At 41.9% G+C, this 72,089-nt stretch overlaps 1 long non-coding RNA gene and 1 pseudogene across 1 annotated transcript; one reads left to right on the forward strand and one right to left on the reverse strand.

The window, feature by feature from the left end:
- Nucleotides 1-21,881: 21,881 nt before the first annotated feature.
- Nucleotides 21,882-22,533, reverse strand: LOC128563133 (peptidyl-prolyl cis-trans isomerase A-like; annotated as a pseudogene).
- An 8,391-nt stretch (nucleotides 22,534-30,924) lies between these two features.
- Nucleotides 30,925-38,465, forward strand: LOC128563136 (uncharacterized). The gene is made up of 3 exons (XR_008373744.1): nucleotides 30,925-31,023; nucleotides 36,613-36,725; nucleotides 38,154-38,465. It is a non-coding gene; the product is annotated as an uncharacterized LOC128563136 (long non-coding RNA).
- The last annotated feature ends 33,624 nt before the right edge of the window (nucleotides 38,466-72,089 follow it).

Below are 72,089 nucleotides of genomic sequence, written 5' to 3' on the forward strand. Positions count from 1 at the left end.
GACACTAAATCTCTATTTAGCCCTCTTAAAAGGCACTTTGAACTTCTAAACTTGGCTAAGCAGTAGCTTTCCCAGGAAAGTGCTTGTTGCTGGGATCACTTATCCAGTGTGCCAAAACCAGTCTCACTCTGCCCCTGAGGGTTAAGGCTGTAAGGCAGCTCAGTCACTAGATTACTAGCTCCTGCCTGATCCTTGCTCTGCGACCCTGAGGGTGGAGCTTGCCAGGGCAGTTCTCTCACAATGGCTCCCTGCGGCCCACAGCCGAACACTATTAGCTCAGTCTGGCTCAGTAGCTTAGTCTGGGGCCCTAGACAACGCCCAAAGATCTCCACACTCTTGCCCAAGCTCTCCTCAAGGCAATTCAAATGGGTGCCAAGTCCAAGAACACCAAAATAGTTCACAGGTAAGGCCTTTCCAGTTTGCCGTCTCACTGCTGGTGTACTTACAGCTGCTGGCTGGATTAGACTGATCGAATACACGCAACCATTTGCCAGTTTTCCACTGTTTTTGTCCTCTTGGGGTCCAGAAGTCTCTTGCTGACTCCCTGTGTCCTCAAAGGGATGATTATAGGCAGATCCCACCAGCCAGAGATGCCTGGAGTCTTATGTCCCCATACTCAACGGTGCCCAGTTGCAGGGAAGCTGTTACTCGGCCGCCATCTTGCTCTCACTCCCAAGCTTTATTATTATTATTTGTTGCATATTAACTGAACAACTTACATATGAAAACATATTACTAGATGCTATAAGGGTTAAGAAGATACAATAAAAACTGATTCTATCCTCACAATAAAAATAGTACACTCGTAGCCATCTGCTTTGTTGGGTAAGTACTTTTAAAGAAGTATAGTAAAAGTATATGATGGTTCAAGGAAAGGAAATGAAGGATTGTATATATTCCACTGGCAGGCTCAAGAAAGCTTTTTATAGAGATAGTGTGTAAAATTCAGCAGCCAGTATCAGGCAATTATTTTCTGAGTGAATGTTTATCACATGTTTACCATGCACTGTATGAAAGAGCAAATGTAAAAGAGGTGAGTATGAATATTTTTAGGGAATAAGAACTGAAACAGATGTTAAGGATAGACCAGAAGACAGGTTAAGCTTAGTAAGGGCCCTCAAATTTATTTTGACATCGTATGTTAACTGTGTATACATCATGCTAGATTATTCTTAGGCATTATCAAATGAAAGCAGGCAGTGAAATTTTTGAGCAAAGAAGTTATATTAGTAGAAAATATTTTAGGAGATTATTTTGATAGTAGGATATCCTATGGACTGAAAAAAAAGGGTGGCGCCTGTGGCTCAATAGGTAAGGTGCCGGCCCCATATACCAAGGGTGGCGGGTTCAAACCTGGCCCCGGCCAAACTGCAACCAAAAAATAGCTGGGCGTTGTGGCGGGCGCCTGTAGTCCCAGCTACTCGGGAGGCTGAGGCAAGAGAATTGCTTAAAGCCCAGGAGTTGGAGGTTGCTGTGAGCTGTGTCGGCACTCTACCGAGGGCCATAAAGTGAGACTCTGTCTCTACAAAAAAAAGAAAAGATGTCGTACTTCCTACCTAACAAGATAGATGTAGGACCCAGAAGGAAAACATGAACTAAAATACAGATATTAGAAACCCTCACCACAGAGCGTTTTTTTGGAAAGCTTTGAGAATTTCACATAGGGAGGTGTTATAGAGCTATGAGAACTATTGGCATTCAGCAAATCAGATTAAAGAAGGAGAACACAGCATCTCAGGGAGACTGAAGAGGAACTGTAGGAATAGGAAAAAGGAAAATGAAACCAGGAGATGTCATCGAAGTGAAAGGAAGGAAAGCCTCAGAAAGTTGAGATGCCCTGGAGAAAACCAAGTAAAATACAGGCTAAAACTTGACAGTTAAGTTTGCTAGACATGATACAAGGAGCAGAATGACTGCATTGATAATAGCTTTTGTAAACAATAACTGCTTGTCAATAATCTCTAACTGTAGAAGTTCATTCTTATGTTATAAAGCTCTCTGGTGTTGGTATCCATTCATTCATTTCTCTCCCTTATAAACAGGATAGTAACAATTCAGAATATGGCCAAGGGGCTTCTCTTCATCCATAATTTAATTTTCCATTTACCCTGCAGATGCTATCATGAAGTAGTTATAGAAGAATGTTCACAATTAAATGAGTTTTATAACAGTACACTCTCTCTTAATTTTGTACAAGGGTGGTCTCTCAGTAACTAGGATTTTATAACCTTAAGGTGTTCACACTTAGCTAACCCCAGCTATGTTTGACAATATGGGAAAAGGTGTTTGCTCCAATGTGTGAGGAAGAAACTTGGGTGTTTTTGTTTGAGACAGAGACTCTCTTTTCTGGGGAGCAGGGAGTGATTTTTTTTTAAGATAGAATCTCATTCTGTTGCCAGGGTAGAATGCCATGGCCTTAGCAAATTTCCTTTGTCTTATGGTATACATTCATTAAATGTACAGCCTCGTCATACTTCTGGGTTCAAGTGATCCTCCTGTCTCAGCCTCCCAACTAGCCAGAACTCCAGGTACCCACCACAAGGCCTGGCTTATTTTTCTATTTTTAGTAAAGACAGGGTCTTGCTCTTGCTCAGGCTGGTCTCAAACTCTATGCCTAAGGGATCCTCCTGTTTTGTCTTCCTAGAGTGCTAGGATTACAGGCAAGAGCTACTGCATCTGGGCAGGAAAAAACTTTTAAATTGTTCTTTAAAATGACAATTTAAGACATTCAATTTTTCTAACATCTTGACGTAAAGTATAGAGGGCATTCAGCAAGTGCTTTTTAGTTTGTTGATTTTAAATGAATAGATTGAGGAATACCAAAAAAAAGTTTATAATTGGTTGCCTATGACTTAAGGACTTAAGAGCCAAGTAACTTAATAACTATTGAAGAAGAATAAGGTTACTTATAAACTAATTGGCTAAGGGATGCTTGACCCAAGTATTTCCTTTGGCTTATGGTATACATTCATTCACTGACTCACCTTGTCTGTGATATCAATGGTTTAGTATAGTAAACTGAGATGTGATTATAGTAAGCATGAGATAGAATTAACAGTGATTCAGGAATAGATGTGCCTGCCTAAGTAAATCTGTATTTTCATTTTGTTTTCTAGTACCATAACAGTTTTCATCAGTGCCTGTATCTGTGGTCAGCGATAGCTATGACATTTATAATGCCTGTGAGAAAATATGGGGTGAAGATCTAAGACATTTAATAGTATCAAGAAGTACAGAGGCGCCACTTATAAGCAGACCTGATTCTGGAAACCCTCTTGACACAGTATTAAAGGTAAATTTTAATACCCAACTTGGTAATTAAAATGCCTATAGACCAAATGCATCAACACTTCTTTTAATTTTATTTATACACATACCATTTCAGAGCTGTCTGGACCACTTCCATTACTTTATAGTTGCAACCCAGAGAGAGTAATAGATTTGCCCAAGGTCACACATTAATAGCAGAGAAAGACTGCAAAGAGTTATGGTTTATTTATATAGCCTCATTAAACAGTTGTGTACTATTGAATAGATATTTTCTTTTTTTTTTTATTGTTGGGGATTCATTGAGGGTACAATAAGCCAGTTACACTGATTGCAATTGTTAGGTAAAGTCCCTCTTGCAATCATGTTTTGCCCCCATAAAGTGTGACACACACTAAGGCCCCACCCCCCTCCCTCCATCCCTCTTTCTGCTTCCCCCCCCATAACCTTAATTGTCATTAATTGTCCTCATATCAAGATTGAGTACATAGGATTCATGTTTCTCCATTCTTGTGATGAATAGATATTTTCTTTTCAACTTACCTTCAATTTAATTAACAGCATTTCCATTTTAATGAATTCTGTGATTTGCGTACCAAATCTACTTGTGGGTTTTTTCTTTTACTAAAAGTCATTGCTAGACCTTTGAAATTGTTAGCACAGAAGGATGTGCAAGGTGATGCAGAGTAAGAACAATTACAAAAATACTTTTTTTTTTTTTTTTTTTTTTTTTTTTTTATTGTTGGGGATTCATTGAGGGTACAATAAGCCAGTTACACTGATTGCAATTGTTAGGTAAAATCCCTCTTGCAATCATGTCTTGCCCCCATAAAGTGTGACACACACTAAGGCCCCACCCCCCTCCCTCCCTCTCTTAAGTAGTGGTCCGTTAGAGATACTGTTGACTTAATGTAGCAGTGTTGCAGGTTAATGTTCAGAATGCCTTCTTCAAAAAGCAAAAGTAAGAGCAGGGTTATTTGATGTGTTAGGTACCTTGCGTAAGATGTGTCATTTACTCTCTGCAAACTGATGCATCAATATGGAGTTTTCTTTGTTGGACTCTTTACGCGATTTATTTAGGAAAAGGAAGTATTTGTTGTGGGGGAAGAATGTGTCTTGTAGGGTTTTTGTGTCTCTGACCAAGCTTTCTAAGAAATTTTAAATCTGTGCAAAAACTTGGCAATAGTTAATGATCAAGTGGGACAGTTTGTATATTATGCAATTTGGCTTTAATTAAGAGCAAAGGAGAACTTGAGAGAAACTGGGTTATATATGTTTCATTTCCAGCTTTCTCTGCCTATAACAAAGGCAGTTTCTCTAAACTTGGTGATTCAAATGGATTTATATTTTGAGTTATTCCAGACAGAAATAAACCCAGCTAAATTATTGGGCACAAGCAGAATAATTCCAAATCAAAAGTATAATCATAAGTTAAATGATGCTTCATAAGCTTCTTAAAATTTCTTTAATCTCCTAATTTTAGGAATTTTTCTTTTGAATCTATATAATTTGAAAGATGTGAACAATTTATTTTGAGCCACTTTCTGGTAAAAAATGACTCTATGGGAAATAGCATGCCTGTTTCTAATGTGATTGAAAGAGTTGGGTTCATATTTTAGAAGGCATATACATAGTGCTGTAAGATTTTTTAAGTAGTTTATTAACTTTTCATAGCCTCAAGATTCTCTAGCAAAGCAAAATCATTTTGTTTTAACTTTGGAAAGCTCTCCTCCTTGTTTTCAGTTTTAGTTATTTGTTTTCCATGTGTGTTTTTCCATATAGGTTTTGGATATTTTAGGTAAGAAGTTTCCTATTACTGAAAACTCAAGGGGCTACAAGTTGCTGCCACCTTATCTTAGAGTTATTCAAGGAGATGGAGTAGACATTAATACCTTACAAGAGGTATGTGTTTTATAATTAAGCTCCTTTTTATTGCTTTGATAAACAACATATTACTAATTAAATACAATAGTGAGTCTTTTCTTAAGTTTTTATGTTGGCATAAGTCTTCTGTGCATTGCTTAAAGTTTAGAAATTATAGTTGTTTAAAGTGGAGAAGTACTTACTCTTCTAGTCTTTAGCCACCATAAATGAGAAGTCTAAAGAAGTATCACTACAAAACAAGAAAATGTCAGTCGAGTAATATCCCTTGTAATAGAAAATAGAAAGTCTTGACGTATAGTTCTGAATTTTTATAGAATTGAGCTGTACATACTCTTAACAGTGTAAAACTCAAATGATAACGGATCCTTTTTCAGAAATTATGAAATGGCTTGTCACCTCTTCTAAATTAACCATTGACTGTCATCAGTGTTACTACTTGATTTAACCAAATAGTATAAACGTTATGTAGGCATACCTTGTTTTATTGTGCTTAACAGATACTGGGGGTGTTTTGGATTTTTGTTTTTTTTTTACAATTAGAAGGTTTGTGAAATCCATCAAGAAAAATCTATCCATGCCATTTTTTTTCAACAGCATGTATTCATTTCATGTCACATTTTGGTAATTCTTGTGATATATCAACTTTATATTATTATATCTGCTATTGTGATCTGTGATCAGTGAACTTTGATGTTACTATTGTAATTGATTTGGGGCATCACAAACTGTAATCAGATAAGAAAGTAAACTTAATTGATATATGTTGTGTGTGTTCTGACCACCCATCAACTGCCCATTTCCCCATCTTTCTTCCTCCCCTCAGGTCTGCCTATCCCCTGACACACAATAATATTGAAATTAGGCCAATTAATCCTACAGAGTCCTCTGAGTGTTCAAGTGAATGGAAAAGACGCAAGTGTCTCAAAATCAAAAGCTAGAAATGATTAAGCATAGTGAGGAAGCCATGCTGAAAGCTAAGATAGACCAAAAGAGAGACCTCTTGAGCCAGCTAGCCAAGTTATGAATGCAAAGGAAAAGTTAGATAGACCTCTGTAGAGCCAGCCCTAGGGACCCACCTGCCACCTCTTATTCTATTTATTTTCCACCAAAACCTCATAAAGCTCATCCTCTGACCACTCCACTTTTCAGAGGAGTGAGGCGAGGCTCAGGGAACTGAATGACACCCACAGACATAGTTGGCAGGTGGTGGGCAGTGCTGTCCCTTGGCCACTCACCTCCTGACCAGTTTCTCTAGGAAGCATGCCATGGTGTTGACATTGTGGTAGTGTAAGTTTAGGGTAGTGCTGCTGCTGGCAAACTAATCAATAGGAGTAGAAAAAAAATTATTACTAGTCTAATCCAGACCATCTGAGCCACGATAGTGTAGGATGGTCCTCTGGTCCAGAAAATGTGGCTTGGGCAGCACCAATTAAGCTGTTATTGATGGTCATCTCCTCCAAGTCTATTGTTCTATGACAACTGAACTCTAAAAAAACACATCTGTCCTGGCATTTTCATCACCCTTCAGGCCGTCTGCATCTCCAGAGTGGAGTCAGCAGGACAAACTCTACCACCATAGAGAAACCTGCGTGCACCCCTTTTGCCAGCCACCCTTTTCAGCTGGACCAACCTCTCCTCTTCCTCCCCCTGCTCAGCCAGCATGAGTGGAGAATGAGGATGAAGACCTTTGTGGTGAAACACATCCACTTTTGGTAGTAAAGATCAAGTTGTGTTTTGTCCGGTGTTGGTATCAAGGTGAAACTGGTGGCATGAAGTCAGTTTGGAAGTGTGCTAAATCCATGCCACGAAGTGTAGAAGGACAAAAAGAATTAGGAATCCTTTTGAAAGCAGATATGAGACAATCCTCCAGATGTCATTCATGAGGTGGTCTTTGCAGAAACTCTATACAGGAGAGATGGAGCTCCACACAGCTACCTTGAGTTCACATAGATAAGCGACAGCCTCAGATCATGAAGAGTTTCATGTCTGTGGCATCCATGCGTTCACAGAGCACACTCTCAAAATTATACAGACTAGCCACGACAGCTATAGAGAAAAATCATGAAGAAAACTGATAACAATATGGAACATACATTTATTACTTTAAGTAAAAGCCAGGGCTGAGGAGCAAGGAATAAGGAATATAGATAACAGGAAAAGGGAGTGTCAGGGCGGAGTAAATGAACAGGTTTCCAGGGGGGTGTAAGGGAGTGGCAGGGGAGAGTAAATAAAGGTAGCTCAAATGTGGACACAGTCCCAGGACAGGTCTCCTCAGCCTTGATGTTCTTGTTGGCCTATTCAAATGGTGGCTCCAGCTCCCAGGAGAAGTTGTGGCTGCAGGACAGAGAGGCAGCTATGAGGCCACCAGGAGCAAAATTCAGGTCCCCCACCCAGGGTCTGCCTGGCAGGCTTGGACACCCGGTGCTCAGCAGTCACCATGCCCCAGTTGGTGACCAGGGAACCACGGCCACAGGCTCTTTGCAGCTGGCCACCAGACAGAATCCTGAGCAGGGATGCACAAAGGTCCCCCTACCCTCCACCAACCTTTGCAGGCACTCACATATTGTACTGATCCAGTGGCTTCATGGTTTGGAACCAGGACTGAAATTCTTTGTCCGGTTGAAAACAGAAATTATTGGCAGTCACCTGCAGCAACTGCAGCTGCTGGACGATCTTGAAGGCCTGGAGCCAGAGAGAAGGATGGATGCTGACTGGGACAGGAGGGAAGATTCTGAAGGGGCCATGTTGGGGAGGGCAAGGGGCCGATCTCTGGCGCCTTTCTCTGGAGTGGTTCCCTTCTCCCCTCCCATCCTCTGAAGGCCCAGTCTGTCCTCAGAGTTGGATATAAACTGCCTTTCTCCAGGAGTTGGTTTTCATTCCCATCCTGCACGTTTCATGGGGTGGACTGCCCCTTCCCTGTATGTCAAACCCTCCCAGGAAATCTACGATGTGGAGGATGCAGCCAGGAAATGTCCTCCCAGGGCAGTCTCTGACTTCCACATGTTGTGCTTCCCCAGAGAGAGGCCCCCAGTTGCCCACCTTCTCCTTTTGGTTATGTTGAGCACATTTCCGTGCAAGGCACAGCCAAAGCCTAGGAGAGAGGCGCCCCATCCATGACTCCCCTCTTACTGCGGGCTCCCTTGCTGCGTGTCATCCAGGCTCACCGGCCAGGGGACCTGCACAGAAGGCACTTGCACCCACATCACGCTGTGGGTTATGATGAAGGGGGCATGGGGGCTGATGCTCAGGGACCCTCTGACCCAAAACTTCCTCATGACGAGTAGGGGCACACAAAATCTCCTTGCACACAAAGAGAGTTTGGAGCCACATGGGAGCTGCCTGAGTGTGGAGGGGCCAATTTCAACTCCTCCCATGGGCAGCACCTGAGGGAGAGGCTGAGTCCAGCTCAGCCAGACGCTTGGGCAGCTCAGCAGTCAGGCAGCTCTGCAGCATCCGTCTGGGGAGCAGGGACTGGAGGCTGACGTCGGGCCTGATACCCCAGCTCACAGGGCTGCCTGGGAGCAGTTTTGCTGAGTGCTGAGTTCTCAGGGCTCCGTCCAGGAATGTCTCCCCCCAGCCTTAGGATTCTGGTCCCCAGTGTGCCAGCCCTAGGCTCACTCACAGCCACATTATTCTGCATCCACTTCTGCAGCAGAGTTAGGTCATCGACGAAGATTCCAAGAAAGGGAATGACGCCCTGTGTCATTGGGATGGGAGTGGTGATGAGCACCCATCTACAGGTGGCCTTCCCAGTTCTGTTGTCCGGAATCTCACACCCCACCCCGGTCTCCTAGACCCCTCCTCAAGATCTCTGACTTGGAGCAGCCAGAGACCTTCAGCTTCCTTCTTCAATTCTATCCCTCTCCTCCCCCAGCTGCACCCATGGTCACCTACAGCCCTGGGATGTTCACAGGTCACAATGTCTTGTGGTCCCAGACCCCACCCTTCCCGTAGGGCATACTGAACCCAGCTCTTCCAGGCCTTTGTCCTGGTCCCTCTGCTGAGGGCATTTCAGGCACCAGCTACAGGAAGGAGGACCTAGGAGGAGGCCCTTGCTCTCCTGATGGGGAGACTCCAGCTGGGGGGAAGGCCCTGCCCTCCGTCCCAGTGGCCCTCCCCACCCACACCAAAGGAGGCTCACCTTCCGTCTCTGCTGCCTCATCTGGGCTCTCTGAGGGCTTTTTTCCCGGTGGGCCAGCTTGGAGATCCCCAGCTGCCAGGGTCAGGACAAGGTCAGTGAGACTATCTTGCCCTCACTCAGCTACTCCCAGGACCCTGACCTCGCACTGTGGACACCTGGCCACAGTCAGTTGGTGAGGTGCTACAGTCACTCAGGGAGCTCTGGTTCTAGACCCAGCCCTGTGTCCTACACCCACTTGCTGTGTCACTTGGGGCATGCAGCTCAGCCCCTCATTTGTCTGAGACCCTGCCCCAGCTGCCCACACCACACACCAGCAATAGAGGCCCGGCTTTCTGGAGAATTTCTGGCTGGTTTCGGGAAAGAAAGAAGCCACCACCACCACCATCACCATGACATTTCCCCGTCGCCTGGTGGAAGCTCCATAACCAGAGGGACCAATGCAAGAGCCAGAGCCCTGCTAATTATCCAGCTCGTCCCTGATGAACAGCCAGTAAAGCCCCTTCTCTCTTCTGAACAGGACTGGCGACTGGTACTTTTCAGGTAAACGTTGAGTTAGAAAATTAACCAAAAATCACCCGTCCCGGTACCCTTTCCAAATTCCCCTCTCCCTGCCCTCTAAACATTTGCCCACAGCCCCAGCCCCCCTGTACCTTTATCAGCTTCTCCTGGGTCATCCTGTCATTGCATGCGCACAGTTCTTTATACGCTCTGGCACTTTCCCTTTGCAGAGGGGAAAGAAAGTCGGATAAATCAGGGAGTAACGGGGAGGAGGGCGAGTTCACATTCCTTGAACTGGGAATGCAAAGGATCCAAACCGGTAGGATTTGTGTTTCCTCTGGCCTCCTGATTCCCGGAGGCTCCACAGGACTGGAGCGGGCGCTGACCTGCTGTTCATCTGGCCCAGCCCAATGTCAACTGGGCAGCTCAGTTTCTCAGTTTACATATGCTGTGCTCTAGACATGGGAATATCTCCAATATGGCAAAGACCCGTGCCCCACGGTGAAGAAAACTTGGTGCTGAGTTGGACATTCAGTGCTAACACCCAGTGGACTGAGAGACCCTGGCAGGCCACCCATTCCTGCCTCCGGAGGTGCTGGGCTCCCCTCCCCTCCCAGTGCAGTGAGGGAGCATGGCAGACCCGGGAGAGGTGCTGGGTGCAGCTCAGGAGACACACGCCCACCCACCTGGATACTGCTTTCCAGGTTTCCTGGAGACTATGGATGGGCGCAGCCTTCAGGGCTGTGACTATGCCATGCAAAGATGAGTAGTTTCTCAACTTATTACACTCCTGGGGAGGGAAGAGGATGAACCGTGAGGTGTGGAGTTGGAGCCCCACTGCCCCAGCTGTGCCCCCTGTGCTGACCTTTCCTCTGTGGGGAGGCAGAGGCCCAGGGAGGCACAGGAGAGCAGTCTGGGCCCCAGTGAGTTTCACACTCTGGGAGGACAATTACAGTTCAACCCAAGGTAGGTGTCCAGGCGCAAAGGGCGCACCAACACTGGGCATGGAAGTCAAGGTCAGTGTGCCCCTGACAGGAAGGAAGGGCTGGGGGTTGTTCAGGGGCTTAGACTCTGTTCAGCAAATTTGACATCTGACAGAGGAGATAATGAGTGTCCTAGGGCCTCCCATGCTTTTCCGGGGCCACCTGGATCCAGAGCCCCAGCACCCTGGCCCTGTCCCGGGCCCTCCCACGGCTTACCCTGGCCACCTCAATCCAAAGCTCCAGCACCCTGGCCCTGTCCTGGTCCTTCATGTTGCGGGTCCCCAAGTATGTCGTTATTACAAAGTGAAGGAGGGCAGCGTAGACTTTGGGTGCCACCTGCTTCAGGTCCATCCACTTCCACTCAGTCCAAATGGACCCCAGGCACTCCCAGGGCAGCACCTTCGTGAATTGCTCCTGGGGAGGAAGAAAGATCCACATGGGCACGGCCCAGGACAGCTCTGGGTCACCCCTTGACTCAGGCAGGTGACCAGACTCTGAGCTTTGGCATTGGCTCTCCCAGAGTAGTCGGAGCCCCGGGTCTCATTCCCCTTTCATGGAGAGCACGAAACGCATAGAGCTGGGCAAGTAGAGAACAGCATGTGGTGTTTCCCCCAGGCCGGCCTCATGGACCCCACACTCCGCAAGACGGCTCAGCCCGACCCTTCCTGAGGCCACCTGTGTGCCAGGCCTTCTTTCTGTGGACACGCACGTTGCCTGTGGCAGCCACCTCCAGGGTCTCAGTGTGGGTGTCTGGTCTGATATGGAATCTGTGTCAGTGTGTAGTAATCGCTGAGGCTGGTGAGGCCTCCTGGGTGGAGGGCTTAGCAGCAGGAGGGAGCGTGCTCAGTGGGCTATTCCTGCATCTTGTGGGCCAGGCCCACACCCTGTGCTCTGTCCCCTCCCATGGGATGTGCCCAGCAGATGTGTGTAGCTGCCACAGATACAGGGACAGTATCTACAGAAAGAAACTCAAACAGCTGGCCTGGCTCATAAGACGTGCAGCAGGGTGGGACAAGATCGTTGGCCTCTGCTCAGGGAATGGGGTTTGAACAGCTGCTCACCACATCCAGCAGCGTTAGCTGTTCAGCCACATGTTTCGCTGTGTATGCCAGGATGGGAGATGGCCCTGCCCTGTGCAGCATTTTTTCAGGCACAGTCTGCGGATGGCTGAGGCCTAGAATTGCCTTTGGTTGTGCCTTTCCAGTTGTCACTGGCTTTCCAGATGGCTCTGTCCAAGTTGGTGGTGCTGCCTTGACCCTGGCCCTGGAGCTGGCTCTATAGACATTGGCAGATCCAGGGATGCAGGCGCCCCTGGCTCCAGAGCAGGCCTCTGCTTGCCCAGATCTGCGGGCGGCGCTGGTTCTATGGCCAGCATTGGGAATGCCTGTTGTTCTGGAGAGTGAGCAGGAGATGGAAAAGGAGATGAAGTCAGCTGCATCTGTCACTCCCTACTGGGTTATCCAAACACCCCATTACCTCCCCATGACAAAGAGAATTTCAGCCCCAAACTCTACCTTTCTGAAGCTGGTAAACTGTGGCCATCCCACCCTCTGGGTTTGTGCCAATGGGCCCGAGTTGGTACAGCCAGGCAAGGGCAATTGTAGCTAGATGCCCCAGGTGTGATGTGGACGGGGTGACCTGTATGTCAGCCACCTGAAACCTGAGCCCTGGAACGTTCACATACTGGTCGAAGACCACGCCACATCCTTTCGGCCAGGAGATATAGATGGAAGAGGTGGTTCTGGGGATGACAAGCGGAACCTGAGTCAGAGGCCTGGCTTTTCCTCCGACACCCTTCCCAGGACATTCCTGTGTATTTATGTGTCCCTGCGCCTGCTCCTCCAGTCTAGAGGACTGTCTGAACTCCCTGGCTGTCTCTCCTGCCCTGGCAGGGACAGAACTGGTCATGGATCAGGATTGGACACACTATTGTGGGCCTCCCCCTCCCACTGCCATTGTCACCCCAGGTCAACCTCAAGGACCTCTGCACCCCTGGGCCCTCAGGGCTGTGACTGGAGGCTGGAGGGTCAGCAGGGTACTCATCATCACACCAGTCTGGGCTCCTGGTGCTGTGGTCACGGAGGGGGTGTGGACTGGAGGAGACAGGCAGAGCTGGGAAGGGACTGTGCTGAGGAAGGGCCCATCAGGGGCAACTCTGAGCCCCGCTTCTCCTCTCTGCAAGGACCTGCGACCCCCCCCACAGCTCTACCGAGTCATTTCTTCCCTGAAATCCCCTGACCTTAGCCCTCTCATGAGCATCCTCAATTGGCCGAGACCCAGGCTCTGTTTTGTCTCCCCAGCCACAGTCCACAGAGCCCCATACTCTGAGTGGAAAAGGAGTTCTTTCTTTGGACCACAAAGCATGCCTTTTGAGTTACTCGTGGGGTTCGTGATGGAAAAATACCAGAATCTGGGATCTTTCTCTGTGCATAGAAGATGCTGGGTGGTCCTCCAGGAGGAGGACATTACCTCCTCGTGTCTGCTCTGACTTCCTGCCTCCCTGCACAGAACTGCAGCCCGAAGACTGTCACCTTCTTTGTTCATTAAATTAAGTTTCTAGCACATGTCTGCACAAGCAGCTGGTTACTGAATGACTCCGACGGAACCTTGGCAGATATCTAAGTGGTTCTCGGGACTCTTTCCCCACCCCAGGAAACCTCGTTCTCTCAAGGACAGGGACAAGGTGGAAGGAAACTCAAACCTCTGCGAGTGGGACCAGGTTTGCTCTCTCTGTGCTTTTCCCACAAAGGGACACAGACGTATGGGCTACTGAGGTGTGAGGCAGAGGGCGCCTTCTGTGAGGAGACAGACGGTAAATGTGAACAGCCACAGCAGCCCCTGAAGCCTCTCCACAGAGCCAGCAGTGAGGGACCCACCTGCCACCTCTTATTCTATTTATTTTCCACCAAAACCTCATAAAGCTCATCCTCTGACCACTCCACTTTTCAGAGGAGTGAGGCGAGGCTCAGGGAACTGAATGACACCCACAGACATAGATGGCAGGTGGTGGGCAGCGCTGTCCCTTGGCCACTCACCTCCTGACCAGTTTCTCTAGGAAGCATGCCATGGTGTTGACATTGTGGTAGGAGCCCTGGGAGGTCATGGAGCAGATGGTTTGTGCTGGAAGGACTGGCACCAGGGAGCTCACCAGCATGTCCCAGGTGGCTGGCTGGGAGGTCCTCATCACTTGGACCTTCGTAAAGCAGAGGGTCAACTCATTTCCATACTAGCCGGGACAAAGAGGGACACACAGTCAGTGACCCTGACCCTCCAGAGAATGGGGTCTGATGCTCAATGTAGGAAGCTTTAGCCCTTCAGAGACTTGGACCTTTAGAAGTCATGGGTGTCCCCAATTCTACACTTATGACATAAAATGTGATGACCACGAAGAGCTGGATAAAACCACTGATACCCTGCAGGCTGCTTCAGGGGGCTTGTTAGGCAGAACAATAATGCCCCCGCTCAGGCACCCTGTATGAAGAGCCCAGTGCCCGTGATCCCCAAATGACCCTCACTGTGCAAATGAGAAAATTCAGGCTCTGGGATGTCACCTGGCTGTCACCCGCACGTGGGTCAGAGCTGTGGCCCTCCCAGGGAGGGCTGCATGAATTTTCCCCTAAGCTTGCAGCAGCTCAGCCCGCTCTCACTCAGGGAGAAGGTCTTGGCCCAGCCTGTTTCCCCCCTCTCTGTAGAGACCATGCACAGGGCCATGGGTCCTAGAAGAGGACTCTCCACTGGGAAACGCGCAAGTGTCTGTCTTTGTTACTTTAAAAGAAGTCTTGAGAGACAGCCTGAGCAACTCTCCGCTTGGCATAGGGGCAAATGCAGTGAGACCCTAGGGTGGAAGAAGGCTTATTACAAGTCCACAGGGCTGAGGAGGTGACTCAGCAGGGAGACATCTCAAATAGGTATGCAGAAATGTATAGGGAAGACTGAAATATGACTCCCAGGTGTCAGTTGCAAAACTGGAAATGGAAGCCATGATGTGATTGCATTTCCTACCAAACCTACATTGGAAAACACTTAAAACAATATTAAAACCAGGGAGGCTGGCTACAGAGCAGCAGTGACATTCAAAGAACACTGCTAACCAGTCCATGCCCCAGGAAGTCTGGAGGTTATACTGAACAGTTGCCAAGCACCCACTTCCTGGGAGCCCACCTAAGCACATGTCATGGGCCGAAATTCATAACTTCATGTCTGATGTCCCCAGAACATGACTGCATTAGGACAAAGGTCCTTGTAATTACATGTCCCTAATAACATATGACTGGTGTCCTTCTAAGAAGAGGTGCTAAGGACATAGACAGGCATGTCAGAGGACCTCTCTGTGAATGCGGAGATGAAACGTGGCCACAGAAGCTGAGGAGAGAGGCCTCTGAGAGACCTCCCCAGCCGGCAGTGTCACGTGGGACTTCGAGCCTCCAGAACTGAGAGGAAGTCAATTTCTACTGAAGGAGCCCTTCAGCCTTGGGGCTAAGTTCTGCCAGCTCCCCGAACTGTCCCAGCCAATTGGGACACAGCAGGTTCCATGCAGCATTGCTGACTGAGAAATAGGATTGTGTTCAGTCAGGCTCCACGGGCATTGAAAGGCTGGGCAGCAGAGGGAATGACCTCCCTGAGGGAAAATGGCCAAGACTGGAGGTCAGAGCACCTGCCTGGTGGGGCTACAAGGATCTGTTCCCGAGATGTCACTTTGCAGACAAGAGCAGACAGCAGCTTTGTCTCCTTCTGTGTGTGACCCCCTCCCATTTTGTTTAGGCCCCCTGGTTTACTGTTGGCTGTTAGTGTTGGAGAGGCCGGGAAGGGAACTGCCTGCCTAATCTGGGAGACCCCTGGGCCATTTTAAATCTGTGAGAGCAGCAGCCACATGGGGAACTATTCCTGGACTTGTATAAAGTGAAAACTACAGGAAGCATTTCCTCTGACATCCCCACAAGTATGTGAGTAGTAAAGGTGCCTCTTACCAAGTTGCCACTGGGGACACACGAAGGACAGAATATTTAGGGAGGGGATTGTGGGTCACTCAAGGGGTAAAACTGCCAAGGACAGAGCCCGGGGCATCCCTCTTTGGGTCTGTGGAGACCCCTTTATGCCCATTCTCACCCCAGTATGGCGCTAGCCACGGTCGGCGGCCTGGTGCCCCAGTTCTTTATCCAAAGACAGAGATTGTGTGGACTCCTCCAGCAGCTCCTCATGGATTACTTCCAGGGAGCTCTGGAAAGAGAGGCCCCAACATCGGGCTGAGAGCCTTCGATGGCAGCCAGGTGCTCTCCTCAGGGCAACCACCAATGGAGACTCATCTCTATTCTAGCATGGACGAAGAGAGACACACTGTCAGTGTCCCTGATCCTCCAGAGAATGGGCTCTGATCCTCAATGCAGGCAGCTCCAGCCCTTCAGAGACTTGTGCCCTTAGAAGTCATGGGTGTCCATGATTCTACACTTATCACCTGAAACGTGGTGGGCACAAATCGCTGCATGAAACCACTGACACCTTCCAGGCTGCTTCAGGGAGGTTGTTAGGCAGAACAACAATGCCCTGCTCACACACCACGTATGAGGAGCACTGTTCAGTGAGTCCCCAAATGGCCCTCACTGTGCAAATGAGAAAACTCAGGCTCTGGGATGTCACCTGGCTGTCACCAGCATGTGGGAAATGGCTGTGGCCCTCCAAGGGAGGCCTGCATGAATTTCCCTCTAAGCTCACAGAGACTCAGCCTGCTCTCACTTGGGGAGAGGGTCTTGGGCCAGCGTGTTTCCCCCCTCTCTGTAGAGACCATGCCCAGGACCAGACATGCCAGGAGAAAAGCTCTCTACTGAGAACAGCGCCAATGTCTGTCTTCGTTACATTGAACGGATTCCTGAGAAACAGCCTCAGCAACTCTGGGCCTGGCATAGGTGCAAATTCTATGAAACCCCAGGGTGGAAGAAAGCTTGTTACAGGGCCACAGGGCTGAGCAGGTGACTCAGGGGAGAGAAATCCCAAATAGGTGTGAAGACACTGAAATGTGACTCCCAGGTGTCAGTCGCAAAGCTAAAAATGGAAGCAATGATGTGATTGCATTTCCTACCAAACCTACATTGGAAAACACTTAAAACAATATTAACAACAGGGAGGCTGGCTACAGAGCAGTGTGACATTCAAAGACCACTGCTAACCGGTCTGTGCCACAGGAAGTCTGGAAGTTATACTGAACGCAGCCAATAAAACTCTCCAATGTAAACTGTTGGCAAGCACCCCTTCCTGGGAGCCCACCTGAGCACATGTCATGGGCCGAAATTCAGACCCTCATGTCTGATGCCCTCAGAATGTGACTGCATTAGGACAAAAGGTCCTTGTAGTTACATGTCCCTAATAACATATGACTGGTGTCCTTATAAGAGGAGGTGCTAAGGACACAGACAGGCATGACAGAGGACCTCTCTGTGAATGCAGAGATGAAATGTGGCCACAGAAGCCGAGGAGAGAGGCCTCTGAGAGACCTCCCCAGCCGGCAGCGTCACGTGGAAATTCTGGCCTCCAGGACTGAGAGGAAGTCAATTTCTATTGAAGGAGCCCTTCAGCCTTGGGGCTAAGTTCTGCCAGCTCCCCGAACTGTCCCAGCCACTTGGTACACAGCAGGTTCCCTGCAGCATGGCTGACTGAGTAATAGGATTGTGTCCGGTCAGGCTCCCCCGGCATTGAAAGGCTGGGCGGCAACGGGAAATGGCCTCCCTGAGGGAAAATGGCCAAGACCGGAGGGCAGAGCTCCTGCCTGCTGGGGCTACAAGGATCTATTCCTGAGATGTCACTTTGCAGACAAGAGCAGGCAGCAGCTTTGTCTCCTTCTGTGTGTGACCCCTCCCATTTTGTTTAGCCACCCTGGTGTAGAGTGGCTGTTAGTGTTGGAGAGGCCTGGCCGGGAAGGGAGCTGCCTGCCTACTCCAGGAGACCCCTGGGCCAGGTTAAACTGTGAGAGCAGCAGCCACATTGGGAACTATTCCTGGACTTGTGTAAAGTGAAAACTACAGGAACCATTTTCTCTGTCATCCTTGCAAGTATGTGAGCAGTTTTGATGCATATTAGCAAGTTGCCATTGGGGACACACGAAGCCTGGATTCTTTATGGAGGGGATTGTGGATCACTCAAGTGGGAAAACTGCCGAGGATAGAGCCTGGGGCATCCCTCTTTGGGTCTGTGGGGACCCCCTCTGTGCACATTCTCACCCCAGTCTGGCACTGGACATAGTCGGTGGACTGGTGCACCTGTTCTTCACCTGATATCAGAGATTGTGTGGAGTCCTCCAGGGGCTCCTCACGGAGGTCCTGCATCCCCACGCACCTCCGTAAACAGAAGGCCCCATGCCGGGGTGAGAGGCATCAATGGCTGCCTGGCACTCTCCACAGGGGAAACCCCCTGGGAGATTCTGCTCCCTAGAACACACACAGTGGGGCGTCTGAACAGACCTCCCACCAGGAAAGAAGACAGATGACAGCGGGATGTCTAGGGATGACATCTCAATAGACAAACTTGTCCTTGACACTCACCTTTCTTTTCCAACAGCCAGGACCTGGAGTTCTGGGGTATCAACCTGACAGCCCCACCAGGATTCCCATTGGTGACACCCTGCTCCTGTTCACTAGGGGTCCCCTTGTCTCTTCCTTCCCCAAACATAGTGATATGAGGCGTGTGGACCTTCTCAGATGGGCTCACAGGTGAGACCGTGCCTGCAAGAGAGTACATGGGGCTGCCCTGTGTTACCTATAGATGCCCCCTGCCAGGTCTCCGCAGGCAACGGGAGTAGAGGGAGCGCCAACATCGTCCAAGTCAGATAAGGCACCCACTTGGGGCCTTCCGGACGTCAGAATCCCAAGAAGGTGCAACGCAACAGGAGAACATCTTGCTCTCTTGAGCGTCTCCCACCAAATGAGCCGGACACAGGTCTGTGTCTAGAATGTGGGTGCCTGGCTACCAAGGGTTCTAAGTTCTGTTGGGCTCTGTCACCAAGGAAGTGAAGTCACTTTTCCAAAATTCCACATTTGGCCCTCACCCTCTTCACTATGTCTACTCCTCACCTGTACACTGTTATACAAACACAGCCCCCTCAGTGCACGGTCCCCCACACTGTGGAGACAGGGCTGGCTCTCAATCTCCCTTCCTGACCTTGAAGGTCACCCTAGACAAGTCCTGTGTGTTTTTCCATTCTGTCCCCCAGTTGAATACGTGCACAGTGGGGATCGTGCTATCCTCTATATCCTAGGGAATTCATCAAGTGTACTTGAAAACAACGTAGAAAGCTCACAGTGTCTTGTCACCTCTGGATAACACACAGACTTGTGGGTGGAAGAATCACAAGAAGGGGTGGAGATAGAACACTGAATGGTACCAGTTGATGAGGTTATTCAAAAAGCCCACCAGATATTTGAAACAGCTACAAGTTTACCATGTTCTGGTATTAAAGCGATATGAATTCCTTGGGGGAAAAAATAAACACATCTGCTCTAATCCCTGCGAGCACTCTGAGGCAGGGGAATGCAACTGCACAGGTGTGAGTCTCCACCTTCCCTAGACTGTCATTGTCTGGGTTTCATATAATTGTGATTCCCCGTCACTTCAAAGCAGGGATAGTAGAAGTGTAAGTCAATCACTTTACAAATAACCCAGGGACGTGGAGAGAACAAGATCGTCTTCTAACCATCTCTCTAACTGCATAGCATTCTAGAGAGAAACTGAGAAGCAGATTGTAAAGGGAGATTATACAAATCTGGAGCCCAACAATATGTACATGTATTATAGTGTACATGCAGAAATTGTCCCATTGGAAAATACACATGTATTTCAAGTGGACCAATGAACAGTATAGAAGATTTAATCAATTCTGATAGATATTCTACGTATTCATTCTATTAAACTATGAAGCAAGAGAGCCTTCTAGGATATTTTACTGCAGAACTTAGGAAAAAGGTCCATAAGAAAAATTTCCATATTTAATGAGAATGTCTCCAATTCAAAAATGGTCATGTGTAGGATAAACAAGGAAGGTGTTTTGATGTAGCCTTGGTGTAATGATTGGTTGAAATGATGATGATGAAGAAAATCCCTCAAAGAAAATAAGAATACACCTTCCATGATACCACTGACATCAGATTATCCGCTCTAATAAGTTTTAGATTTCTCTCTTAATTCCTTCTTGTTTTATTTTTTTTCTTTTGACAAGATCACAAAGTGAAAAGTGTCCTAAAGGGACCAGAAAATACATGAGCAAGTAGTGAAACTTGCTATATACCATTTCAAGTTTTCTACTATAATTTTTATTAAAGTTAATTTTTAATATATGTAATAATCTTACAAAAGAAATGATTTCTTTTTTCGTGACAGAGTCTCACTATGTTGCCCAGTAGAGTGCCATGGCATCACAGCTCACAGCAGTCTCTAACTCTCGGGCTTAAGCGATTCGCTTGTCTCAGCCTGCCAAGTAGCTTGGACTTCGGGGGCCTGCCACAGTGCCCAGCCCAGTGATTTTTTTGGGTGGAATTGTTATTATTATTTTGCAGGCCTGGGCTGGATTCAAACCCCCCAGCCCTGGTGTATGTAGCCATGGCATAGCTGCTGAGCTACAGGCGCCAAGCAACAAAATAAATTACTCTACAAAAAAAAAAAAAAAAGCAATACAAATGTATTAAAAATAAAAACTCCTAAAATTTTACTTTAGGGAACTAGATCTTGTTCAGCCAGCAAATTGTTATTATTTTGTTTCATATGTTTAAAATTTGTCAATATTTATTTATTTATTCATTCATTCATGTCTTAGACAGGATCACACTCTATCAGCCTGGGTAGAGGGCTGTAGCATTATAGGTCACTGCAACCTTAAACTGGGGCTTACGCTATCCTCCTACCTAAGCCTCCCTAGTAGTTGAGATTACAGGCGCCTGCCAGGACACCGGGCTAATTTTTCTATTTTTAGTAGAGATGGGGTCTTGATCCACCTCAGGCTGTTCTCCAACTCATGAGATCAAGCAATCCACCCACCTCGGCCTCCCAGAGTGCTGAGATTACAGGTGTGAGCCACTGCACCCAGCAGAAATATCTAAACATTTAAATCACTTTTCTCAATCTGAGCTAAAGAAAGATGCTGTGAGAAAGCTGAAAGCATGTGGGAACTTTGCAGCATGACCTGCTCACTAATAAATATGTACAGTGTGCATAGGAACTTGTTCATAGTTTTGTTTTGTTTGTTTTTTTGTTTTTTATTGTTGGGGATTCATTGAGGGTACAATAAGCCAGGTTACACTCATTGCATTTGTTAGGTAAAGTCCCTCTTGCAATCCTGTCTTGACCCCAAAAAGTGTGGCACACACGAAGACTCCACCCCCCCTCCTTCCCTCCCTCTGCTCTTCCTTTCCCAACCCCTCCCTCCTTCTTTCTCTCTCTGCTCTCCCCTTTCCCCACCTCCACCGTGACCTTAATTGTCATTAATTGTCGTCATATCAAAATTGATTACGTAGAATTCATGTTCATTCTTGTGATGCTTTACTAAGAATAATATCTTCCACTTCCATCCAGGTTAATACGAAGGATGTAAAGTCTCCATTTTTCTAATAGCTGAATAGTATTCCATGGTATACATATACCACAGCTTGTTAATCCATTCCTGAGTTGGTGGGCATTTAGGCTATTTCCACATTTTGGCGATTGTAAGTTGAGCTGCAAAAACAGTCTAGTACAAGTGTCCTTATGATAAAAGGATTTTTTTTCCTTCTGGGTAGATGCCCAGTAATGGGATTGCAGGATCAAATGGGAGGTCTAGTGAGTGCTTTGAGGTTTCTCCATACTTCCTTCCAGAAAGGTTGTACTAGTTTGCAGTCCCACCATCAGTATAAAAGTGTTCCCTTCTCTCCACATCCACGCCAGCATCTACAATTTTGAGATTTTATGATGTGGGCCTTTCTCATGGGGTTTAGATGGTATCTCAGGGTGGTTTTGACTTGCATTTCTCTAATAGATAGGGATGATGAACATCTTTTCATATGTTTGTTAGCCATTTGTCTATCTTCTTTTTTATTATTATTATTTAGTTTTTATTTCATAATGATAAACTTTGCAATCCAGCTAGACATGGAGAGGATTAAGGAAAATATGCAACCCAAAGAACTGCAGTGAGAGCAGAGATTACAGGATATTGCAAGCAAATGGGGTAGAGGGGTGCTCTCCTGAGCTACAGAAGGAATGGCTTGGTGGTTGAAACATTAAGTCAAATTTATTACAGCTGTCCACTGTCAGTAATGGTGATCTTCTTGCTGGTCTTTCCATTCTTGGACCCAAAGCGCTCCATGGCTTCCACAACATTCATGCCTTCTTTCACCTTGCCAAAGACCACATGCTTGCCATCCAACCACTTAGCCTTGGTAGTGCAGAAGAAAAACTGGGAACCATTTGTGTTTGGTCCAGCAATTTCCATGGACAAGATGCCAGGACCTGTATGCTTCAGGACAAAGTTTTCATCTTCAAATTTCTCCCCGTAGATAGACTTGGCACCAGTGCCATTATGGCGTGTGAAGTCACCACCCTGGCACATAAACCCTGGAATAATCCTGTGAAAGCAGGAACCCTTATAACCAAATCCTTTTCTCCAGTGCTCAGAGCACGAAAGTTTTCTGCTGTCTTTGGAACTTTGTCTGCAAACAGCTCGAAGAAGACGCGGCCCACGGGCTCGCCATCGGCGCCAATATTGAAGAACACGGTGGGATTGACCATGGCTGATATCAGACGTCTATAAGAGGCCACAGTGTCTGCAAAGCCCATTAGTCTGTCTTCTTTAGAAAAGGTTCTATTCATGTCTCTTGGCGATTGATATATGGGATTGTTGTCCTTTTTCATGTGGATTAATTTGAGTTCTCTATAGATCCTAGTTATCAAGCTTTTGTCTGATTCAAAATATGCAAATAACCTTTCCCATTGTGTAGGTTGTCTATTTGTTTTGGTTATTGTCTCCTTAGCTGTACACAAGCTTTTCAGTTTAATGAAGTCCCATTTGTTTATTTTTGTAATTGCCATGGTGCTCTTCTTCATGAAGTCTTTCCCCAGGCCAATATCTTCCAGTGTTTTTCCTATGCTTTATTTGAGGATTTTTATTGTTCCATGCCTTAAATTTAAGTCCTTTATCCAACTTGAATCAATTTTTGTGAGTGGGGAAAGGTGTAGTTCCAGTTTCAGTCTTTTACATGTGGATATCCAGTTCTCCCAACACCATTTATTGAATAGGGATTCTATAACCCAAGGTATGTTCTTGTTTGGTTTATCAAAGTTTAGGTGGTTGTAAGATGTTAGTTTCATTTCCTGGTTTTCTATTCGATTCCAAGTGTCTATGTCTCGATTTTTGTGCCAGTACCATGCTGTCTTGACCACCATGGCTTTGTAGTACAACCTAAAATCTGGTATGGTGATGCCCATAGCTTTATTTTTACTACTAAGTGCTGCCTTAGCTATACGGGATTTTTTCTGGTTCCATACAAAACGCAGAAATATTTTTTCCAAATCTTGAAAGTACAAGTTGGTATTTTAATAGGAATGGCATTGAATAAGTAGATTGCTTTGGGAAGTATAGACATTTTAACAATGTTTATTCTTCCCATCCATGAGCATGGTATGTTCTTCCATTTGTTAATATCCTCTGCTATTTCCCTTCTGAGGGTTTCATAATTTTCTTTATAGAGGTGCTTCACCTCCTTCGTTAGGTATATTCCTAGGTATTTCCTTTTCCTTGAAACTATGGTGAAGGGGGTTGTGTTCTTAATTAGCTTCTCATCTTCACTGTTATTGGTGTATACAAAGGCTACTGACTTGTGGACATTGATTTTATATCCTGAAACATTACTGTATTTTTTGATGACTTCTAGGAGTCTTGGTGGTTGAGTCTTTGGGATTCTCTATGTATAAGGTCATGTTCAGCAAAGAGGGAGAGTTTGACCTCCTCTGCTCCCATTTGGATTCCCTTTATTTCCTTGTCTTGCCTAATTGTATTGGCTAGAACTTCCAGCACTATGTTGAATAGTAAAGGTGACAGAGGACAACCTTGTCTGGTTCCAGTTCTAAGAGGAAAAGCTTTCAGCTTTACTCCATTCAGTAAAATGTTAGCTGTGGGTTTGTCATAGATAGCTTCAATCAGTTTTAGAAATGTTCCACCTATGGATATACTCTTCAGTGTTCTAATTAGAAAAGGATGCTGGATTTTATTAGATGCTTTTTCTGCATCTGTTGATAGGATCATATGATCCTTTTTTTTGCCTCTGTTATAACAGTGGATAACATTTATGGACTTGACTATGTCCATAAACCAGCCTTGCATCACTGGGATGAAACGTACTTGATCATGATGCATGACTTTTTTGATGATAAGCTGTAATCTATTGGCTAGGATTTTGTTGAGAATTTTTGCATCGATATTCATGAGTGTGATTGGTTTGAAATACTCCTTTTTGCTTGGGTCTTTTCCTGGTTTTGGTATCAGGGTGATGTTTGCTTCATAGAATATATTGGGGAAGATTCCTTCTTTTATGATTTTTTGGAATAATTTCTGAAGTACAGAAATAAGCTCTTCCTTGAAGGTTTGATAGAATTCTGGTGTGAAGCCATCTGAACCAGGGCATTTTTTGGTTGGAAGCTTTTTTATTGTTTCTTTAATCTCAGTTCTTGAAATTGGTCTGTTCAAGAGCTCTATTTCTTCCTGGCTCAGTTTAGAGACAGGGTATGATTCCAAATATTGATCCATTTCCTTCACATTGTCAAATTTCTGGGCATAGAGTTTCTGATAGTATTTAGAGATGATCTCTTGTATCTGTATGGGTTCAGATGTTATTTCCCCTGTATCATTTCTGATTGAAGTTACTAGAGATTTTACTTTTCTATTTCTAGTTAGTCTTCCAAATGTTTTATCTATTTTATTTATTTTTTCAAAAAACCAACTTCTTCTTTCATTAATTTTCTGAATGATTCTTTTGTTTTCAATTTCATCGATCTCTGATTTGATTTTGGAGATTTCTTTTCTTCTACTGAGTTTAGGCTTAGAATGTTCTTCTTTTTCCAATTCCATAAGATCTCTTGTGAGATTGTTGATGTGCTCTCTTTCTGTTTTTCGAATGTAGGCATCGAAAGCGATGAATTTTCCTCTCAAAACTGCTTTTGCAGTATCCCACAGGTTTTGGTAGCTTGTGTCTTAATTGTTGTTATGCTCAAGAAAGTTAATGATTTCCTGTTTTATCTCTTCCTGCACCCATCTGTTATTCAACAGAAAGTTGTTTAATTTCCATGCCTTTGTGTAGGGTTGAACGTTTTTGTTATAGTTGAGTTCCACCTTTAGTGCCTTATGGTCTGAGAAGATACAAGGTAAAATTTCAATTCTTTTGATTCTGTTGATATTTGTTTTGTGTCCCAGTATATGATCAATTTTGGAGAATGTTCCATGAGGTGACAAGAAGAATGTATATTCTTTATCTTTGGGATGGAGTGTTCTATATGCACATATCAAGGACAGTTGTTCTAGGGTCTCATTTAAATCACTTACATCTTTGTTTAATTTCTGTTTAGAAGATCTGTCCAGCTCTGTAAGAGGAGTGTTAAAGTCCACTGTTATTATTCTATTATCAGATATCATATTGCTCACACTGAGTAAGGTCTGTTTCAAGAATCTGGGTGCATTTACATTGGGTGCATAAATATTTAGAATTGAAATGTCTTCTTGTTGTATTTTTCCCTTAACCAGTATAAAGTGACCATCTTTGTCTTTTTTGACTTTAGCTGCTTTAAATCCACATGTGTCTGAAAATAAGATTGCAACTCTTTTCTTCTGAATTCCATTTGCCTGAAAAATTGTCTTCCAACCCTTGACTCAGAGTTTTAATTTGTCTTTTGAAGCCAGGTGTGTTTCTTGCAGACAGCAAATGGATGGCTTGTGTTTTTTAATCCAGTCAGCCAATCTATGCCTCTTCAGTGGGGAATTCAAGCCATTAACATTTCCTGAGATAATTGATAAGTGTGGTAGTATTCTATTCATGTTATTTTGTGAGAGTCCATTGCTTAGTTTTATCTTTTGCATCAGTGTGGAGGTTAGGTTCTGTCCTTTAATTGTGGAGTTCTTACTTTGCTGCTGATTCATTGTGATGGTCAGTGTGTACAACAGGTTGAAGTATTTCCTGTAGAGCTGGTCTTGTTGTGGCGAATTTCCTCAATGTTTTTATATCCGTAAATGATTTGATTTCTCCATCAATTTTAAAGCTTAGTTTAGCAGGGTATAGTATTCTTGGTTGAAAATTGTTCTGTTTAAGTCAATTAAAGGTAGATGACCATTGTCTTCTTTCTTGGAAAGGTTCATTAGAGAAGTCTGCAGTCAGTCTGTTGGATTTGCCCCATAGGTCAACTGGCACTTACTCCCAGCAGCTTTCAGCAGCTTTTCTTTTGTCTCGACTTTGGACAGGTTCATCACAATGTGTCTTGGAGAAGCTTGGTTAGAGTTGAGGCAACCTAGATCCGATATCCCTCTGAAAGCAGTGGGTCAGAATCTTTGGTGATATTTGGGAAATTTTCATTTATAATATTCTCTAGTATGCCTTCCATTCTTCTGGGGCATTCTTCTCCCCCTTCTCGGATTCCTATAACTCGTATGTTGGAATGTTTCATAAAGTCCCATAATTCTGACAGTGAATGTTCTGCTTTCTCTCTCTTCTTTTCTGTCTCTTTAACTATCTGAATTATGTCAAGAACTTTGTCCTTTACCTCCGAAATTCTTTCTTCTGCATGATCTAACCTGTTGCTGATACTTTCCATTGCATCTTTAAGTTCCCTAATTGACTGCTTCAGTTCCTTCAGCTTTGCTATATCCTTTCTATATTCTTCATATCGTTCATCTCTTATTTGATTCTGTTTTTGGATTTCCTTTCGTTTATTTTCCACTTTATTAGCAGTTTCCTTTATTGTTTCCATAATTTCCTTCATTGTTTTCATCATGTGTGTTCTAAATTCCCTTTATGTCATTCCTAACATTTCTTTATAGGTGGAACCCTTTGCAGTAGCTACCTCATGGTTCCTTGAAGGGGCTGCTCTTGACTGGTTCTTCATGTTGCCTGGAGTTTTCTGCTGATTCTTCCTCAAGTGATTTCTTTTATCTGTTTCTTTGCCCTAATTTTCCTTTTTCTTCCTCTTGCTCTTTAAGTTCCCATAAATATGGACTAAGGGTTCGATGAGTCCTTTTGGTACATGACCAGAAGGATGAGAAGGTTGAAGATTAAGAAGGGATAAAAGAAACAAGAAAGAAAGAAAGGAAGAAAGGAAGAAAGGAAGAAGGAGAAGGGGAAGGGGAAGGGGAGGAAAAGAAAATAGAGAAAGGAGAGGGGGTGGGTAAAAGGGAATATTGACAGAAAGAAGAGAGGCACAGAAAGAAGGAGACAGAGCAATATAGGTGTACAGTAGGTTACTTTAACACAACCTTAAAAAAATCCCAACCTCTGGGGGTGCCTGGTTGGGTGGTTCCCTTGAGGTCAGCAGCTCTTTGCTAACCTGATCGGACACAGTACCCCACCTCCACTAAGTAGAGAGGAAAGACAAAAATGCTATAAATCAAACCAAAACAAGCAAACAGAAAACTTTACGGGAGAAAACTGGGTGACAAACCAAATAATAAGGTAGAAACACTAGCAAAAATGTAGTTCTAATTATTGAAAAAGGCAGCAATGGGAAATTGTATTTTAACTAGAAAAATGGAGATAGAAAAGAAAAGAAAAAATCTGTACGGAAAAGGTTGAAATTAAAAAACAAAACAACAAAAACAAAATAAACAAAAAACAAACAAAGACCAACAAAATAACAGTACCCTACCCACTGAGCCACCGCCCAACCTTATTATTTTCTTAATAACATTTTTTCTCTAGCTTATTTTGTTGTCAGATTACAGTATATAATATATATAACATACAACATTAATCAACTGTTATGTTATCTGTAGGGCTTCCATTCAACTGTAAGCTACTACTGGTTAAGTTTTTGTGGAATCAAAAGTAATACGTGTATTTTTTGACTGTATTAGGGGTTGGCATCTCTCATGTTCAAGTTGTTCAAGGGTCAATTGTGTATATTTAAGTTAGAAAATAATATATTCAGGAGAGTGTTGTTAAGTATATAAAAGTCTTGACAAATTTATATTGTGAATTTCTATAATCAGTTTTTTATATTAATTTAATATCCTTTATGTCATATTTCATTGGAAGCAGGTACATCACCTTTGATTTCATGGTTGCTAGTTAAGCTATGGGAAGCAACTTCTGTTAGTACATGGAATAAGGAAAAAGCACTTCCTGTTCATGATGAATTAAAACCTAACAAATCCAAGGCATTCTGACAAGTTAAAAATCAGGAACAGAACTATGGATTGAAATTGTTTTCAAATAAATTTTTAATTCAAAAATCTTGCTAATTTAGGTATATAAATTAACTTTGAAAATAAAATTATTTTTGTACTTTATAAGTAGTCCTGTTGAAGTATATAAGCTTGCTTGGAAAAAATAGACTAGAAGAAAATACATCAAAATGTTCACTGTGGTTTCTATCAGTAGTTAAGACTGGAAATAGTATTATTTTTGCATTTCTAATTTCCCAATTTTCTACAATGAAATAAATTGTTTAAATTAAAAATAAAATGTATTCTATAAAATAGAATATAAAAATGCAAATAATATCAGTGAGATAAAAAAAAAATGAAACCACCATTACAAATTAATGATGGGGTACAAGGTGAGAACTGTAGGAAGGGCCGAGCTAAAAATAAGGTAGAGGCCCAGCTAGAAATCGTGCTATTAATTAGCCATTGTCCCCCATCTGCTCCTCTGGAGTCACATAATTAGTGATCATAAAGATTCATAACATTGTCTCTCTACAGTATCACCTTTGTGACACATAAGTTTAGTTTCTGAGATGTCTTTCAGGTCCTGCATCTGGTGGATTGGGTGGCCCATCCAGACCAAGCAACTGACTCAACTGATCTTGTGAACCCCACACCCAAGAACCTGATGCTGCATTCCAGGGGATTGGCTGACCCACCCAGGAAGCAGCCCATAGTAAGATCCTAATGATTCTACCCCAAACCCAGACAATTATAGGCTCTGGTTGCCTAATCCTCTTCCTGTCAAACTGCCCTGTGGCTCAAAGGGGTAGGGCGCCAGCCCCATATGCTGGAGGTGGTGGGTTCAAACCCAGCCCCAGCCAAAAAACTGCAAAAAAGACAAAAAAAACCCAACTGTCTCCCAAATTTTTGAGGAGGCAGATTTGAGAAATTTCCTGTCTTCCCACTTGGTGCTATCCAGCTATGCAGATTAAACCCTTTCTCTGCTGCAAACTCTGCTGTCTCAGGCTATTGGCTTTCTCTCTGGCAGTGGGCAGATGAACCTGGTTGGGTAGCAACAATAATAGTCTTGGAAATTCAACATTTGTATATTTCGCAGAATGATGCCACACAGGAAAAACAGTAGGAAAGTCATCAATCTGGTAAACTCTGGGCCACAGCATCATGTCCACTATCATTAGGGTATAATTTCACCTCAGTATTATAAAGTCTTTTTATGACAATTAGTAACTAAATTAAACAATAGTTATCATATACTAAAATTCTATTATGCACCACGCATTGTTATAAGTCCTCATATATGATCTTCATTTAATTCTTATCACAATTTTATGGTTTACATAGGCAGTTCTTATAATCTCATGGCCTAGTTCAGGTAGTCAGGGATCCTCAGGCAGGAGCGGATGGAATGTCTTCAAGATCCTATCAGGGGTCTACAAGTTTGAAACTATTTTGAAAAATACTGCAAAGATGTTGGTTGTCTCTTTCGCTCTGTTTTATAAATAAGAAAACAGGATCAGAATGTAAGTAGAATATGTTCCAGCTCCATCCATGTAAACATGAAAGAGGTAAAGTCTCCATCTTTTTTTAAGGCTGCATAAAATTCCATGGTGTACATATACCACAATTTATTAATCCATTCGTGGATCGATGGGCACTTGGGCTTTTTCCATGACTTAGCAATTATGAATAGGGCTGCAATAAATATTCTAATACAAATATCTTTGTTATGATGTGATTTTTGGTCTTCTGGGTATATGTATTCTTCTTAGTAAAGTGTCTCAAGAATGGAAGAAAAAGTTCCCAATGTACTCACCCTTATTATGAAACTAATGTAGGACCTTCACATGAAAGCTATAACCCAGTTACAACCTAAGAATAGGGAGAAGGGGGAAAGGGAGGGGAGGGGGGGAGGTGGGTGGAGGGAGGGGGATTAATGGGATTACACCTGTGGTGCATCTTACAAGGGAACTTGTGAATCCTAGTAAAAGTGAATGTTAAGGTCTTAGCAAAATAACTAAGAAAATGCCACGAGAGCTATGTTAACTAGTGTGATGAAAATGTGTCAAACGGTCTATGAACCAAGTGTATGGTGCCCCATGATCATACTAATGTACACAGCTATGATTTATTAAATAAATAAATAAACAATAATAATAAAAAAAGAATGTAAGTAGATTGAACAAGATCACACAGTAAATAGTGGAGCTGAAATCTACGCTTTTGTCCCTCACCCAGAAACCTGTGCCCTTAACCACTAAACTCTATGTATTATAATATACATTCCAGTCTAATGAATTTGCATTGTGAAATTGAGAAAACATTTTCCAAAAAAAGTTGTCTGTGTCCCTGTTTGTTTCACACAGCTCTGCTTTCCAAGGAGACCTCAGAAAGTTAAGATTTTCTTAGGTGCAGGGAAACCAAGAGAAAGCCATTCCTTTCATCATGTCTTTGGCTTGGAGGTAAAAAGTTTGCTTTCACTTCTATAGCTTTGGTCTGAAGCTTTATGATCCCTCAAAAACTATGAGACCAACTCCTTGACTTTTCCATAAGGCTGTACCTTATTTTACCTTCTGGCCTATTAGTCAATTCCATCCCATCCTGCATGGTTTATGGTGTTCTTTTTGAAGGTCCTTTTTGCATCAGAGGTTCCAGTACTTCTCAATGTGGCATTGTTAGAAACCTTGACTCTGGAATATAAAGACTGGTAGCACATCTTCCCTCATGGGGATAGCCAAAAATGCTGCCCCACATTTTTTATTTTCCTTAGATATAACCCTCAGTTAAGAACCATGGAGAAGAGGCATTTTCTACAGAAGACTTGATTTGCAATTCATATGCTACTCTAAGAGAGGGAAAATTCATCCCCCACCCTGCAGGTAAGATGTTTAAAATTTGTAATAAGAGTATGTATTATTAGTAGCAATAATAACAGAGAACTAATTCATTGGATTACTTAATTGCCATCTTGGAGACTAAAAGAGACATTAAAATTAGAAGGAAAAGTAGGAAAATTTCACACGCCAATTGAGACTGTCCTAGACAAATCAGGTCAGTGGTCATAGTAGGGATATGGTGGAGCCTATATTGATGAGAAGGATTTGGAACAACCCAAAGACATTCTGAGTTCCTTTAGCCCTGGAGGTTGGGAATAGTCACAGGGCATGAGCTCTAAAGAAAACCAAAGACAACTTCTACTTCCTTAACCAGATTTTCCTTGTTTAGCATATAAGATCCCAGCCCAGGGTCTTAGACAAAGGCAAATACTGGAAGAATTCAAATAGGAAAAACTATTATTGCCTCCTTTGCCTGGGTGAAAAAACAAAGTTATTTTAATAACCTAATACACACTACCCAAAATAGATCTCCAAATTCTAAGTTCATAACCAAGACTAAAATTCCTTGGTTTTGAATCTCAATTGAATACTTTTTTCACCAAACCAGTCAAAAGCATCATTTACCCAGAATTGTATTATTTACTTATCTAAGATTACCACTGCTAGAATCAACAGAGGTAAATACCAAAAGCAAAACAAAAACAGTCAGGAAGCCCTGGGATGTATGTGTTAAGGCCCTACTGTTACCCAGTTAAATAAGGTTTCGACTTTTAAATCCAAACTATACAGTCATGTTTGTCTACTGATGCTCTTCTCCCTCCCCCAGGATATAATATTGTTTCTGGATCATTCTGGCAATCAGTTAAGTATCATCATGGGAAACAAGTTCCAAGTTTGAGTTCAAAGAAAATATGCTCAGCATATCTAAACGTGTCTCTCGTAGAATAGGATCTCATATTAAAAGTTAAGATACCAACCCTCCCAGAATCCTTTATTTTTTAATGTTTTTTACATTATCCTTTTAATTGTTAATGCCAGTTAACAAATAATGATAGCTAATATTAATGGAACTTCTTCTACTTACCCCTGACAATGCTGGTTTGCATGTGACATGGGTATCAATCTCATTCCGCATAGTCACCTAGGCAAGAAATATTTTGTATCTTTATCTTTATTTTCAATAAAGATAAATTTTCACTACATTTTACTTTAATACCCATCCCTCTGGCTAGCAGGAAACTTAATGTCATTTTCTGGCTTTCTCCCTCACCAGCACAGAGTTACACTACTGCCTGAGATCAGACACAAAAACAAGGAATTTTCCTAGGTCCAAGTGGAGTGTGCAGGCTCCATACCTGCAGGGATTCTCAGGCCCGGCAGTGCTCAGACAATCCTGGCCACACATGGGCCAGCCGTGATTTTGAGGTTTTCTGGAGCCTCCCCAGCCTGCACTCACCTTGCAGTCATTCCTCTCGGGAGTTCTGTTTCTTCTCCAGATGCTGCCAGAATTTAGCATGGACACCTCCTGCCTTCGGAATCCATGGACCTCTCTCTGTCCCTCCAGCAGTGACAGGGTGTTTGTGTAAACTCAGGGAAATCCTTTCCCTTCCAAGTTTTCCAAATTCTTTCCTCCCCACACACCCTTCTCTTTCTTCTCCATCCTCTGTAAAACCTGTAAGTTCTATGGCCTTTCACTTTGAGAAAGATAAATCCGTACAGAGTTGCAGGCTATTTCTGCTTCCTGCCTTCTCCACACCCAACTGGAATAAGTCAAGGGAACTGACCCCTTAGAAAGGATGGAGGAAGAAAGAAGAAAAGGTAAAGAAAAGTGCAAGGAGAAAAAGTGCCTTCCAACATCCAGCCTCACACCAAGTCAGCACCAGGATCCAGTGGCACACATGTTAATGTCTCAATTTTATAAACAGGAAGACAAATTCAGAGTAGTTAAAAACAAATAAATAAAAACATTTCCACATCACACAGCTATTAAATAGCAGACTGAGAATATAACTGTAGACCTGAGTGACCCGCAAATGTCCGATCACATTGGCGGCATTGTTTACAAAATAGGCAATATCATAGAAAGGTAGGATGTGTTTATAAGTATCTAATTTATTTAGGTTATTTTAATTGTCTAATTAGTGTTTTTCTTAAAAATTATGCAAGAAACTTCCCCAGCATGGCTTAAAACTGAAATAGGGATGTATGTGTTAAATGCTTTTGCTTTCTAAAAATGTTTCCTTACAAACTTGACTAAGATTGTATTATCTCTACCAGTATCAACCCAGGAAAAAAGTATTTTCAAGGCAGCTTGACAAGTTTTCATACTGTAGAAGATGTGAGTAAGAACAATTGCTCAGTAGGGTACTGCTTGCCATGATTCTCCTGCCTGCTGGGTTTCTGTTTCTCAGGCATTGTGACAATGATGTAGTCTTTAATTGGCCTCTTTGCAAATGCCTGCTCCTCACTTTTGACATTAATCGCTAATTAATAAAACCATGAATATTCAGTATGACAGCATATGAGCCAATACCTTGATATTGAAGAATTATACAGAAACACAGCTTTTAGATGTTGGATAGGCAAAAAAGCAAAAATTCAACAGCTTTCAACAGCCCTTCTTCACACTTGCCCTGCTCTAGTTAGTTACTTGCACAAGACCCACAGCACCTTCCCTACACAAAGAGACTTGGATAAACAGTTTCTGCTTAGGTGAGATGTCCTGTAACAATGGCCACACCCTGCAGGGTGCCCAGGCACTGCCTTAACTCCCATCACTTCTTTTTTTTTTTTTTTTTTGTAGAGACAGAGTCTCACTTTATGGCCCTCCGTAGAGTGCCGTGGCCTCACACAGCTCACAGCAACCTCCAACTCCTGGGCTTAAGCGATTCTCTTGCCTCAGCCTCCCGAGTAGCTGGGACTACAGGCGCCCGCCACAACGCCCGGCTATTTTTTGGTTGCAGTTTGGCCGGGGCCGGGTTTGAACCCGTTACCCTCGGTATATGGGGCCGACGCCTTACTGACTGAGCCACAGGCACCGCCCCAACTCCCATCACTTCTTAAACTGGGGAAGCTTTAGGTACAAATACAAACACACAACTATTTTACATTTGAATGGTTGCATTACTTCAGTTTTTGGCAATTAGGGCAAGATCTGGGCTCAGCCTTCGAAAGGGGAAGAAACCAGCTCAGGTTATCAGAGAACGCCCAGCCACAGCAATGGGCAGAACCTCCTCTGGTAGAGAAGGGACTCGCCAGGTTTTCATTTGCTATTGGAACTTCTGTAACGTATCCCTTGAGAACCTCATGAGGAGGTTTGCAAATATTTTTCCTGAATAGTATTCACTAAACACCGGGATAGGCCATCTTTTAGAGCTCAGAATATTAAACAATAGGGAGTATACTTTTACCCTTGACTCTTTCTCCTTGTACTCAAAAGCTTCTTCCTGTTAAATAAAAAATAAAAAGGCACAAATTAAAATAGAAAGGGCCTAGCATGTTGTGAATGTAGTAGAGATACTAAAAACATTTGATTTGAAATGGGCTAACTCTTGAAAGGCAGCTCACCACCAATTATCATGAAGACCTTATCACTGTTGCCAACTGAAACGGGACATTTGACAGTCATTGTTGTCTGAAGTCTCCAGTTTGCCTTTGTGAAAATAAACTCACTTTTGATGGACAATAATAATTTAATAATAAATAATAAAATTATTTCATTTAAATCAGATTATTTGTATTTTTAAAGCAAAAATGTTTTTACGGGAAAATATCAAAGGTAAGAGAGATAAAACTATTAAAATGGAATTATTTACAAATTTGTATTATTCAAAACATATTTATTCCCTCTCCATAAAAACCTTACATTGGCAGAGCAGGACCAAAGAACTGAGGCCCTTGTTTAGAACAAACTGGAAATTGGCTTTGAGACCTAAGTGGTGGGAATATCCAAGTTAACTGACAGGTACAAAGAAGCTGCTGTCAGAAGGGTGAGGACTCTATAACTCTGCTGCTCTCGGTGTATCCCCACACCGCCACCCCGCAGCAAAGGCTGGGAGGCCTAAGTCTTACATGAAACCAAAAAAGTATCACTAAACAGAAGTTCAGTGAGCCCAATCCAGGATTTAGAGGTGCACTTGGAAATGGAGCCCCACACAGATACAGACAGATAGCTCACCACAGCTTACTGAAGATAAAAAGAGGAGCCTTGTTTTTCCAAAATAGATAGAGGGTACTGTCTCCCACTCAGCAGTGTACAAATGCAAAGAGCCAAAGATATAAGAAAGATTAAAATATAACCACAGAAGATGGAAAACAAGAGCAAATAAGAAGCCAGGAGCCTCTGTAAGAGCTGATACAACATCGTATCTTCTGCAAGTGAGGCTCTAGACTCTACTGTAGCCAGTGTAGTCTAGAGATGGTGCAACCTGGGGCCTGCCTACTGCTGTTAGGGACCCCAGAACAGACTGAGAATTGATTCAAAATGCAAACCCTTTGTAGTTTGTATTGGTTAGATGGTGTGCATTTTTATGGATGTTCATTTTTATATATAATTAAGTCATTTTCAAAGAGCCTACTGTATTATCCTATTTTAGCACACTCTCTAGAGTTTATTCTGGCTACCATATGAAGCTGGGCAATGTCGAAGAGTTCCACTGTGCACATGTACAAGCAGCCAGTTGGATCTGGCACTCAGACAATTTTCTAGAAGGGCCATTCATTCTGAGTATTGGCATCTTAAATTAGCCACGCTTTCCATTTACAGCTATTCCTACCTTTTAATTACAAAACACTCAGTTTAGTTTCTCCACTAAAAGTTTAGTTTTGCAAATGGAGTATTTCACGCTCACATAAACATTATTTGGGGCGTACAATTTATATTATTAAAACCATTCATATCCATAATTTTAAACCAGAAATACTTAATAATTGCCAGCATACATTCTTAACAAATGTGTTTAGACAGTAATACTGAACGGTTTCCACCTATATATTTTTTCTAAATGAAATGTTTTTTAGGGGCAGAAATCAAGAGAAACAGAGGCCAGGCTGGTAGTGGCAGCTGTCAGTGTGAGTCTGAGTCCCACTCAACTGTGCCCACAGCTGCGGCTGAACTCAGAGGGAGGCGAAGGGCGTGTGCTGAGGCAGCAAGGCCATCTACAGAGATGCACAAAAATTGCCCTGTATCCTTGTATCCATCTAGAACTTTTCTACTTTAGCTGTTACTATTTTCTCTCTTTGGGGAATGTTTACTGGTTTTATTATCACATCGAAGTAGCTAAAGAGACCATTGTACAGAAGATAAAAAGAATATCATGTGACATTAAATTCCTCCTTGCTTTCTGGATTATACTCATATATTCTATCAATCAAACAAAATGTTAAGAACTTAATCCAAATACCAAATACGTGCAATTTGGTTGTCTGTGAATCACATACAATTATTATCATACTATTACATTATATAAATAGTACCATATACAAAATAATTTTAGTAAGGTTTAAATAAATATAAATGGAACTTCTAATCATTTCTTTTCAACCTTGATATATCATCTGACATACTCCTATTTTGAAGAATAAGAATTTTGATATTTATATAAACAACTCTTTTTTTTTTTTTTTTTTCAGAGTTTGTGTAGTTTAACTTCTACTCCACTAATCTGGCTTGGAAATGTATTCTCCTCTTAATTTGTGAATGAAATGAAAGGACACATTATATCTCAGTAATGCCACGAATCAATGTAAGTAATATTCTGTTCAGTCCTCAGAAGGAAATGTTAGCAATTCCACACTCATACTAGAAACTTTCACTAACACAGAGGGTGCCAAAAAAAATGGACACACATTTTAAGAAAAAACTGTAGAATGTCATATATATATATACATAACTGAACAATGTAATACTCAAGTCATGTTTGACTTCTGCAATTACAAAAGATATGAGGTACAGTATACAAGATAACAAGTGCTAGGATATATATTGAGTATTACAATGTTCATACAGGTTTTTCTTTTTTAAAAATAAGTATACGTTTTTTGGCTCCCTCTGTGTTCAAGAATACAAGAGGGGAATTCTCATGTTTTTACAAAAAAAAATTATGTAAGCAATAAACATGTTTTATGTATAAACACATCTTGTTAATCTAGCAATGAAAATTGCTGATTCAACTTTCTTGCGAAGGTTGGTTGAAGACCATCAACTTGCCTCATGGAAACTGATGCAAAGTGTAATTTGACGTTATTACTTATTTCATAACCAGTTCTCAGGGAGACCTATTTCTTACCTCTCAAGATTAGTAAGCTTTTTTCTTTGTTGTTCACACTGAGTTTTTCTGACTGCCTTGCCCCAGTTTGGTTTGTTTTTTTAATTTCTTTTTCTAACTTTTGATTTTTCCCATGGTATCTCATTTTTTGAAGATTATTTAGAAAGTAAACTATGTGCCAGACTTATTTTTTCATGTCTGTAGCACTTCTCGGTTGTGAACGCTAATGAATGCTTACTCCATCTAGTATGAATTTGGCCCAAACCCATTTACAAAGCTCACTTGACTTTCAAAGTAATAGTATTGAGAACTGGCACCATCACTTGTATTCCAAAATTATTAATGTATGTTAACACATGGCAGAGTTTTCCAATATTTAGATCCTTTTATTTGCATTCACAAAAGCATGAACTTAAATTACAAAACTATATTGAAATAGTAATAAAGCAAAATTTTATAGACATGAAGCAAAAGTTAAATATTGTTAGGCAAGGGAATTTAGTCTGACATGAAAGGAAGGAAGGAAGGAAGGAAAAGTGAGAGGGAAGGAGTGCAAAAAAAGAAAGGAAGAAAGAGAAAGAGAGGGAAAGGAAAGGAAGGAAAGGGAAGGGAAAGGAAGGCAGGAAATAGTGGAAGTCTGGAAGTCAGTAGTGGGCAGAGGTCTTTGGGATTGTGCTGAAGTATCTTCCCTTTCCGTTCACTGTTGTTCCTTCCATCCACCACAAAGATGCACACTGTGGTTATTGCTTTGGGCCGTCATTTCTCTGGAGGACAGGTACTGATGCCGAGGGTAGGCCCAGGTTGAGTGACAGGACAGCATGTGAACCTGCAGGAGAGAGAAAAGCTGCCCTAGGATGTGAAAGGCCAGTAACATATAAACCACATTTATCACTTTCTTCCCTAAAGGTCTGGCAAAGCACTGGAAGTGATCTCTGGTGAATATCACAGTGGTGGAAAGCATGCAGTCTAGGCTGCCTGGATTGAATGTGAGCTTCATCACCCACTGTCAATGACCTTGGGCAAGTTACCAACTCTCTCTGTGCCTCAGTTTCTTCCTCTCACGTGGGGAAGGACTTATTTCGTTAGGTTGCTATGGGGATTAAATTACTTATATATTTGAAATGCTCACAAGAGTACCTAGTATTTTAAAATGTGTTTTGTCAAATTTAAAAATACAGTAACTAAAATATCAATATGCTCCTCATAGGGGTATCCAGTCTGTGGCAACATGCATCTTATTTGAGGACTGTTTTGCTTATCTGTATTGCCAGATATCACAAAATTTAAGTGTGGATTTTTTTTTTTTTTGGCTCATCAGCTTGTTAGTATTTGCATATTTAATGTGCCCAAGACAACTCTTCTTTCAATGTGAAGCAGGAAAGAAAAAAGGTTGGACACCTCTGGAGCCTTCAAACTTCTAATTTCTTCTCAGAGTAAAATACAAAGTCCTTCCAACAGCCTGTCCCGTGCGATCTGTTTCATTTCCTCTGTCTGGGTACTCAGGGTGCACTTTCTGGGCCCCTTTGTATCATGTGAGGTCAGGTAAGCGACTTCTGGCCATAGCACAGAGCCTATGATAAGGCACTTCTAGGCCTGCTGGGATCACCAACCATGCTGGCATGCCTACAACTGTCCAGGTTTTGACAGAGAGGAAACCCCTCCCTCCTGTGAAAATGGACAGTCATCTTGATCCTGCCTTCTCAAAACCCCTTATAATTCTTCATACTCTCTTTTTCTATCTGCTGGATATCCATGTCCAGGGCAACCTTGAAATTCACATGTTGGAGATAACAGAACCACCACCACCCTGGGCTTCTGAATGAAGCTGAGTTACTGCCTCTTTTCTCACTGGACTTTATGTAAGCAAAAATAAATTTCTATTCTGATAAATCACTAAGGTTCCATTGCATAGCTTAACCAATAAACTAACTACTGTGTTGGTCATTCTAGCCTCCTTGTTCCCACAACAAAATTAAGATTCACTGGCTGGGCAGTGCCTGTGGCTCAGTCGGTAAGGCACCGGCCCCATATACCGAGGGTGACGGGTTCAAACCCGGCCCCGGCCAAACTGCAACCAAAAAATAGCCCGCCGTTGTGGCAGGCGCCTGTAGTGCCAGCTACTCGGGAGGCTGAGGCAAGAGAATCGCTTAAGCCCAGGAGTTGGAGGTTGCTGTGAGCTGTGTGAGGCCACGGCACTCTACACAGGGCCATAAAGTGAGACTCTGTCTCTCCAAAAAAAAAAGATTCACTGGCTGTTTACTCTGGTCAGAATGTTCCTTTTCAGACGTCTTCATGGCTAACTTCCTCACCTCCAGTCCTTCTTTGCTGAACTCTTGTTTTCTATGGCACCTACTCAACCGGTTTATTCAAAATAGAAAATCGGTATAGAAGGGACATTTCTTAAACTGATAGAGGCTATCTACAGCAAACCGACAGCCAATATCATATTGAATGGAGTTAAATTGGAATCATTTCCACTCCGATCAGGAACCAGACAACGCTGCCCATTGTCTCCATTGCTTTTTAACATTGTAATGGAAGTTTTAGCCACCGCAATTAGGGAAGAAAAGGCGATCAAGGGCATCCACATAGGGTCAGAAGAGATCAAACTTTCGCTCTTCGCAGATGATATGATTGTATATCTGGAAAACACTAGGGACTCTACTACAAAACTCTTAGAAGTGATCAAGGAATACAGCAACGTCTCAGGTTACAAAATCAACATTCATAAATTGATAGCCTTTATATGTACCAACAATAGTCAAGCTGAAAAAACAATTAAGGACTCTATCCCATTCACAGTAATGCCAAAGAAGATGAAATATTTGGGAGTTTATCTAACAAAGGATGTGAAAGATCTATATAAAGAGAACTATGAAACTCTAAGAAAAGAGATAGCTGAGAATGTTAATAAATGGAAAAACATACCATGCTCATGGCTGGGAAGAATCAACATTGTTAAAATGTCCATACTACCCAAAGCAATATATAACTTCAACGCAATCCCTATTAAAGTTCCACTGTCATACTTTAAAGATCTTGAAAAAATAGTACTTCGTTTTATATGGAATCAGGAAAAAACCTCAAATAGCCAAGACATTACTCAAAAATAAAAACAAAGCAGGAGGAATTACGCTACCAGACCTCAGACTATACTACAAATCGATAGTGATCAAAACAGCATGGTATTGGCACAAAAACAGAGAAGTAGATGTCTGGAACAGAATAGAGAACCAAGAGATGAATCCAGCTACTTACCGTTATCTGATCTTTGACAAGCCAATTAAAAACATTCAGTGGGTAAAAGATTCCCTATTTAACAAATGGTGCTGGGTGAACTGGCTGGCAACCTGTAGAAGACTGAAACTGGATCCACAGCTTTCACCACTAACCAAGATAGACTCTTACTGGATTAAAGACCTGAACTTAAGACATGAAACTATAAAAATACTAGAAGAGAGTGCAGGGAAAACCCTTGAAGAAATTGGGTTGGGTGAGTTTTTTATGAGAAGGACCCCCCAGGCAATTGAAGCAGCTTCAAAAATACACTATTGGGACATGATCAAACTAAAAAGCTTCTGCACAGCCAAGAACCCAGTAAGTAAAGCAAGCAAACAGCCCACAGAATGGGAGAAGATATTTGCTAGTTATGTCTCTGACAAAGGTTTAATAACCAGAATCCACAGAGAACTCAAATGCATTATCAAGAAAAGAACCATGGATCCCATCGCAGGCTGGGCAAGCGACTTGAAAAGAAACTTCTCCGAAGAAGACAGGTGAGCGGCCTTCAGACATATGAAAAAATGCTCATCATCCTTAATCATCAGAGAAATGCAAATCAAAACTACTTTGAGGTATCATCTAACTCCAGTGAGACTAGCCTATATCACAAAATCCCAAGACCAGAGATGTTGGCGTGGATGAGGAGAAAAGGGAACACTTTTGCACTGCTGGTGGGAATGCAAACTAATACATACCTTTTGGAAAGATATATGGAGAACACTTTGAGATCTAAAAATAGATCTGCCATTCAATCCTGTAATTCCTCTGCTGGGCATATACCCAGAAAACCAAAAACCACATCATAACAAAGATATTTGTACCAGAATCTTTATTGCAGCCCTATTCATAATTGCTAAGTCATGGAAAAAACCCAAGTGCCCATCGATCCACGAATGGATTAACAAATTCCATGGTATATGTACACCATGGAATACTATGCAGCCTTGAAGAAAGATGGAGACTTTACCTCTTTCATGTTTACATGGATGGAGCTGGAACATATTCTTCTCAGTAAAGTGTCTCAAGAATGGAAGAAAAAATATCCAATGTATTCACCCCTACTATGAAACTAACTTAGGACCTTCACATGAAAGCTATAACCAAGTTACAACCTAAGAACAGGGGGAAGGGGGAAAGCATGGGGAGGGAGGGGGGAAGTGGGTAGAGGGAGGGGGATTGAAAGGATCACACCTGTGGTGCATCTTACAAGTGTACATGTGAGGCTTGGCAAATGTGGAATGTAAATGTCTTGGCAAAGTAACTAGGAAAATGCCAGGAGGGCTATGTCAACTAATGAGATGAAAATGTGTCAAATATTCTATGAACCAAGTGTATGGTGCCCCATGATCATATTGATGTACACAGCTATGATTTAATAAAAAATAAATAAATAAATAAATAAATAAATAAATTTAATTCTATTTATAAAAAAATATATATCATCCCATCCATCATACCTCTCTCCTCTTCCTTTTTATTTGCCAAAGTATCATCACCTTTTAATTTATACTCTATTATTTACACTCATTTCTTTTATTCTTATTTTATGTTTTGACTCCTGTACTAGGATAACTAGAACTCAGTTTCATAAGAGTTGAGAATTTCGTTTTAAAGAGTCTGGGGCTGCAGTCCCCAAACCCCAGGTACCAGTTCACGGCCTATTAGGGACCAGGTCACACAGCAGGAGGTGACTGGGAGGCAAACTAGGGAAACTTGTCCTCTTGGGTCCATAGAAAAATTGTCTTTCATGAACCCTGTCCCCGGTGCCAGAAAACACTGGAGACTGCTGGTCTAGAGCATCATCTGAGACATAGTAAATAGTCTAGAAATATTTGCTAAATGAACACATTACCTTAATTTATTTCATTTCTACAGTTTACCAAGTCGAACACCAATAAAATTAAACCTTGGACTTTAATCCGCCAAGGAGTGACACATTTGATAGAGCTTTTATGTGAAGACTTGTTTCCAACAATTTCTAGAGTATTGTTATGGATTTTAGAAATTATGGGCAGAACAACCCAGCTATTTACTATTTCATAAAAACTTTTGTTCCTGGTTTGCATCCAAATCTCTCCAAAACAAAGAATCTAAATTGAATATTCAATTTATTGAATATTCAATATTCAATATTCAATTTCAATATTCAATATTCAATATTCAATATTCAATTTATTGAATATTCAATATTCAATTGAATTTCAATATTGAAATGAATCAAATATTTACGTCTCTGGGTATCTTGGCTCTTGTAATCACCTTAATTACTGGTTAGACTCCCCTGTGCCTCACCTCATGTTCTCTATCTTTTTAATGCTATAGCATTAAAAGCTGTAGCACTAGCCTACTGGGCACTTCATCTCTTTCTGCCTCCCTGTATTTGCACCAGTGCTGGCATTTCAGAGTGTTAGAGGCTTGTCCAATATTTACCCTCATAAATTACAAACTCTTATGCAAGTTAGAGGCACAGAATCTTTCATCAGGGTGAGGGGACACTGGAATCAGTTGGCTCTGCTATTGATTCATTACCCAAAATAAAGGACTTATTTGTTGTATTTGGTTTCTTGCTTAGAGCAGGTATTGTTTGTCAGTCTTCTGCGGCAATGACTGTGATGCAGAGATCCACAGGCACAGTTGGTGTTGTCTTTTCATCTCATCAGTAAGCAGAACATGAGGTATCACTTGTTCTCTGGGCATTCTTTTTGGTCCAAGGTTCCAGCTAATCAAGATTTGGAGTTGGCAGGAATAGCATCCCTGAGTGGCTGCTTTGAGAGTACACGGATCTTTTGTGTTTAAAGAAATGTTACCGTGGATAAAGTCCTCCATCCTCTCATAGGATCGGTATGATTCTGGAAAAGATTAAACAACCCACCACTGCGTAATCCCGTTGTTTATTTATATACCTCTGAGAACCATTTCAGAGCTGCTGTTATCACCGAAGGGTGCATATTCACAAAAACCGCCTCACGAGAGACGGGTTTGGAATAACTCATTACAGATGACCTGATCCCAAATCTTTCAGAATTAATTTTTTATAATTTATTTTCGATCTATTTGCCTGTGCACTTTTCCAATCAACCCCCAATCAACTGTGTGTCTGGAACTGGGCTAAGTGTTGGGATGATGAAGTGAGCAAATCTCCATTCCTCCAGGAACTGGCAGGCCAGTGGTGAAAGTAAAGACAAGTCACCAGGAAAATGTTGCTCTAATGCCTTCATATGGTGTGAAAGTCAGATGCTCAGAGTGTCTTAACCCAGGTTTGGTGGGCCAGAAATTAGCAAGGACGGGCAGTTAAGGTAATAATGAGTATGGTGCATTAGATGGGGAGACAGATAGGGGTAGGACAGAGGATTCCATTGAATGTGCAAAGGAGATGGAACTCCATTTTGCACACAAAGAAGGCTTCTGGTGTTGGAACCAGAGGAACAATATGCCCTTCAGAATGTTTACTCTTCTGTAAAAGGTGGAGGAATTTTAAATGATTATGAAATAAACAGAAACAAGGGTGGCGCCTGTGGCTCAGTCGGTAAGGCGCTGGCCCCATATACCGAGGGTAACGGGTTCAAACCCGGCCCCGGCCAAACTGCAACCAAAAAATAGCCGGGCGTTGTGGAGGGCGCCTGTAGTCCCAGCTACTCGGGAGGCTGAGGCAAGAGAATCGCTTAAGCCCAGGAGTTGGAGGTTGCTGTGAGCTGTGTGAGGCCACGGCACTCTACCGAGGGCCACAAAGTGAGACTCTGTCTCTAAAAAAAAAAAAAAAAAAAAAGAAAAGAAATAAACGGAAACAAAAAAGGAGGACCAGAAGTCCTATTATGACAGGCTTTCCTGGAAGAGGTTCTGTGATAGTGGTGGCCCAAAAAGTAAGGGAAGGACCAAAACAGGGGAGTGAAGTAGAACACAAGCTGATGGGCATTGTCATCGGCAGGACAGGGAATGTCAGGGCAGTTCTCAAAATCAGTTTGGGAAACTGAAAGTTAGAATTCTCCACGGGACAACTGAAACACATCCATCCTCTTTCTGTGGGCTTTATAGTTCTTAGTCTTATTAAAAGTCCAATTAAGGGAAAGTTAGGAAAAGTCCAATTAAGAGGACAAGATAATTTCTCTATTTCAGAAGCATATGAATTGTTGAATGCAACCCACAGTAGGAATTGTGTTTTGTCTCATTATTCACTGATACACAGAAATGGAAACTTGACCAAAAAGTAATTCCTTCATTAGGTAGAATACATACGCTATGACTTTTTCTATTCTGATGCTATTTTATTATCTTTTTATAACACAGTGCATTTCACAATTGTGACTATAAAAGTTCAGCTTAAAAAGTTCAACATTTTGTCCCTTAGAAAAGAAGGATTTACCCAAGAAATTATATGCTTTCTTTACCCAAGAAAATGTATAGAAAAAGATATGGACTTTGAAATCAGACTTGCGTTCCATCCTGGATTCACGATTTACAAACTACACTGCCTGAGCCAATATACTAACCCCTTGGAGACTCATGATGATGATACCAATTATCATGATTAAGTATTTTCTCCACACCAGGCCCTCTACTAGTTCATACAACAAATGAGGAAGTATGAGTTATAATAGTAACATCAAATTAGAGGATTATTGTTCTGATTAGGTAGGATGGACCCTAGAAACCAAATCCGGAATACATTAGTTCAGAATTGAATGTGTGTGTTTGTGTGTGTGAAACATTTATGAAAGACATTATTAAACAGGACCTGTTATAGTTTCATTATAAAGTTGTTTCAAACATCCAAAAGAATACCATTATATGTGTATACACGCATACATGAATGTGTGTTTAAAGAATTAGGAAAGAACATAAATTCACATACCCAGCAGAAATAAAACATTGCAGTGCTCCAGTGGCACAATTGGTTAGCGCATGGTACTGACAGAAATAAAACGTTGCCCACACCTTCCAAATACCTGATGTTCTCCTCCCATCATGTCCCTCTTCTTTCTCCCCAAAGTGATTACTGTACTGAAGTTCGTGTCCATCTTCCCTTGCTTGGCTGCAATGTTCCCCTCAATTATACAAGTCTTTAACAACTAACTGTTTCTTTATATATTGCTCTGTGCATATTTCTTCTATGACTTGCTTTGTTCCCCTCAGTGTCAAGTTCACAATACACATACTCACCCAAGAGGATGTGCATAACACATTTGCTTCTAAATGTCCCACGGAATGTTTACCCATTCTCTGCTTAATAAGGGTACGATTATTTCCAGTTTGTTTGTTTTGTATTACAAACAATGCTCCTATATAAGCAACCTTGTACATGTTTCCTATGCACATGTGCATGAGTTGCTAGCATTGCCAAATAAAATACAGGGCATTCAATTAAAACTGAATTTTAAAGAAACAACATATAATTTTTAAAACTATAAGTATACCTCATGCAATGTTGGGGACGTATACTAAAATTTATTTGTCATTTTTCTGGAATTAAATTTAGGCAGCCTATATTTTTATAGGCTAAATCGGCAACCCTATGAAATTCTCATACCTACAAAGTGGAATTACTAAGCCACTATTATAGACTAAATTATGCCCCCTGGAATTCGTATGTTGAAGCCCTAACCTCCAATGCGACTACATTTGGAGACAGGACCTTTAAAGAGGTAATCAAGACTTGGCATCTGTGGCTCAAGCGGCTAAGGCACCAGCCACATATACCTGAGCTGGTGGGTTCGAATCCAGCCCAGGCCCGCCAAACAGCAATGACAGCTACAACAAAAAAATAGCCGGGCATTGTGGCAGGTGTCTGTAGTCCCCGTTGCTTGGGAGGCGGAGGCAGGAGAATCACTTGAGCCCAGGAGTTGGAGGTTGCTGTGAGCTGTGATGCCACGGCACTCTACCCAGGGCGACAGCTTGAGGCTCTGTCTCAGAATGATAAATAAATAGGTAATCAAGGGTAAATGCGGTCATAAGGATGGGGCCCTAATTTGTTAGAACTGATGTCTCTATAGGAAAAGGAAGAGACAGCAGAGGTTTTTCTCTCTTCCCGTGCACACAGAGGAAAGGACACGTGAGGGTACAGCAGGAAGGTGGCCGTTTACAAACCAGGAAGGGAGGCCTCATCAGACACCAACTCTGTGGGCACCTTGATTTCAAGCTTCCAGGACTGTAAGGAAAATTAATGACTATCTAGTCTGTGGTGTTCAGCTATGACAGACTTAGCAGACCAATGCCACCTAACCAACATCCAGTTTACCAAACATTTTCATTTTTGTGACTGTGATGGAAGGAAATGGTCTGCTTCGTGATTTCCATGTGTGCTCCTCTTCCTATTAATGAAGTTGAGTATCGTTTCATGTGCTTATTGGTCATTTATGTTGCCTCTTCTGTAAAGAGCATAACCATGCTTTTGTCCATTTTCATTTTAAGTGATTCACCTTTTCATTATTGAATTGCTGGAGATTTTATGCATAAAATTCTGTATACGTGTGTGTGTATGTGGGTCACTACAGAAGTTTCAGACAGACTGTGTTATAGTCTATTATTTCACTCCCAAGAAACACAGTTGAAAGTGTCTTTCTGATTGACCTTTGCAGATTTCAACTTGCTCAGCTTATTGGTGCTGCTAAGACGGCTTCATTTCTTTCTGTCCATTCTGATTTTATGTTTCTTGATTTTTGTGCTTCTCCAAACTCTCAAATATCTTTTTGAACTTTGTGACTTTTCCTTTCGTGTTTTTATGGTATCTTTTGATGAACAAAAGTTAATAAGTCTGACAAAATAGCATGTATTCCTCTTTTTTATTACAGTTGATGCCTGTTTCTCTTATTTAAGAAATCCCTTCCTGAGTGTCAAAAATATTTTCCTGTGTTTTCTTCTACAAGTTTAAATTTTTGTCTTTTACATGTTCACCTTTAATCTATTAGGAATTGGCTTTTGTCTGTGGTGTGAAGTAGGGTTACTTCTGTTTCATTGTCCCAGAATCATTTATTGATTAAGCATCCTTTCTTCAAAGATCTACAATGTCTCTTATAAGCCAAGTTTAAATATACTGAATCTCTCAACCCAGGTTTTCTCTTTCCTGGTAGAACTTCCTGTGCAGTTCTCCCTAAACTTTCTCCACTTTGTTTTTAGTAAACTCAGCAATTACAACATTTCCTTCTATTCCTCTTATATCAAGATTCCTTCATCTTTTTAAAGACTAAGATGTTACATATATTATAGCATCTCTTTATATGGAAAAAACATCCCTTTAAACTGTGCTAGTATTTTATTTAGGACTGCTATTGTTTTGTCAGTGGCCCAACTACACATTTGTTGAGATTTTCTCCATAAGTCCCCAAATTTCTTAGTGTGCAATTTAAAGAAAGTAAGGATTCCTGAAAATGTGTTAATAGCAGTATGGTAGAAATAACTTTACCTTATATACTTTGCATCAGTTATGGTCAATTGTTTTATAATTGTTTCCTAAGTTTTTATTGGTAGTACAGAAATATGCAATCAGCTTTTGTACATTGATTTTATATGAAGTCACATTACCAAGTTATCCTTTTTAAAATAGACTATTTTAGAGCAATGTTGCATGCACAGAAAAATTAAGTAAAAAATAGAGAGAGTTTTCAAATACCCACTTCCCGCACCTGTGTACACAGCCTCCTTCATTATCACATTCCCCACCTGAGCGGCACATTAGTTACAATCAGTGAACCGTGATGCATAATTACCACCCTACATCTGCAATTTACATTATGGTTCCCTCTTGATTCTGTATGTCTATGGGTTTGGACAAACGTGAAATGCATCAATACCCTGTATGATATTATGATTCACATTTATAACGCAGTGAAAATACCCTGTATGATATCATCTGTGAACTTAAAGGCAAAGCAATACAAAGTATCCCAAATTTTTCAAAGATTGACCAAAGAATGAAGAGAGCATTCGTGAGCTGTGTGGCAAGTTAAAGTGGACTATTGTGAAACTGAAGTCCCAGAAGGGGAAGAAAATGGGAGATGGAGGAAAAGCTTTGTGCTTTTCTGCTGTTTTGAGGGGTGCTTTGTTTTGTTTTTTCGAGACATTTTGTTTTGTTTTGTTTTTTCGAGACAGTCTTACTCACCCTGGGTAGACTGCTGTGACACCATACAGCTTACAGCAACCTCAAAATCTTGGGCTAAAGGGATCCTCTTTGCCTCAGCCTCCCAAGTAGCTGGAATTATAGGCATCTGCCACTACACCAAGTAGAGACAGCGTTGCTCACTTGCTCAGGCTGGTCTCAAATTCCTGAACTCAAATGATCCATCCTCCTGGGCCTCCCAAAGTACTAAGATTACAGTCCTGAGCCAATGTGCCAGCCCTTTTGTTTTGTTTTTTGAGACAGAGTCTTACTCTGTTGCCCCAGGCTATAGTGCCCTAGTGTCATCACATCTCACAGAAACCTCAAACTCTTGAGGTCAAGCAATCCTCTTGGCTCAGCCTCCCTGAGTAGCTGGGACTACAGGTGCTCATCACAACACCTGAGAAAATTTTTCTATTTTTAGTAGAGACAGGGTGTTTAGTAGCCTTAAACACCTGACCTCAAGGGATCCTCCTGCCTTGGCCTCTCAGAGCCACCAACCGCAGACAGAAAGAAAACTATCTGAAGGAGTAATGGGGGGGGGAATGTTCAAATCTGATGAAAACGTTAAGCCTAAGGGTTCAATTCAATGAGCTCCAAACATAACCAGCATGAATAAAACTACTCTGAAACACATCACAATCATATAACTTAAAACAGACGAAAAAGAGAAAACATTAAAATCAGTAGTGAAGGGGGAATACATATGTACAGAAAATAAAGATAAGAATAATAACAGACTTCTTACTGGAAAAAAAAAAAAAAAAAAGCAAGCCAGAAGACAGAGAAACAACATCTTAAAATACTGAAAGAAAAAAAGCCATCAGCCCAGATTCCACACCGAGAAAAAATATAATTCAAAAACAAAGGTATAATAAGGACCTTTTAAGACGAAAAACCATTTGAAATAATTCATCACCAGGAGAACTAACCTATAAGAACTATCAAAGTTTTTAAGCAGGAGGAAAGGACAAGGAATGAGAGCCCAGGAAATGGCAAATTTGTAAATAAATACAAAAACTTTTCCTCTGATTTTCAAGTCTTCAAAAGATAATTTTTCAAACTGCAAATATTGTGACATTAATAAAATACACAGAAGTAAAATCAATGACAAGAATTTACAAGGAAAAATTGGAAGTATAGTGTTGAGAAGTATTTTTTTTTTTTTTTTGAGACAGAGCCTCAAGCTGTCGTCCTGGGTAGAGTACCATGGCATCGCAACTCACAGCAACCTCTAACTCCTGGGCTCGAGTGATTCTCCTGCCTCCACCTCCCAAGTAGCTGGGACTACAGGCACCTGCCACAATGCCTGGCTATTTTTTTGGTTGCAGCCATCATTGTTGTTTGGCAGGCCCAGGCTGGATTCGAACCCACCAGCTCAGGTGTATGTGGCTGGTGCCTTAGCCGCTTGAACCACAGGCGCCGAGAAGTTTTTATATCATATGTGAAGTTATAAATGACTTGATGGAAGTCTGGTATATTTAAAGTTTATTCAATTATCCCAAAGCAAACTTTGTAACAATAAAAGAAAGAGATAACTAAAATTAGATAAAACAGAACCATAAAAATTACTCAACTAGCTAAGAGTTATTACAAAGAGGAAGAAAGGAAAATCAAGAACACAGTCAATACTAACATGAAATCAATAGATAAACAACTACATACCCACAGGAGAAAAAAACACAATAAATTCAAGTTGGGGGAGAAGAGAGAGGAGGATTGGTAAATTCTCACCTAATGGGCACAATCCAAGGGTATACTAATTCTATAAAGTAAGCTGCAAGGCTATACCATCAAAGTATATTTCAGAGCAAAGCACATTACTAGGACTTAGGATCATTTCATAATGATAACAGTGTCAATTCCTCAAGAGGACATAAGAATCATAAATAGCTATGTTCTTAGTATGAGAGCTTTAAAATGCACAAAGTGAAACCAGAAAGAACAGAATTAAGAAATAGATAAACCCTTGGCTATACTCAGAGATTTCATCATCTCCCCTCCCAGTAATGGACAGAATAAAATAAGAATAGATGAGCAAGGATAGAAAATATTTGAGCGTAGGAAGACAAGAGTGGGCTGGAGGGGTGTAATTAGTTTGGGAGCCTGGATCTTATAGGAAAGGAGAAAAACAATGCTAGCATGAGTAAGATCAATGGGCCAGAACTGCCAGGGAATGCTGCAGGAGTGAGGAGGTCACGCAAAGATGGATGGGTCAATCAGAGCAAGAAGACAGGGGTACACAGAAGGAAGAATGAAGGGTCAGGAGCTGTTGAGTTGAGAGTGAAATTAAGGAAGCCTACATCTTCTCTCTTTTTAAACGGGTGTTGCTCTGAACAACGGTGCATACCTTGTGGTCCTGTAGATTTGGATGCTAGTAGAAATTAATGGATATCAATCCCATGTTCACCTTTAGATTCTACCATGTCCTTAATGGACTATCAGCTCCTTCTCTCCTCAAACACTATTCCAGAACTTCACTCCTCTGTTGAAGTCACTGCAACAGAGGCTGATTTCTGCAGGCTGCTTCTTTCCAAGGAAGTGCAAGAGTGAAGTCAAAGGTGGAACAGAAGAGCCTTTCAATCTTCCTCCCTTCTTCAGGCAGCAACTGTTCTTCCATGGCCTCTGGTCTAGCCTCCAGGCCTCAGGATCTGGCCTTCCCAGAAATTCAGGCACTGAATCTAGGGCCACCACTTTGCCCTAGAGGTGGAAGTAGTTTCCCACAGATGCTAATTTCTGGGGCAAATTACCAATCCTGCTTGCCTTCTTAACTCTTCCATCAACCTGAGTAACCAAGTACCTACATTAAAATTTCTCTTATTAAATATTTATGTGGTTTACACTGCTGCCTCTTTTTTTTTTTAATTTTTTTATTAAATCATAACTGTATACAATGATATGATTATGGGGCATTATACACTCACTTCATAAACCATTTGACACATTTTTATCACAGTGGTTAACATAGCCTTTCCGGCGTTATCTCAGTTACTGTGCCAAAACATTTACATTCTACATTTACCAAGTTTCGCAAATACCCCTGTAATATGCACCACAGGTGTGATCCCACCGATCCCCCTCCCTCTACCCACCCACCCCCTTTCCCACTTCCCCTATTGTTAAGTTGTAGCTGGGTTATAGCTTTCATGTGAGAGCCCCAAATTAGTTTCATAGTAGGGCTGTGTACATTGGGTATTTTTTCTTCCATTCTTGGGATACTTTACTAAGAAGAATATGTTCCAGCTCCATCCATGTAAACATGAAAGAGGTAAAGTCTCCATCTTTCTTTAAGGCTGCATAGTATTCCATGGTATACATATACCACATTTTATTAATCCATTCGTGTATCGATGGGCACTTGGGCTTTTTCCATGACTTAGCTATTATGAATTGGGCTGCAATAAACATTCTGGTACAAATATCTTTGTTATGTTGTGATTTTTGGTCTTCTGGGTATATGCCCAGCAGAGGAATTACAGGATTGAATGGCAGATCTATTTTTAGATCTCTGAGTGTTCTCCATATGTCTTTCCAAAAGGAATGTTTTAATTTGCATTCCCACCAGCAGTGCAAAAGTGTTCCCTTTTCTCCGCATCCACGCCAACATCTCTGGTCTTGAGATTTTGTGATATAGGCTAGTCTCATTGGAGTTAGATGATATCTCAAAGTAGTTTTGATTTGCATTTCTCTGATGATTAAAGATGATGAGCATTTTTTCATATGTCTGAAGGCCGTGCGCCTGTCTTCTTCAGAGAAGTTTCTCTTCAAATCCCTTGCCCAGCCTGCGATGGGATCCCTTGTTTTTTTCTTGCTGATGCGTTTGAGTTCTCTGTGGATTCTGGTTATTAAACCTTTGTCAGAGTTATACCCTGCAAATATCTTCTCCCATTCTGAGGGCTGTCTGCTTGCTCTGCTTACTGTGTTCTTAGCTGTGCAGAAGCTTTTTAGTTTGATCAAGTCCCAGTAGTGTATTTTTGAAGCTGCTTCAATTGCCCGGGGGGTTCTCCTCATGAAATACTCACCCAGACCAATTTCTTCAAGGGTTTTCCCTGCATTCTCCTCTAGTATTTTTATAGTTTCATGTCTTAAGTTTAAATCTTTAATCCAATGAGAGTCTATCTTAGTTAATGGTGAAAGGTGTGGGTCCAATTTCAGTCTTCTGCAGGTTGCCAGCCAGTTCACCCAGCACCATTTGTTAAATAGGGAATCTTTTCCCCACTGAATGTTTTTAATTGGCTTGTCAAAAATCAAATAGCGGTAAGTAGCTGGATTCATCTCTTGGTTCTCTATTCTATTCCAGATATCTACTTCTCTGTTTTTGTGCCAATACCATGCTGTTTTGATCACTATCGATTTGTAGTAAAGTCTGAGGTCTGGTAGTGCGATTCCTCCTGTTTTGTTTTTATTTCTGAGTAATGTCTTGGCTATTCGAGGTTTTTTCTGATTCCATATAAAACGAAGTAATGTTTTTTCAAGATCTTTAAAATATGACAGTGGAGCTTTAATAGGGAGTGCGTTGAAATTATATATTGCTTTGGGTAGTATGGACATTTTGATAATGTTGATTCTTCCTAGCCATGAGCATGGTATGTTTTTCCATTTGTTAACATTTTCAGCTATTTCTTTTCTTAGAGTTTCATAGTTCTCTTTATAGAGATCTTTCACGTCTTTTGTTAGGTAAATTCCCAAATATTTCATCTTCTTTGGCACTACTGTGAATGGGATAGAGTCCTTAACTGCTTTTTCAATTTGACTGTTGTTGGTGTATATAAAGGCTACCGATTTATGAATGTTGATTTTGTAACCTGAGACGCTGCTGTATTCCTTGATCACTTCTAGGAGTTTTGTAGTAGAGTCCCTAGTGTTTTCCAGATACACAATCATATCATCTGCGAAGAGCGAGAGTTTGATCTCTTCTGACCCTATATGGATACCCTTGATCGCCTTTTCTTCCCTAATTGCGGTGGCTAAAACTTCCATTACAATGTTGAAAAGCAATGGAGACAATGGGCAGCCTTGTCTGGTTCCTGATCTGAGTGGAAATGATTCCAATTTAACTCCATTCAATATGATATTGGCTGTGGGTTTGCTGTAGATAGCCTCTATCAGTTTAAGAAAAGTCCCTTCTAGACCAATTTTCTTGAGTGTTCTGATCATGAAGGGATGCTGGATATTATCAAAAGCTTTTTCTGCATCAATTGAGAGAATCATATGGTCTTTGTTTTTTAATTTGTTTATGTGCTGAATTACATTTATAGATTTACGTATATTGAACCAGCCTTGAGACCCTGGGATAAAACCAACTTGGTCATGATGTATAATTTGTTTGATGTGTTGCTGGATTCTGTTTGTTAGGATCTTGTTGAATATTTTTGCATCTATATTCATTAGTGATATTGGTCTATAATTTTCTTTTCTTGTTGGGTCTTTTCCTGGTTTGGGGATCAGGGTGATATTTGCTTCATAGAACGTGTTGGGTAGTCTTCCTTCTTTTTCTACATTTTGGAACAGGTTGAGTAATATAGGTACTAATTCCTCTTTAAAGGTTTGGTAGAATTCTGACGTGAAACCATCTGGTCCCGGGCTTTTCTTTTTAGGGAGGTTTTGTATAGTTGATGCTATTTCTGAACTTGATATGGGTCTGTTCAACATTTCCACTTGATTCTGGTTAAGTCTTGGAAGGTGGCGTGCTTCCAAGTATCGGTCTATTTCCTTCAGATTTTCATATTTCTGAGAATAAAGTTTCTTGTAATATTCATTAAGGATTTTTTGGATTTCTGATGAGTCTGTGGTTATTTCGTCTTTGTTGTTTCTGATTGATGATATTAGAGATTTTACTCTTTTTTTCCTGATTAGGTTGGCCAGAGGTTTATCTATTTTATTGACCTTTTCAAAAAACCAGCTTTTTGATTTATTGATCTGTTGTATTATTCTTTTGTTTTCAATTTCATTTAATTCGGCTCTAATTTTGGTTATTTCTTTTCTTCTACTGGGTTTGGGGTTGGAATGTTCTTCCTTTTCCAGTTGCGTGAGATGTCCCATTAAGTTGTTAACTTCCTCTCTTTCCGTTCTCTTGAAGAAGGCTTGCAGTGCTATAAATTTCCCTCTTAGAACTGCCTTTGCAGTGTCCCAGAGGTTCTGATAGCTTGTGTCTTCATTGTCATTTTGTTCCAAAAAATTGGTGATTTCTTTCTTAATCTCATCTCTGACCCAGCTATCATTCAGCATAAGGTTATTTAACTTCCATGTTTTTGTATGGGTATGCAGATTCCTGTTGTTACTCAATTCAAGTTTTATTCCATGATGGTCCGAGAAGATGCATGGAATAATTTCTATTCCTTTAAATTTACTGAGGTTAGACTTGTGACCTAAACTGTGATCAATTTTGGAGTAAGTTCCGTGGGCTGATGAGAAGTATGTGTATTCAGTTTTGTTGGGATGAAATGTTCTGTAGATGTCTGCTAAATCTAAATATTGGATGGTTAGGTTTAAATCTAAGATTTCTTTGCTCAGCTTCTTTCTGGAGGATCGATCCAACACTGCCAAGGGAATGTTGAAATCTCCAACGATTATGGAGCTGGAGGAAATCAAGTTACTCATGTCTGTTAGAGTTTCTCTTATAAATTGAGGTGCATTCTGGTTGGGTGCATAGATATTAATAATTGAGATCTCGTCATATTGAGTATTACCCTTAACAAATATGAAGTGACCATTCTTGTCCTTCCTTACTTTTGAAGGTTTAAAGCCTACTGTATCTGCAAATAAAATTGCAACACCTGCTTTTTTCTGATTACCATTTGCCTGAAATATGGATGACCATCCTTTCACCCTGAGTCTGTATTTGTCTTTTAAGTTGAGATGTGACTCTTGTATGCAACAAATATCTGGCTTAAGTTTTTGTATCCAGTCAGCTAACCTATGCCTCTTTAGAGGACAGTTTAAGTCATTCACATTGATGGAGAGTAAGGATAAGTCTGGTGGAATTTTGGGTATCGAGTTTTTCAAAGGTCCAGTGGACATTTTTAATCCTTTCGCCAGTGTGGAAGTTGGAGTTTGATCCGAAGTTTCTGAGTGAGTTTACTTTTGTGGTATAGGATTGGGTTGGTCATTGTGGAGGATAGGTCTGAGAACATCCTGAAGAGCTGGTTTACTTATGGCAAATTTTTTCAACATATGAATGTCATTGAAGTATTTAATTTCTCCATCATAGATGAAACTCAGTTTAGCTGGATACAAGATCCTGGGTTGAAAGTTTTTTTGCTTTAGGAGATTAAAAGTTGATGACCAGCCTCTTCTTGCTTGAAAAGTTTCAGCAGAGAGATCTGCAGTTATTCTAATATTCTTACCTTTGTACGTTATAGTTTTCTTTCGCCGGGCTGCTTTGAGAATCTTCTCTTTCATGTTAACTTTAGTGAAGCTAATTATGATATGTCTGGGGGATGACTTATTGGGGTTGAATGGTGCTGGGGTTCTGAAGCTGTCTGCTATCTGAATTTCAGATTCTCTAGGCATGTCTGGAAAATTTTCTTTCATAATTTCATGTAGAAGGGCCTCTGTGCCCTTGGCTGCCACTTCATCAGTCTCCGAAATTCCTATAACCCTTATGTTATTTTTTTTCGAATTATCTGAGAGCTCTCTGAGTGAGTGATCCGTTTTTGCTCTCCATTTCTCTTCCTCTTTGAGAGATTGGGAGCGTTCGAAGACTTTATCTTCAATGTCAGAAATCCTTTCTTCTGCTTGCTCCATTCTGTTACTGAGGGATTCTACTGTATTTTTCATATCTTTGAGGGCTGTAAGTTCTTGTTTCAGTGTGTCTAAGTCTTTGGTGGTTTTGTCTTTAAATTCGTTAAATTCTTGAGACAGTTTTTGAATTTCTCCTCGAATTCCTAATTCCATTTTATTAATCTTGTCTGCAAACCAAATTCTGAATTCGACTTCTGACATCTCAGCCAGTTGTTTATGAATGGGATCTTCAATCACATCTGCTGTATCTTTTCTTGGGGGGGTTGATCTATTCTGGTTATTCATGTTACCAGAGTTTTTCCGCTGATTCCGCCCCATGGTTTACTCCCTTTGGTTTTTCCCCTGGGGTTTTATCGAGGGCCCGTACAGTGTTGTGGCCTGAGAAACTGGGGCCCTGTCTGGTGTGGTGGAGCAAAGTGGTTCTGTCTTGTTTTCAGCTGGTTTCTGTTCGATCCTATTGCAACTTCTACTCTGGCTTGAAGTCTCAGCTGTGTGGAAAAATCAGCAATTAAGTCACCCCGCCTGCCCACCTCTGGCCCCAGTTGGAAAAGGAGAATCAAACCTTCCTACAATCGCACACCCAGGGCACCACCTGAAAAGTCCTCAGTCTATTAGCCCAGTTCAAAAGGTCCGAATCAACTGTCTCAATCGGCTCTTGTCTCAGGTGGAAGGGTTCAAGAGGTCTCTGGGAACTGGATCGCAGGGGCCTGGTGACTCCTCTGAGACAGCTCACCCCAGTGCAGTGTGGAGTCAGGAGGAGCCACCCAGCAAACAGAGCAGTCTGGGAAGGTTGACGTCTCCTTTCCCACTTTGCCCCTCCGTCGGACCCAGTCACTGGTATCTCTGCAGATGGCTAACCCAGTTGCCTGCAGTGAACAGACACTCCAGGGGTTTGCACCTGCCTGAATCGCAAGGAAGTCTGCCAGGCCCCCGCAGACTGCCGCTATCTAGCAGGAGGAGATGGGGCCTGACGTCTTTGAGTGTTTGATGCAGGTGATGGGAAGGAGGTGTTCACTCAGGCTTAGCCCCGTCCCTGATGGATGCTGCTAACAGAACAGAACAGAACAGACAACTTTGTGAGGTTCTGTCTCTGTTCCTGTCGTCGCCTACAGGAGACGGGCTGTTTTGAGTTCAAACGTCTTTGCTGCTGGAGAATTGCGTCTGAACACCTCTCTGGGTCGGCCCCGCCCTGGAGGCTTCCGGGTTTGTGAGCCGTGTCACCGGTGGCCTCCACTGGTTGCCCAGGGAGACAGGGGGTGTGGCCTCAGAATATCCAGAAGTGAGCGTTCTGCCGTTAAAGAAAAAACGGCTGTTGATCTACCTCCAGGGAACTGCTGCTCTGGTGAGGGCACTCAGGCGACCCTTTTCTCCTCTGTCCCGTGCCCCAGAGTCAGCACTGAGCGGCCGCAGTTTGTGCTGGGTCCACACCCCTTAAGAGATCCCTCAAGAATCAGATCTCTTGGGGGATGGGCCCCCAGACCCGGATTGGGAGTGGGGCGGGGGGAAGCTAGAGTTTCATTCAGTTTCACGCAATACTACGGTCCGGGGAGGGCTCCTGCACTGCACCGCAGGGAAGTGCCGCCAAGGCTTGATTTCCCCTCAGCGGAGTGCCCTCTCCTCGCTCACGTGTCCCAGAGTCAGCGCTGACCTGATGCAGCTCAGGCACTGTGCACTCCCCTCGAGAAATCACCCAAGGAGCCGACCTCCTGGGGGATAGGCCCTCAGACCCCGAGTGAGAGTAGGGGCTCTCAGCTCTCAGCGGGGAGGCCAGAGTCTGATTCAGTCTTGGGCCCCGTATGCCCGGGGAGGGTTGGTGCACTGCACCGCAGGGAAGTGCCGCGAGGCGTGACTCCCCCTCAGCCCGGTGCCCTCTCCTCACTCGGCGCGCCTCAGAGTCAATGCTGACCAGTCGCAACTCGGGGACTGTCCACTCCCCTTGAGAAATCACCCAAGGATCCGAAGTTCTGGGGGACAGGCCTCCAGACCTCAGTGGGCGGGAGGGGAGCGCCGGGGATTCAGGGTTGCCGGCAAAGGATTCCCAAAGTTTTATTCAGCCCTATGTCCGGCAGGAGAACTCCAGGGCACCCCAGTAGGGGAGGTAGGTCCAGTTTTTAGAAGGTCTCTCCCGTGGAGTGTAGTGGGAGGGGCTTTAATTTCTGCCCGCTTTTTCAATTGTGGGGCTCTAGAGCCGGTCTCATGGGGGAGGGGGACTCCCGTCCGCTTGGTGGTGGATTTTGTACCTTTTGTTTGCGTCCTTGTGATCACAACTTGCCTCAGCGGTGTTGATGTGCATTCTTCAGCCTTCTCTCTTGGTGAGGCTCAAGTCCACCAGGAAACTTACTAAATTCCTGTCCCTTAACTCTCCTTCTGGACGGGAGCCTTTGTCGAAAGCTGGCTTCAGTCCGCCATCTTGTCTCCCCTCTACACTGCTGCCTCTTGCCTGAGGCTAACCATCGGACTATGTGAGATGGTAATTCTTGCCTCCTCTGTAATTACTTTGTTTACGTATTTACTCTGTTCATCATTTTAGCTCTCCATTATCCCCTTCTAACTACAACCTTTCTTTGAGCAGCACATTTCCCTTCTATTCTATTTCTTTCCTGGACATACTTCTAAGAACAGTGGTTTCCACTTATTGGCTCTTGACCTCCCATTTGCATCTGAACCCACCCAGGTCTGGTTCTTCCCTCACTTAATAGATCCCCTTTGGTCCTTTTCTTTTCTTTTCTTTTTTTATTTCCTCCCTCCCCCCCCCCGCTTTGGTCCTTTTCATTGATTGCCACTCAGTATCCCCTGTAGGAGGTAGGCTTCTCATTCTTGGTGTAGATGTTCTCAAAGCTCTCTCTGTTCTCCGCTTCCTCACTCCTCCTCTCCCTTACTCTATATTTTCTCCCTGGACAGTCTTATGCGTTCTATGGCTTTATTACAATCTTGCTGCATGTGACTTCCACATTTATAGGTAACTGTAACATCTTGCCTGTTCCAGATCCATATGTCCAATGCCAATGCCTTCCAGTCAGCTTGACAAGGTGAATTCTCAAATTCAACATGTTCAAAAGGGATTTCTCTTCCCTCACAAGTATATTACAGCTTACATTCATTATCTTATATAGAATCGTATCACCATCACCCACTTTCTGAAGCCAGAAACTTGGGAGTCACCCTAAATCTGTCCTTTCTCTCCTCTCCCTTTGTTGAATCAGCCATCACTTTCTATCAATTCTTTCTCTTATAAAACCTCCATGGCTGCAATTTCCCTACTAACATATCATGCACCTTTTTCTGTTTTTCCTTATGCAAGAACAACCAGAACTCTGACAGTCTCTCTGCTTCATATGTGACCCATCTCCAGTCATCTCTCTGCTAGAGTACTTTTCTAGTTCATAGTTTGGACCATGTCATTGGCCTATTTCTAAGTGTTTCAAGGGCTCCTCGTCACACCAAATGATAAGATCAAAATGCCTTATCAATTCTTGTGGCGAAAGACGTGCCTCCTTGTTCCACCTCATGTCTTACCCCTGCTAGTTCCAGAACACCTCCTGCCCTTACACAGCTCTGTGCCCACACCTGAAAGATGCTTTCCTGGGCAGATGTGCTCCATCAAAACATCTTGAACATCATTTGCCATTAGGGGTCTCAAATTAAAGCAAAAATGAGACATCACTTCACACCTACGAAATGACCAAAATCCAAAACACTGACAACACCAAATACTGATAAGGTTGTACAGTGACAGGAACTCACATTCTTTGCCAATGGGAATACAGAATAGTACAGCTGCTTTAGAAGACAGTTTGGGAGTTTCTTACAGAAAGAAATATACTCTTACATACAATCCTGCAATAATGCTCCTTAATAATTATCCACATGAACAGAAAATTTGTGTCTGCATGAAACCCTACACATAGATATTTATAACATTCACTCATAATTGCTCAAAGTTGGAAACAACCAAGATGTCCGTCAGTGGGTAAATGGATAAACAGACTCATATTTCCATCTACACAGTGGGATATCATGCAGCGCTTAAAAGAAATGAGCTCTCAAACCATGAAAAGACATGGAAGAAGCATATGACCGAGAGAAAGAAATCATTATGAAAAACCTACATACTGTATGATTCCAAATCTCTTGACATTCTGGAAAAGACAAAACCATGCAACAGAAAGAAGATCAGTGGTTGCCAGAGGTTAGTGGGAAGGGAGGGATGAATAGGGAGAGCACAGTGGATTTTTAAGACAGTAAAGTACCCTGTATGGTGGATATATGTCATTCTACATCTGTCCAAACATAGAACTGACAGCGTCAGTGTAATCAATGTACTACGCTGGTTCCTGGTGCAGGACACTGAGAACGGGGGAGATTGGACGTGTGTGGGAACAGGGGGTGTATGGGAACTTTCTGTACTTTCCATTCAATTTTGCTTTGAACTTAAAGCTGCTTTAAAAGAAAATTTATTAAAATAAAAAATAAAATAAATCCTTAGTTCTTCATCCCTGCTAGGAACTAAGAGCCTGACTACAGTGAAATATCAATAACTATGCAATAGCCACCTATCATAAATTGAGATTGTCAGATCCTCTTAAGGTCAGTTGGTTCAAGAGCAATCCCTTAGACAATGGAAATAATGCTTTGGGAATCCAGCCCAGCCTGGTTCAGCAGGTATTAGTGACCTGGATGAAAATGTGCCTCAGACCCCATTTTACCTACCACTATTGCATCATCACTTTCTGCCTATAATCTTATGGGGATTTCCCCCCCACTAGATAATGGGGTAGGAAAATGCTTGTGCCTGATTACATGGATACTCTTGGGGAAAGCCAAAATTGGGTGGCTGCTAAATTACAGTTCCACTCAGAGTTGTCACCTGATGATAGTAGTAAGGGGAAATCCTCTTAGGGGGTAGATCTGTGAGGATTCCAGGTCATCAGCTTTGTATAAAGGAATTAATTAGCCTGACGTTACAATATATGCAATGGCTTAGCTGGTTGGTGAAGGGCCCTATTTTGGTCTGAATGTTTGTATTCTCCCCAAATTCATACATTGAAATTTGATCTCCAGTGAAGGTATTCAGAGGTGGACCCTTTGGGAGGTGACTAGGCTGTGAAGGTGGAGCCCTCAGGAATGGAGGCACCGTGTTAGATACACTGAGAAGACTACGTCTATGAAGTGGCGAGCAAGCCCTTGTCACACCCCGAATCTGCAGGTGCCTCGTTCTTGGGCTTGCCTTCAATAACTGTGAGAAATAAATTTCTGCTGTTTATTAGCTGCCCAGTTCATGGTGTTCTCTTGTACTAGTTTGAATAAACTAAAGCAGGTTTAGAATATTAGAATAATGGAGTGAAGGGGTTTGAGGGAAGTAACGTACGAATGGACCTGCAAGTGGCACAACGTGGAATGATATCTGTGCTCATGCCATTAGCTCCTCCTATGAAAAGATTATGCTATGTGAAGGCACCCAAAAGGGAACTTGCACTCATAATCTGATACAATACTCAATATGTGACACAGAGAAAGGTGAAAATGTGTGATAGAAGGCAGTGAGGACTTGCCTGAGACAGTAGCAGCAAAAGAAATATCATGCTCAAAAAAAGGTAGTGGAGGCAGATTGCTCCATAGGGTCAGTGTTACCTCTATAGCTAGTCTTGTAAATTAATACCAGCTCCTGCAGGAACAAGCTGATTTTGAGACCCCAAATTAAAATATATATGGAGTATCAAAAGAGGGGAATGGGAGAGGATACCCTGAAAAAGTAAGGTCTAACTCTAAGAGAACAGAGATCTTCTCAAGGAGAGCCCAAGGATATACCTGCGAGGTCCTCCTTGTGGTGACTTGGCTCTTAGGAATTTGTAAAAACTTATCTTCCTGGGACTTGGAGGCTGACACTTGCTTCTGCATCTGTGAAAGCCTGTAATTCTGGAAAAGCTGGAGCCTGCCTTTCCAGCTTGATTCAAACCGACCAATGAGAAAGGTAGTGGTGGCACAGAACTTTTTGACTAGAGATAAAAAGAAGACTGAACCTGTGGAGGAGTTTGGTTGTTTTGAATTCCTTCTGTACCTCACTCCCTCGGCTGAAATAAAGCCCTTCCTCTTATACAAAAAAAAAAAAAAGAAAGAAAAGATTATGCTTTATAGGTGATGCACTCGCAAATCCAATGGACTGGATGGGTCTTCCAGCAAACGTCAGCTAGACTCTGTCTTTAGCCACCCCAGTGCACAGGAGAACCATGACCACTGTGGGATTGTGTCGGGAGCTGACCTGGGAGGCACTGACCCTCAGTTTTGAGGAACCACATTTGAGTCAAGGACCAAATGCAACCTGGCCCCCACTGTTTCCTGTTATGGCTGGTTCCTGAACCAGATTAGAAAGGAGACATGCCCTTTTGGTCAGCACAGACTGCTGAGAATACTATTCTGCTCTTAGGCTGTTTTTAATCAAGTTATGAAATTATGACAAAATAGTGGCTTCAAGCTACTGTATATAAAAGCTGTGCAGTAAAGTTGAGGTTGCCTTGTCCTATTGAGGAAAGGTCCTCCTGATCCCACTATTTTCTGTCTCTCTTTTCCATCTCATGCTGATCTACTCCTGGGTTTTCCTAATAATTTTGCTAGGCTGGTTTCTGGAAGGATTGAAACTTATTTATGGACATGAACCCACCACCACCACCAATGCTACTTCTAAAGCCTGACTTATCAACAGCAGAGACAAAATTTTAGCCCTTTCAAGGGACCAGACTACTACGAGGTGATTGCAATGGATGGCTATCATCCTAGAGAGGTTAGTAGGTGGTCTTCAGTGGACACTCGGACCAGAGAGGAGTATGTTCTCTGTCCACTGTGCCCCTGCCTGTACCACAGGGAGAGCACTGTGAGTGCCTGGTTTACTACATGTGGGGTTTTGACCTGCTTTATGCTATAGGAGGTGCCTTGAATGGTATACGACCCTAGGATCCACCCTCTCTCCCATATGCCACATCATCCAGATGCATTTGGCCTGAAAGAATACAGAAATGGCCTATGAAAGACTTTGCTAGGGGTAAAGCTAGTAGGGTGGAGTAATGGGAGTAACATGTTCCAGGATGCAGCTTAACTATGAAGCCAAGGATGATTCGTTGTGTAGTAAGTAAGGCTAGTGGCTCCTGACTTCATCTACTGTTCCATTCGCAAAAGTCATGTTTCTCATCCCTCCTGGAGGTTGTATAAATTAGAACATCATTCAGTAAATAGTCACTCTTTCCACTCCCCCAACACACACACATACACACAGTCCATGGCAACAGTATAATTTTCTGCTGTATTGATATTGAACTTGGCAATGTGGTGTACTTGGTCCTCTTGGCCTACAAATTCCCACATATTAGCTTTGGTCTCAGAGAAGTGACTTGCGTTAGCCAGTGCTAGAGTAGCACAGATGACACAAGCTGGTGTGTGCTGGGGCAGCTGGCCTTGCCCACCTATACTTCTGCCATTACCAGAAGAAGAGCATGCCCAGGTAGCCTACTGGTCCCAGATGATTAAAAAAAACATGAAACAGAATCATCCCAGACAATCAGAAGATCCACAGCTTAAAACAGAGCTTCCCCAATAGGTCTGTGATCATGATGATAAGTGTATATTTTTGGAGGCTACTGACCTTTGACATGGTATCTTACACAATAGATGGATACCACAGAGGTCTTAGTTCCAAGGGAAGTGGGGGACACTTTCATTAGGAAGCACACAACAGTTCCATTGACTTAAAGCTATGACGACTGCCTCTCACTTTGAGACCCTGTTACTGGAACACCAGGAAACATTTATGCGGGCAGAGCAATCAGCCCTAATGATCATTGCAAATAAGCTAAGGTTGCTGCTCATGTAGGGCCCAGGAGACGTGTGCCTGAAGCATAGCAGACTCACCAGAACATCTTTTGTTGCTTTCATATCCATTATAATAGCAAGCAGGTGATTGCCACAACCATAGTCCAGCCTGATAAAGCAAGATAACTAAAGGCTCAGAGTCCTTAGGCATGAAGGTCTATGTTCTTCCATCAGGCAAGCAAACTGAACCAGAGCATTTTAAAAGTCAAAGGTGAAGAAATTACAGAATAGGTTTTAGAAAAGGCAAATAATAGAATGTTATCTGGACCAACTGAAAAAAGTAAGAACTATAGTTTTCTCAGCTAAATCTTCTGTTACCCCAACCTTGCTATCTTTTTTTTTTTAAGAGAAATTGTGACTACTTTGAAGAGTCTGTGACAGATTGAAATTAGCATGAAAGGATACAAGGAATTGACCGGTATGCCGTGTGGATAGAGTGGATGGAAGGAAGGAAGGAGGGAAGGGAGGGAGGGAAAGAAAGAAGAAAGGGTGTAGTGGGTTAAATCATGCCCCCCAAAGATGTCCAAGTCCTTACTCCCCAATACCTGTGAATGTGACCTTAATTGGAAATAGGGAAGGATAGGATGAAGTTAAGGATCTTAGGACAATATTATTTTGGATTGAGGATGGGCCAAAATCCAATGGCTGGTGTCCCTGTGAGAGAAAGGAGAAGGATGTTTGAGACACATGGCCACCCAGGGAAGAAGGGCATGGGAAGACAGAGGGAGAGATTGGAGTGATGCTGCCGTAAAACCAAGGACCACCAGGGACCCCCAGAAGGACCCTCCTCTACACAATAGTGCCGTAGGAAGGAGTGTGGCACTGCCGACACCTTACCACCCACAACTGTGAAAGAATAGATTTCTCTTACCTTAAGCCACCAGATTTATAGACATTTGCTCCATAGCAGTCCTGGAGCCTAAATACAAAGGCAAAGAAGGAGAGCACAAAAGAATTACAAGTACTTGGAAATATCTTAATCTTTTGCATAATTTATAAAATGAGGCATTAGTAAGTGATGACTGCGATTCCTTCTAGCCCAAAACATTCATGAGTCTATCAAGGCTTTGCACTAAATACTCATCCAATGTATTTTTAAGGAATTAAGGAAACATGAGCGAGATGGAATTCTGATGTGCTCCCTTAGCTTGGCCAGGTCCCATCAAGGCTCCCCTGCAGTACAGGCTGAATATACCCACTCAGAAAATCTTTTCTCCAGGAATAGATACAAGAAAATTTCCTGTGAATTGTTCTGTGAAGTATATGGGCAAGGTAGCCCTGCCAAGAATTTCAGTGAAGACTGATTCAAAATAGTTAACACAATTTTTTCAATATATAGAATAAAGAAAATAGATTTTATTTTAGTCTTTATACAGAAGGGATCGAAGAGATTGGAAAATACTGAAAGATGCAATTCAGGTATTCAGGATATGTAGAAATGAACTTAATAAGAAAATCAGCCTCTTGCCCTGATATTAGGTTTCAGTTCTTCAAATAGAATAACTATGTAAAAAATCATTTTTACTCACTAACATCTTTGGTTCTTAATGTCCATATCATCATCCCTGGAACCTATACATGTTACATCACATGGCAAAGATGTAATTGAGGTTAAAGACTTTAAGACAGGGAAGTTATTGGAGATGAGACACCAATGTAACCACATGAGCCTATAAAAGCAGATAAGTTTCTCTGGCTAAAGGTAGAAGGACTGAGACAAAAGGATAAGTCAGATAAATTCAAAGCATAAAAAGGACTAGTTGTGCCATTACATGAATGCAGATGGCCTTTGGGAGACAAGAGAAGCTCCAGCTTATGTCCAGCAAGGAGATCAGTCCTACAACCATCGGGAGCTGAATTTGTCCAATGGTGTCAGTGAACTGGGAAGTGATTTCTCCCTCCAATCCTCCAGATAAGAGTTCAGACCTGTCAGCAGCTTGATTTTATCCCCATGAGGTCCAGAGTGAGAAACTAGCCAAACCCACCAGGGTTTTTGCCCTATAGGAATTATGACATAATAATTGTTATTTTGAGCCACAAGGTTCAGGGTAACTTGTTACAGCAGCAGTAGAAAACTAATACACACTCCCTGGCTGGAAGACTGTGAGGGACATCCTCTATGCCCCACACCATTCCATTCAAAGTGCAGCCTTACTCGTTTCCCCTTAACTCCGACCCCTGTCTTATTACTCTCCGTATCACCTCACTTTCTGATAGTCTATATAATTTACTGATTTATTTTGTTTTTGCCAATTTCCCTTCAAAAGGACAAGAATGTTTATCCATTATGTTCACTCCTGGGCTTCAAACAGTACCTAGAACATAATAAAATATTTATTAAAATCGAATGAGTAAATGAAGATTAATTCTGCTGCATTTCCATTTGGTTTGGATTGTGGCTGTATGCAATTGAGTGCATAAGATATGGGTCAAGATGCCTAAGAGTAGAAGAGAATAAAGCTATTAAAAAGGGGGAGTGAGTCTCAATGCAATTGATCTGCTGTCTTACTGCCTAGGATTTATGTGGTCACTGACTATCTAGCAGCCTATCCTCACAGCGTGCTTAGTATTTTGTTTCTAGGGACACCTAGCTGCTTCATTGTTAAGGATATGACCCTGTCGCTCCTTGGCAATCCTGCAGCTGCCCACTTTGTCCAAGAAAGCTGGTAAGCCTTGATGTTGAGATTTCATGGTTTATAAATCACATTGACACCTATGATGAAGTTATTCACCTGAGGTCCAGATGGTATAAATTCTAACTTAGAGCATGAACTGAGACCGGGGTTTCCAGTATCAGATCCCACATTACTCACATTGTGACATGCTTCCTCTTGGCCTGATTAAATAATGATGATGAAGAAGAAAGACACGTGGAAACAGAGAAACTGCCTTAAGAGCTCTAATTGTGAGAGCATGAGAAGACTTTGAGAAGAGGAAAATATCAGGCCAAAATAAATTTAGGAACAGTATCAAAAAAGTTTTACTTTACTAAGAAGAATATGTTCCATCTTTCTTTAAGGCTGCATAATATTCCATGGTGTACATATGCCTCAGTTTATTAATCCATTCGTGGATCTATGGGCACTTGGGCTTTTTCCATGACTTACCAATTATGAATTGGGCTGCAATAAACATTCTGGTACAAATATCTTTGTTAAGATATTTAATTTAGTGTAATTTTTGGTCTTCTGGGTATATACCTAGTAGAGGTATATAGGATTGAATGGCAGATCTATTTTTAGATCTCTAAGTGTTCTCCAAACATCTTTCCAAAAGGAATGTATTAATTTGCATTCCCATATAATTGTCTTAACACAATAACTACGAAAATGCCAGGAAGGCTATGTTAACCAGTGTGATGAAAATGTGTCAAACTGTTTATAAAACCAGTGTATGGTGCCCCATGATCACATTAATGTACACAGCTATGATTTAATATTAATTTAAAAAAGTTTTACTTCTTGGCCTACCTAAAACAAGAACTCATGCCTTAAAAATGAGAGTAACTCATATATTTCATTAACCTGAATGTGACCTACAAAAATTACAATGACAGCCTTTTCTGGGTTGTCTGAGTACAGAATAAAGAAAGAATCATCATTCACATAGAAAATTTGAAATTGTCAGCACCTCAAACCCATTGTGACTTTCACCCCACTAGAGAGGGGCACCAAGTAGAAATTAAAAGGCTTTCCAAGTGTCCCATGCTGACTGATACTCAGTTTTTCTGCTAAAATGAAGGTGTCCATGATGGCTTCTAGTAATGTGGATAGTTTAAAAAAATAGGAGGGAGAATTATAACTATAATACATAATCATTTTAGAAAACTTGCAAAATGAAGAAAAATACAAAGTGTAAGAAAAATATTGCCCCAAATGTCACTCTCCAGAGATCCTACTGATGAATATTTTATTATACCACTCACCAATTTATTTTTATAGGGTTTTTGCACATTATAAATGCTCTAAATAAAATTGAAGTACTTTTATATTCCTTTCCAGATCCATCCCCAGAGCCAACCATTATAAAAAGGAGGACACATAACCTTCAAGTCAGGATTTTATATTTTGCTTATATACAGGCATATGCATATTATATTACTTCTGTGTTTTTAAATGTTCACATAAATGCTACTATACTATACTACAAATCTCTTCAGTACTGTTTTTTTTTTCATTCAATCTTATATTTTGACCTATCCATATTGTCAAAAATGAGTGCATTGTTCATGAATTGTAACTGCTATCTAATATTTCACAATATGTCTAGACCACAATTTATTTATTCCCTTCAAATAACATTTAGTTCTTTTCAATTTTTTCTCTTATATTCAGAAAACACTATAGTGGATATTCTTAAAATATGACTTTCAGGAGCTCCTTTGTAAGAATTTCTCTGGGCAATATTTTTAGAGGAGAAATTGTGAGATCATGAGGTATGCACAATTTATAGCTTCACTTGATTTTACCCAAATACTGTCCTTACCATGATTGTACTCATTAACATTACTACAGTACATGAGAGCTCTTTCCCTCACATGCCTGCCAGAATCTGGTATGGCTATCCATACATATACATAAATACACACACGCATCTACACATATTCTGGATATGAATGTTGGTTATGTTTGAAATATCTTCTTTTAAATATATCTTTTCCTTTTAAACTAGATTATCATATAAGTTTCCCATTTGATTATAATCAAATTTATCAATCTTTTCTTCTAAAAATTGTGCTCTTTTGTGGTCTATCCAGATGTACTTTTTTGACACACAGACATTGTGTTGGCTGTTCACTGTTTGCCAGCCCAGACCCACCTCCACCCTTCTGTACTCTGCTCCACATTCTGTCAATCCACCCTGTGTAGAATGCCTCAGCTGGGCTCCCTTGGCCTCCAGCTTCCCAGTTGGATTTGGCCAACGAGAGGTATCCACAGGAAAACTGGGGGTTGAAAAAGGAACAGTCAAAGTCTGTATATTCCTGATTGTGGAAGTTGGGAAATGATTGCATTTCTCAGCCTAAGATCACGGCTATTGTCATGTGGCTCTCCTGTGACACTAGAGGTTTCTGCCTTTCCTGTGACCACTCCCTATTCCCTTCTCTTTCCCTTCAAGCTTGGGGACTGCCACGGTGAGGACTGTTTGCTGCTACCAGTTTCAGGATGCATCAGTATCACACACTAGTTTCCCTGGACCATCTCCACACCTTGTAAAGAGTCTAGTATAGTCATTAAACTTTCTTTAGTTGCCACCTTTGAATGACCACTTGTTTCCTGCCCAGACCCTAATCAATATAATCATGAATATATTCTCCTATATATTCTTCTATAATTTTCCATGTTTTTTTAAAAATTTGTTTATATGTATGGTACAAGGTGAGGAACTAATTTTATTTTTTTCCCCTTTGGAAAACCATGTGCCCAATACTATTTGTTGACTAGGTCAGTATTTACCCACTGACTTGTCACCTCTATCGCATTCCAAGACAGCACATACATTTGGGTATGTTTTTGGCTATTCATTCACTTCCAGAAAGGCAAGACATTTAATCTCCTTGTACAGCTAGTAATAGTGTGTATTTTACACTGCTGCTTTTATGAGAATCAGGTGAGTTCATACTTGTCTATTACTTTGATTAGCACAGAGCACATAGTAAAAACTAAAATAATTTTAAGTTATTATTTTCATTAATGTCTGTAGATCTTTGCATAAACCATGCATTATTCTAATGATTACAGCTTTATAATTAATGTCCACACTCTACATCAAATTCTGTACTTTTCTATAGGATGTGTATAAATACATGTAATCTTTGCTAATCCCTCCAATTTTACTCTATTCCTTTTTTGATTCTTTGTTCACAAGAGGAATTCTCTATGTTGTAAATTCATTCACTTTATTCCTTGGAGTTAGTTTTCTTTTCTTTTCTTTTTTATTTTGTCTGGGACAAGTTTCTTTTCCTCTTTTGTTATTATTGTCCTGTGGCTTCTCAGAGACTCTATGTGGAATTTTCATCTTCCAGCAGATCCTTCTAGCATCATGGGCTCTGCCATGTGCCTAGGCAGCTAGGTGTGACTTCAGGAGAACCCTCAGCCAAAGCTGATGATCCTGTGTGGAGGTGAGCAGTATAAACAACAGCATGGTTTTTTCTGTTTTAGGGAAGTAAGCTGGTCCTTCCTATTTAGGTATCAGTCATTGGGTTGATCCAGCTTGGGAAGAGGTAGGCAAATTCCTGTCTCTCAGTTGTCCAGATGAAAGAATTTAAATAGCCTGATGGTGGTTCTCAAAGAAAGTCTCATGAGCAATCCAGTAGCAGTGAAGTCCACTGAAGTAGGAAGATGGTGAACAACTCTGAGATGCCTGGTGCAGAGCACCAACACGGTCCCTTATAGCTGGTCCAAGCATGGCATTTACCAAAGGTGTGAATCAGATGCCGCAGCAAATCCCCCCAACCAAAAGAATCCTCAGTGCCAACAAAAATATATATTAAATTCCAAAACACTCTACGTCAAATTCTGTACTTTTCTATAGGATGTGTATAAATACATGTAATCTTTGCTAATCCCTCCAATTTTACTCTATTCCTTTTTTGATTCTTTGTTCACAAGAGGAATTCTCTATGTTGTAAATTCATTCACTTTATTCCTTGGAGTTAGTTTTCTTTTCTTTTCTTTTTTATTTTGTCATGGCTTTATTTTTTTCTTATTTTTTTTTAAATTAAGTCATATATATATGTATCATGAATACCTTTATGTCTTTGTGGGATTCAATGTGTTGATTATTTGTACAAATTGGAGTGCTTACATCCTAGTAATTAACATAGCTTTCACCTCATTTACTTAATCACAATGTTAAGCCATTTGTGTTCAATACTTGGTAGATTTGATTTGTATCCTGGAAATATGCTCCATAGGTGTGGTCCCACTATTAACCCTCCCTCTATCAAACCACCCCCCTCCCTTCCCATCCTCCTTCCCTTTCCACCTTCATCCTGGGCTATAGTTGTGATTCATCTCTCATAATAAGAATGTGACTGATTATAAATTGGTTTTATAGTATTACCGAGTATCTTCGATATACATTTTTCCATTCCTGAGATACTTTACTAAGAAAAATATTTTCCAGCTCCATCCATGTTAACATAAAAGAGGTGAAGTCTCCATCTTTTTTTAATGCTGCATAGTATTCCATGTTATACAAATACCATAATTTAATAATCCATTCATGGGTCAGTGGGCACTTGGGCTTCTTCCAAGACTTGGCAATTATGAACTGAGCCGCCATGAACAATCTGGTGCAAATATCTTTGTTGCCAAGTGATTTTTGTTCTTTTGGATATACAACTAGTAGAGGAATTGCAGGATCAAACAGTAGAGCTACGTTTAGATCCCTGAGTGTTCCCCAAACTTCTTTCCAAAAGGAATGTACTAGTTTGCATTCCCACCAGCAGTGCAGAAGTGTTCCCTTTTCTCCACATCCACGCCAATATCTGTAGTTCTGGGATTCTGTGATGTGGGCTACTCTTACTGGAGTTAGATGATATCTTAAAGTGGTTTTGTTTTGCATTTCTCTGATGATTAAAGATGATGAGCATTTTTTATGTGCCTGTAGACTGTGTGCCTGTCTTCTTCAGAGAAGCTTCTGTTCATGTCTCTTACCCACAATGAAATGGGATCACTTTTTCTTTTCTTATTAATAAGTTTGAGTTCTCTGTGAATTCTGGTTATTAGACCTTAGTCGGAAATATAACCGGCAAAAATCCTCTCCCATCCTGAGGGCTGTCTACTTGCTTTACTTACTGTGTTCAAGAGGCACAGGATGGCTGACTGGCTAAAATAACTCGGGCCATATATCTGCTGTATACAAGA

The sequence above is a fragment of the Nycticebus coucang genome, chromosome 13, assembly GCF_027406575.1.
Source record: "Nycticebus coucang isolate mNycCou1 chromosome 13, mNycCou1.pri, whole genome shotgun sequence".
Classification (NCBI taxonomy): Eukaryota; Metazoa; Chordata; class Mammalia; order Primates; family Lorisidae; genus Nycticebus; species Nycticebus coucang.